General features: G+C 44.0%; 3 protein-coding genes across 5 annotated transcripts; 1 reads left to right on the top strand and 2 right to left on the bottom strand.

Annotated features, from left to right (window-relative positions):
- Window positions 1-25,337: 25,337 nt before the first annotated feature.
- Window positions 25,338-43,446, bottom strand: khk (ketohexokinase). 3 transcript variants are annotated; one of them, XM_030061212.1, is made up of 8 exons: window positions 43,340-43,446; window positions 42,471-42,587; window positions 41,426-41,560; window positions 37,927-37,999; window positions 36,097-36,243; window positions 32,213-32,301; window positions 31,569-31,726; window positions 25,338-25,645 (listed from the first exon to the last, which is right to left on the bottom strand). In XM_030061212.1, the coding sequence occupies exons 1-8, from the start codon at window positions 43,429-43,431 to the stop codon at window positions 25,554-25,556; spliced, it is 903 nt and encodes a 300-aa protein (XP_029917072.1). In that variant the 5' UTR covers window positions 43,432-43,446; the 3' UTR covers window positions 25,338-25,553. The 3 variants fall into 3 exon arrangements, with proteins under 3 accessions (XP_029917072.1, XP_029917073.1, XP_029917074.1); XM_030061213.1 differs by lacking the exon at window positions 41,426-41,560 and adding an exon at window positions 40,423-40,554; XM_030061214.1 differs by lacking the exon at window positions 41,426-41,560.
- Window positions 43,297-57,728, top strand: LOC115365041 (ankyrin repeat and EF-hand domain-containing protein 1-like). Its single transcript, XM_030059753.1, has 12 exons — window positions 43,297-43,319; window positions 45,604-45,650; window positions 46,033-46,206; window positions 46,423-46,558; window positions 47,325-47,524; window positions 48,287-48,436; window positions 48,929-49,052; window positions 50,200-50,504; window positions 51,847-52,167; window positions 56,384-56,553; window positions 56,883-57,109; window positions 57,616-57,728. The coding sequence occupies exons 2-12, from the start codon at window positions 45,618-45,620 to the stop codon at window positions 57,726-57,728; spliced, it is 1,953 nt and encodes a 650-aa protein (XP_029915613.1). The 5' UTR covers window positions 43,297-43,319; window positions 45,604-45,617.
- A 2,498-nt stretch (window positions 57,729-60,226) lies between these two features.
- LOC115365956 (noelin) lies at window positions 60,227-68,990 on the bottom strand. Its single transcript, XM_030061196.1, has 6 exons — window positions 68,893-68,990; window positions 66,985-67,134; window positions 65,477-65,632; window positions 62,698-62,917; window positions 62,090-62,196; window positions 60,227-61,844 (listed from the first exon to the last, which is right to left on the bottom strand). Exons 1-6 carry the CDS (start codon window positions 68,956-68,958, stop codon window positions 61,182-61,184), a joined length of 1,362 nt encoding a protein of 453 aa, XP_029917056.1. The 5' UTR covers window positions 68,959-68,990; the 3' UTR covers window positions 60,227-61,181.
- Window positions 68,991-72,089: the final 3,099 nt, after the last annotated feature.

The raw sequence follows: 72,089 nt of genomic DNA, 5'->3' as shown, positions 1-72,089 counted from the left end.
TGACCGCTTTTCGAAATAACGTCACGTAACGTTGGACACACTCGCCCGCAACTCCGCAGCCGTGCGTCGCATCGACTTGGAAACCGCGTCTACCCCCACATAATCCACCCTTCCGATTCCAACGGTACCACCCTTGGCTGGCTGCGCCGCACGGTTACGGAGCTATGACCGCTTTTCGAAATAACGTCACGTAACGTTGGACACACTCGCCCGCAACTCCGCAGCCGTGCGTCGCATCGACTTGGAAACCGCGTCTACCCCCACATAATCCACCCTTCCGATTCCAACGGTAACACCCTTGGCCCGCTGCGCCGCACGGTTATGGAACTATGACATAATTTTACATTAATATTTAACAGTATGATGGTTAAAATCTCCAGTATCTCCATAACCACACGTCATATCGACTTGGAAAAACTTTCTGCATCCACAAAATCAACCCTTCTGAATCCAACACTAACACATACAACACACTGGGACTTACAGTTCAGTAGATATGAGCGCTTTCACAAATTTTTATTAAGTCCCGCCCACTTCCCGACGACGCAGACGGTCGAGCTTGATACCGTTGGAAAGCTCTTGTTCGATTTAGTGGGGGTGGACCTTGGTTGCAAGGTGATACAACCTTCCCATCAGGAGTTTTACCCCTTCAAATTCTCAATTAATCGCTTTATTCCCTATTATCCTAATATGCATATATTACACAAGTGTAAAATGCGTATTCTGATGACTAATTTCACTTCGATAACCAATAACAACATGATTACATGTCAATAAAATGTGTCTTACTTACCTACAATACTTAACTGTCACCTGTTATAAATATATACCTATAATAATTACCGATCACCTACTGTAATTATATACCTATAACACTTACCTGTCACCTATTATAAAGTTCAAAGTTCAAGACCTTTATTTGTCCCCGAGGGGCAATTGATTCTGCCACAGTAGTAAAAAAAAAAAAAAAAAAAAAAAATATTAATAATTATATGCCTATAATACTTACCTGTCACCTACTATATTTATAGACCTAAAATACTTACCTGTCACCTATTATAAATATGTTACAAAGGCACAACACTCCTAACTTCATCATTAATTTCACTTCAGAAATTCAACTTCACTTCTTAGTGGAACGGAACTTTCAAGGTTTAAAAAAAAAAAAAAAACAAACAAACAAGCAGCAGACTATAAATAGCGACAACACAGAGAGAGAGCTCATTTGCTCCCAGACTGCCGAGCACGCGACACCTGGCCACTCTCACTGCTGCTCTCACTACTTCCACTGCTCCGCACCCCTCTGTGTGTCTCTGCCTGTCCGCTTCCCTGCACCCCTCTCTCTGTGTGTGCGTGTCTGTGTGAATTGTAACCCTAACCGAATTCGTTAACGTTTGTTCACTCCCCTAACCCTAACCCTATTCACACACATACACATACATACACATACATACATACACGCATACATAAATATATATATATATATATATATATATATATACACACATATACATATATTAAAATATAAATAGAAATTTAATTATTATTATTATTATTATTATTGTCATTATTATACATATATATATATATATATATATATAAATAAATAAATAAAATAAAAAAATATATAGATATATAGATATATATATAGTCTTTATATCCATACATACATATATATATATATATATATATATATATATATATATATATTAAAAAAAAAAAAAAAAATCATGACTGAGTTTGAGGAGCTGGGGCAGGCCAACACCTGCATGTTTGTCGAGGCATGCGAGGGGAAGGCCGACATCCAGGCCTTCCTCGAGGACCAGGACCTCAGGGTGCCAGTGTTCCCCACCACTTACGACTGGGAGGAGGGGTTCCTGGAGGCCACGTTTGACGTGGACGGTGTGGTGGTGGAGCTTCAGAGGCTGGAGGGGGTGAGGGCCCAAATCCCCTACCTCAACCTCCCTCCAGTCAACAAGAACATGCTGAAGCCCCACTACCACATGCTGAAAAAGCATGTGGACCTGGAGGAGGTCTTCCTGAATGTTTCCCTGGTGCCCAGGGATGTGAAGAGAGGGCGCTATCCCCTCTTCACATTCAACAGAGAGTGGAGATGGAGATGATGAACGAGGTGAGAACCAGGTTCTCCAACGCTCTCCGGTCCCTGGACAGCGAGAACCTGGCCAGGGACAGTGTCCAGAAGAACAGCCTGTCCAACCCATCCAAATTTAACCTCCTGCCCCAGGACCAGCAGTTTGTCCTGGGGGTTTTGGATAGGGCCATCCAGGCTGTGGACACTGATCCCATGGTCAGGTTCCTGCTGTCCCTGACCAAGTTTGGTCAGAAGAGCCGGGAGATGGTGAACTTGGCGGCGGTGGTGGACCTGGACCACATCGTCTCCTGCTCGGTGCACGCTGCGTGCACCCTAGTGTCCACCACCAGCGACCTGGAGATGATGTGGTCCAGGACGGGCCTGGAAAACATCGTGGGGGACAGGGGGCAACTCTTCACGGCTCTGACGGTCGGCCAGGCAGCCAACTTCCACAGCAACCTGGACGGCAGGCCACCGGATGTTTGTAGGGCACTGTGGGATGTGCTGTATTGTGGGGAGGAGGACCATGGGAAGCTGAACTTTGTCCAGCTGTACACCGACTCCCTTTCCAGACCCTCAACCTCCAGCCAGTAGCTGCTCTTCTCTTCTGTGACCTTGACAGTCTCCTGTACCACCACCAAATTTGATTTGGTATCCAAAAGTGAATAAGTGCCAAATGTTGCGATGTGGCCAGGGCTGTCATATCGACAGTCCCCAGAGACAAGTAGTGGCTGATCTTATACTGCAGCCAGCACAGCTTCATTGTGTTTTGTCCACAGTTCATTTATCTCGGGGATAACGTAGGCCTTCTGAAGGTTAAACCACTTCCTGTGTGACATGGTTTGCAGACCGATGGCTTCACAGATCTCCAGAAATGGAGAGCTCTCATTGCCGGTGGCAAAAGTAGCAGCCGGGATGCGGAGGTTACACTCCATCATTCCTCTTAACAGAGGTTGAGAGTGGAAGATGTAGTCATGACCATCAATACATTCAGTTTTGATCAGTATCCCAAATCCACACTTTTTTAAGGTTGGTGGCCTGACAGCACACTTGCCACAACCCTCCCAGTGGCACACATTGAAAAGTTTTAACACTTCTTTGTGTGACATGATGCTCATTTCCACCTCTGACACACCATCCTCCATATCACTCATACTCTCATCACTCACGCTCTCATCAGTCATGCTGTTGACATCACTCAATCTGATATCATCCTCATCAGATTCATTCAGTTCCTCTTCAATGCTGCACCCTCTTCATCCCTCAACTCTGGTGGTGATGGTAGTGGTCTGCAGTTAAATGATTTGCTGTAAACATGATCATGTGTAATAAATTGGCTGAATAGGATGTCATCTGTCACTGTGCCTGTATTGCTGTACTGCATTTCATCTGTGTGGGTGCTCACGCTGACTGTCCTATTCTGAGCTTCCTGCTGCTGCTCATCCTCCACCTCAGCACCGATCATCGGTCTCTCCCTGTCTGTCATGCTGCTGCTGCTGTTGGCTAGGAGAGTGACTTTTTGTCTGACCTGTGACAAAAGAAAAATATCTTCAAGTTGATTAAGTTGCTTTGCTGATGTTAACATGTTACAGTGGTGAAATAAGAATATGATGGGTACTGCCTGAACTTTAACCCTTTCATGCATGAACTATGAAAGAGTCCAGTTTTTTTTCTTATGTGTTTTTACACTTCTTAGGGCATGAATATTTCTGTGAGTCTCCATACTTCTTTCAGGATGCAGGACTGGTATTACCATGTCATTCTACTAGTATTAATATTTTTAGCAACATGAACTGACAGTCTCTGCATAAACCTCAATGTAGGGGAGCAGCAGAGAGCACTCAATTCTGCCATAGAAACCACTGCATTTAGGAGAAAATGACTTTTAAACTGTCTTAAACTGTCCACTGTAGTGACCGCTATGCGTGAAAGGGTTAATTGGCTTGAAATCACTGACAGAACATGAACTTTGACTCACTTATCAGTTTTAATTAAGTTCCTGTATTAGTAGTTGATGTGAATATTTAAAAGATTTCTTATATACAGTCATTCACAGCCATGGAGGAAATAACTCATTATACACACACTGCACTACTGGTAGATAACACGTAAAGACTGGAGGGGAAGGGGTGATTCCATGAGGCTGGATCAAGTCTGACAGTTCCTGAATTCCCAGTACCGGGCGTCAGGTTCTGTCGACGGTCTTGGTCTCATGGTTTCACACTAACTCTGAACCTCGGTCGGAGCGTGTGTTCTTCAGGTTAGGTTATTTTCCACTGCTGTTTAAATTGTTAATACTTCTGTTTAAATTGTTCATATTCCTATCTTTTTATAATCCTTGTTTATAGTGTTTATATTGCTTACTGCTAGTTATCATGTGTATACTGCATATTTCTTCTAAATTTGCACATTGACCTACCTCTATGCACATTTTATACACCCATACACACGTTTTTTTCTGGTTTTTTTGTTGCACATTGCTTTTTGCACACTGGGTTGTACTTAGGTTATTCTGTTGTACTCAGATCTTATTCTGTTGTACTTAGATCTTATTCTTTATTTTTATCTTTTATTTACTTAATCTGTAATCTGTGGATACTGCTGAAAAAATGTGAATTTCCTGCGGGATGAATAAAGTATCTATCTATCTATCTATCTATCTATCATAAAATTTAAGAGACTGATGCGATAACATTTTATTTCATCGGGAGCAGATCTAACAGGACGTATACTTTGAAAGCGGCTGAAAACCGTCCGACTTCACATCCGTCTGTACTAGGGATCGACCGATTATCGGCTGGGCCGATTATCGGCGCTGATATTTGGCAATTTGACCCATATCGGCATCGGCCTTTTTTTTTAATCCAACGGCCGATAAGAGATCAGTTTAAAACTGGGTTATTTTGGCTCTGAAGCAGCTGCGCCTCTCTGTCTGCAGCACAGTCCCACCCACAGCACCATCTGATTGGTTACACGCAGAGCCACGGCACGGGTAACAGCCAATCAGCAGTGAAAGCTGTGCATGCACAGAGCTCACACACACGGCGGAGAGGAGAAAAAGTTTTGCCGAGTGGAATTTGCATCTGCAATTTATGAGAGCAAGAGAAGCCTTCTCACTGGAGCCGTGCTAATTTCGTTGACGAAGACTATGACGAAAAATATTCGTCAACGAACCGTTTTCACGGATGAAAACTAAATAAAAATGAAATAAAAAGTCAGACATGATGATGAAGACTAAATATGACGAAATATAACTGACTCTTTAGTCAACGAATAAAAACGAGAGGAAAATGTTAGGGAGGGACGAACAGAGAAGAGATCCAGTCAGAACTCTCCTTTCTGTGGGACGAGTTGGGAAGAAATCCAATCAGAGCGAATCTTTTGAGGGCAGGTTGATCTATACAGAGCAACAGCCGCGGCAAGTGCAGGCGCAACAGTTGAACACAGCAGCAGATCCACAGTCACAGGAGGAGGAGAGAGAGCAGTTTGCAGAACTCACACCGCGGTAGCGAACACAGCTGATATACAAGTAGGGTGGCCATCCGTCCAGATTTAGGCCGGATAGTCCGGAATTTAAATGCCTTGTCCGGCGTCCGGCGCAGTCTCAAGCCGGACGCTTATTTGTCCTCCTTTTTGGAGTTGCACTTGAACGTAACGCTGCATATCGTCCAATGGTGTAAGACAGGCCCGGACTGTACATCGGGAGAACCGGGAGATTTTTCTTTTTCGTCACAGACTTTTAAATTACAATCCAAAAAGTGCATTCATTGGATGCGCGTTAGCTCTTCTCCTCCTGCGCTGCTGTGTGCTCATGCCGGGGTCTGTGTGTGTGTGTGTGTGTGTGAGTGTGTGAGTGAGTGACTGAGGAGCACACACCCACCGGCGCTGTCTGAAGCGTAGCACGGCGAGAACAAAGTTAAAACAGCAGCGCACTGACATAGATTGTGTAACAAAGTGAAGAGGTGCCACTCCGCTCTATTTTCACTGGCTAACAGCAGCACACTGGCTTAGCTTGTCTATTCAGAGAAGAGGTATCACTTCAGCTTATTTTTCAATCTATGTTATCACATGCATACTACTGCTCATTCATTGGTAGCTGAATTGTTAGGTCTGTTTGATAATCAATTTACATTTTTAAAATAATAATAATAATAATTTAACATATTGTTAAATTTAAAAAAAAAAAAAGCCAACATGATGCAGGTCAAAGACTAAAAAAAGACTATTGACTAAAACTAGGCTAAAATACTTTGTAATTTAGTCGACTAAAACTAGACTAAAATACTTTGGATTTTCTTCGACTAAAACTAGACTAAAATGCCAAGACTTTTCGTCGACTAAAATGTGACCAAACAAAAAAGAATACAAGTTGACTAAATATGACTAAAACTAGTCATTTGATGAGATAAAAGATTAAAAAAAAGATTAAAAAAAAAAAGAGATAAGATTAAAAAAATCGAAAAAAAAATCTCTCCAAGCTCGCAGAGTATGGTGTGCAGGTCTCTGTTATTGCCACGGACTGCCACCCGTCTGTGCAGAAGGTCCTGAAAGAGAGACATACAGAAATGCAGCGTGAATATGACCTGTGGCATATTGTGAAGAATGTGCGCAAAAAAAATCCTCCCAACTCATAATGAGGAGCTGGATGAGTGGACCAAAATGATCACAAACCACCTGTGGTACTTTTCAAGCACCTGTGGAGGGAGCACAGCCAGGCTCAAGGAGAAGTGGACATCAGTCCTTCACCACATCACCAATGTCCACAATTGGACATGTGGTGAATTGATGTCCCGATGCGAGCATTGTCCTCACACTCCAGAGGAAGAGAGTCTAAGGCCCTGGCTTCAACAAACTCTGCAGCTTTTGAACACCTGCAGAAGATTGTCCTTGACAAGGGTCTTCTGCAAAAGCTAGAGAAGACAAAGGGCATTCACACAGGTTAGGATGTAACAATTATAAGTTTAAATGTTCTTTTCCTTGTGATCAGACAAAAAAGGACAAATGAGTGGAGCGATGTTACCTGCTTGACAGTTTTAACTGTGACTCCAGTCTTCCTCACAACATCCGACATGCTGCTGATGTGTCTTATCAGCTGGCCGGCTCAACAGGGTTTGTTGTGATCATTTTGCAGCTGATGCCTATGTGGAGGAAACATTTGTTGATGAGGCAGGAGTACTAGTGACTCGTAAAAGCAACAAGCTGAAACCAGATGCATAACATCACTCACCATAAAGCTGAATCAGTGTACACTCCCTGTACACAAAATATGCCACCAAAAGAAAAAAGTTTCTTAGGGAGAGCTTTGAAGCCAGGCTGAAGACAGCTGCACTGGATCACAACCTCAATGTGAACAGAGCCACTGCAAAAACGAGGTCGGGCCAGGAGCAGTTCAAACACCAGTATTCGAAAGGTGCAGGAGAGTATGTGGTGACAGCAAGGAGAGTCAAGAAAGACTATACCTTCAGGAAGGACATTGTGTCCGGTGTGTTGTGCAGTGCCGAGGCTACATCCATCCACGCAGCAGTCCAACAGCACAAAACAGAACTAACACACACCCGGCCCAGCACAAAGGGGTTGAGAAACCTGAAAAGGCTCAAACGGTGGGAAGAAAGCTCAGCCGCTTTGCACCGAAGCTGCCCCATGAAGCTCCCTGAAAAACACAGTTTCATAGTTCTTAATACAGTTGCAAGTTATTTTCAGAGTTAGTTTAAGTTGTTAAATGCTGCAGTGCTGTGATCATTTTACAGAATATAAAATTACTACTATTCATCAGTTAATATTCATTAGTAAACCAAATGTGAATACTGACTTTTCTCTAGTCATAAAAATTATTTGCATGAGGTGAAAAAAAAAAAAGGTTCTCCACCAACACAAATGGATGAACAATTCAACAATCCAGTAATGTTCCACAACCCAGTTCAATTGGCTTTATGCACAGCTCTGCTACTTCCTGAACTGAAGCCTTTATTTCCTGTCTTACATTATTGGACAAACTGATTAATCCAGGTGTGTCTGACCTTGCAGCAATGATCAGACACACCTGAATTAATCATTTTGTCCAATAACGCTGGCTTAAGTTCAGGAAGCAGCGGAGCTGTGCATAAAGCCAATTTCAGTCATGATCATCCCATCAAATCCTAGTAAGACAATAATTTCACGGACCGGACTTCAATGTGTGGCAGATAAACATCACACAATAAAATGATACGAACAGCATGGCATGAAAACAAATGTAAAAATGCATAAACAATAAAAAAAGATTACTCACATAACACTGAATCAGTGAGAGCCCTGAACTTGTTTCTCTGCAACAAGACACTCCCACTAGAAAGTAGTGAGGGACAACCTGTGGCTCTTTTAATTCATTTACTCTAGCTTGTTGGCCAGTGTAAATGAGTACGTTTACATGCACACCATATTCCGGTTCGGCTCAATATTCCGGTTAAGGTAACTGCGCCGCGGCAACTGGAATATTCCGTTTACATGTCACTTGGCATGTTCCCGTGTTTCGGCGTATTCCACTCTCTGACGTAATGCGACACTCAGCCACGGGGGGCAGCAGCACGCGTACAGGCGTCTGGTCTGCCGGAAAAACAGACGAAGAAGTCTTCTTCCTCGTCTTCTTTTTCTTCTTCTTCTGTCGCTGTTTCTATGTTTTCTCCCATGGATATTTAAGTCTTTCATTAGCTGAAGGTGGACTGCAGTCTCCTGGCTCTTGCTGCTGTTCGCCATGCCGTTTTCCCCGCTTGCAGGTAACCATAGCAACAAAGACGCCACAGAATTCTTGTGAGTCGAGCATGCGCAGTCGTGACTGAACATTCCGGTTCGGGGAGTTTTCCGACTAAGGTGTTTACATGCCCCAATATTCCGGTTGGAACAGGAATATTCCAGGGGGCTTATTCGGAATTCTCTCCAACCGGAATATGACCTTAATCGGGTTCGGTGCGTGTTTACATGACACGTGCGCAACCGGAATATTGCGAATATTCCGGTTAATACAGGAATAAGGTGTGCATGTAAACGTGCTCAATGAACATATCTCCTAGCCCAGCACAAAAGGGTCGTGAAAGCTCAGCCGCTTTGCACCGCCGCTGCCCCAGGAAGCTCCCTGAAAAAGACTAGACAGGTAACAGGCTATTTTCAGAGTTTGTTTAAGTTATAATTGTGAAGAATGTGTGTAAAAAATATTCGCCACCCATAATGAGGAGCTGTATGAGTGGACCAAATAAGATAAGATATTCCTTTATTAGTCCCACGGTGGGTTAAGGTGCTGAGAATGTGCATTCTAGTGCAGTGCAGTGCAGATGATCACAAATCACCTGTGGTATTGTTCAAGCACCTGTGGAGAAAGTGCAGCCAGGCTCAAGGAGAAGTGGACATCCATCCTTCACCACATCAATGTCCACAACTGGACATGTGCTGAAATGACGTCCGGATGTGAGCATCGTCCTCACACTCCAGAGAGTCTAAGGCCCAAAGGCAAAGCTAGAGATGACAACAAAGTGCATTAGTAGTAGCTTATCCATTTATCATATGTCAATTCTTTATAGTGCTATAATCACTTTACAGAGCACGAAATTATTACAAATTCTCAATTAATATTAATGATTTAAAAATATATATATGAGTACTGACTCTACTGTTAATAAGAATTACTTGCACAATGTGACAAAATAGTAAAAACAACACCTTGATACTAACCATCATTAAAAACCATCATTGTCGTAATATTCAAAGCCCTGGTATACTGGGGATGGGAAAACACTCCTGATGCCAGCCTGTCACCACAAAGGCAGGGATAGGCACTCTGGACCTCCTCCCTAGGTGTCCTCTTGCCCAAAGGGTGAACTGTCTATATGCAGTTAACCTGAACAGTCTGACAAAAAAGTTTTCTATCAATTGCTGAATTAAACAAGTAATAATACATAACATATGAAAAACACGTGCCTTGTCTATTATGTATAGCTGTATTTCAGCCCATTCAAGAAAATTCAAGACTTATGCAATTATCTTTGGAATGACCGTGATGTATGAAAATGTGGTTCAGTCCACGTGTTGTATCTGCTAATAAGCATGCTAAAGCTGAAGTTCATGAGGTTCACAAGCTAACGCATGCCGTTAGCTTGGTTCAAACCACGTGTTGTATCTGCTGATAAGCGTGCTAACGGCATGCTAACGAAATGAGATTTTGCAAACTAACATTAGTAAGGATGGAAATATATATTAGAAATATTCGATTAACTGCTTTTAGCAGACAGACAGTGGTTGTTGATACTGGCATTGCAACAAATAGCATCAACTTCTAGGTTTGCGTGAACCCACCTGCTGCTTATAGGTCGCTCCAATGTCTCAGCACAGACTTCACGCAGGGAGAGCGTGGCCACTTCCAACACGTCCCTCTCACGGCAGAGCATGTGGAAGGTGTGGGACAGGGTGATGCAGCATAGCTCCCCTAGCTCACTATCCAAATTCACCTCACGACACCACACAGACTCCACCGTTGTCGGCACTGTGAAGCAGTGACCGCAGGTACACCACGAGGTGCTGCCGACCCTCTCCTCGCTGCCGTCTCCGGCCGGAGCAGCTGCAGCTCCCTCACCCTCCACACACGGGTCTCTCCACTGCTCTCCTCCTCACTGGCTCACAGGCAGAGGCCAGTGGATGGGATGGCACGAAAACGTCCCTCTCTGCCTCGTCCTCTGACATTTTTCCTGTTCAGTAACGCTAAATCACTGACTAAACCACTCGAACTCCACTAATCTCAAACCAACCGCCAACACCAACCAATCCCATGACGTAGGCAGTGACGTAAAATAAAGATGGCGCAGAGCACACCCCAAAACGTACCAGAAATGTATTTTTAAAATTTGATTTTCTTTAAAACGGCTGATTTTTCCGCTGTTTTTATTTCGGTATCATGTTTTTAATGTATACCCATATCATATATTGGTGTCTGTTCTGTTGTTTCATGTCCTCTTTAATGTGTAAGTCGTCCAAATATATATATTATTTATATTATTATTATTTAGTCCATAAATATTATAAGACATGGTTTTGTATGTCTTACCTGTGGTCCTATATGTTACTTAATTAAATGATCGGAGGGCTGTGGGTGTAGCAAGAGCACGGGGACAACTTCTCTGGAGTAACTCGATCCACTTTAATGTCCGAAGAAGAAGAAGAAGAAGAAGAAGAAGAGGGAAAACTGGACAACTGGACACTGACAACAAAAGTGACATCTCATCGTCTACATATCATTCCACCGATCTTAATCATAACTCACATTACCTGCATGTAAAGTGCACCATATTATATAGTTCCAGATGAAACCTAAACAGCCGAATATAATATTTATAAATGTAGTTACAATTCATTAAATTATGTGGACTCAAAATAATGTACAATGCAAAATAAGGCAAGCTTCTGAATATGTCCTCACAAAAATAAGTCTCATCTTACAATAGGCTAAGCAGTTGTCAACCTACTAATCTCCAATGCTATAGGCCTGTTACATGCGCTCTATCTATCACTCTATCTATCTGCAGTGCCGTGCAATGTCACGACTGCAGGGCAATACCATTTAAATGTGTTATTCCATAATTATGAGAGACTGAGAGTGACAATGATTATATCACATGAGCCATTGTGAAACAATTATGATTCATGGTCACACACCATTAGAATAATATAATTAAATTGATTATATCTTAATGCTTTTATTTTCATTTTATTTGAGTGTAGCATAATTTGAAATGAGTCCATATACTAACAGGTGTTGAATTAACAAAGTCATTGGTTTACAGTTGGAGTCACTGACTAATAGTAATTTCACAAAGTTGAACAACAGGGCACTGGATTAATTTAAGCTGGACTTCTAGCCTGGTCCGGAGCAGGCTAAGGTTTAGGCTAAGTTTCCATGGTAACTAAAGTGGGATTACTTTCAGTACAGGCTAATTATAGCCAGGTTTACTGGCCAGGTTAATCTCACAAGGTAATCCACCTTTCATGAAACCCATTAATCCCTAATCCTGGCTAGACAGGGTATCCGCAGGGTCTTGAAAAGTATTAAAAGGTGATAAATCAGTTTTGGGAAAATTAAGACCCTTAAAAAGTATTAAAAAGTCTTAGCACGACTTTATAAAGTCTTAAATTTTGAAAGTATTTTTTCTGAATTAGCTGTCGAAGAGTTTGAGTCCCAAAAACATCGTAAAAGTGTGTGAATTTATTCATTTTTATTAAAAAAAACAAAGATGAACAGGTGCATAAAAAACTAAGCTATTGTGGGTACGTTCGTAAATCGTCTCTGAGAGCACCAGAGCGAGCGGGCGGGTGGAAATTCAGAAGCACAAAGTACGCTCTGTTGTATCATAGCAGTCTATAGTCTTTATCACAAACTAAAACTGTTAAATTAAAAATATCACTGATGTAAATGGTTACAGCTTGAAGTGGTGGTGAGGTATTAAAAAATATTGAGAAAGTCTTGAAAAAGTCTTAAAAAGGTATTAAAATTAACTTCAAGATTCCTGCATATACCCTGCTAGATTAAGCCAGGATAGCTGCTAAATCCAGTCTTAAAGCCTAATCTAGGTTTCGTGAAATAGGCCCCAGGTCAGTAATTGGCCATATGTTTGACTTTTTATTTAATGCTAGTAAGGTCCCATGTTACATAACCGACAGATCTGTTCATCCCAGAATCAAACACACCCCTCCTTCATCCCCCATCTTCCTCTCCCTCCCACGCCTACTGGCACAGCCCACCCATCATCCTCTTCTCCTCCCACAGCAACAGCTCATCTCCACTCTCCTCCCTTGTTCCCAGACCGGCATACTGCTGCTTCACTCCTCCATTCCCCCCTCCCTTCTTCTAGTCCCCCAGTCCCAGCCAGCCACTCCCCTTTCTCGTCAAACATCTTTTCTCTTACTCCCACATCATCCGAGCTTCCCTTCAACTAAACTTTCCATGTAGGACAGGGGTGTCAAACTCGTGCCATGGAGGGCCAAGAGGCTGCAGGTTTTCATTCCAACCAACAACTCCACCAGGTGATTTCACTGATTAGTCCCGCCTCTCTGTTTCGAGGTAGGGTGATCAGTGAAATCACCTGGTGGAGTTGTTGGTTGGAATGAAAACCTGCAGCCTCTTGGCCCTCCATGGCACGAGTTTGACACCCCTGATGTAGGATGACTGTGAACCATGAATATTAACGAGAATTAAAACAAGGAATCCTGTTTCTTTTTAACAAGCATTTATTGCAGCCCAGCTAAATGTAGCCCGACTTAACTCTGCTTAGATTCTTTTAGTGAGAACACACTTGAACAGATAAACACACACACAGAGTCAAAAGTGCACTGGGGAGAAGTCGCAGTGGAAATGGCTATCGATCTTGCTTGGGCTGTAACACTCAATGTTCACACACGGGAGCACTGGAGAGGTTTCTGGAGAGGTTTCTGGCAAGGCTGGTGGTCACGAGCAGATCGGGTGCGTGGGCACTGGGCAGGCTGAAACATGGCCGGCTGGCTGTACATGTTACTGGTGGACTGGTAAGCTGTGATCCCACCGGGAGGAAACACACCAGGGATGTGACAAGGATTGATACCTAAGAGGCCACTCACACTGGCAAGTTTGATCCGCGCCCAAGCACGATTGCCCTTAAAATCCGGATTCTTTGACCAGTGTGATCACTCCGTATCGTGCTTGAATACAGTACACTTCCCCCGCTCTGGCACGGTTGGAAGGGGTGTGCTTCAGCGCGGTACGGGCGCGTACATGAGCACATGCACGGTCACGCACGCAGTGCGCGGACGTAAATCATGCAACTTTCCTCCTGCCTCTGCAAAACTGTTTAATGTGCACAGCGCGATTACCGGCGAATGGCCGCGTTGCGCAATCAATAATCAACCATGTTGTCTGTGTCATTGTCCGTTGTGCTGCTGCATCCGCGTATAAACAAAAGTCGGTTTATAATGAAAGTAGAGTCTGTGTGCGGAGATCCGGCAGACCTGGTGCTGGCCGCGGCACCGCGTCGGCACCGGCCGGCACTGGCCGCGGCACCGCGCGGTGTGCGGCCACCCGGTCACCTGGTCTGCCGGATCTGACAGGTGCCGCTCCGGCTGTCAGTTGGACCTTTCTGAAGAAGGAGGAAGTTACCTCCGAAACTGTCAAGGTAAATAAACATCCCATGTCTGATTAAAAGGACCAAAAACGTTTTTTAGTTAAAAGGAAGACATGATGTATTTGAACTACTTTGATTTATAATGATGTCGGGCCATGCCTGTTGTTGTCGTATTTCAACGTGATGACGCGCACACCGGGGGCAATCGTGCTTGGGCGCGTTTGGGAAAAAGGCAATGTGAGTGCAGGCCAGCCGTGAACTGGGGAGGGGGGGATTTTGGCTTTAGCATGATATGGACTCAAACTTGCCAATGTGAGTGGGCCCTAAGTCAATACCAAACACTTGGTACAACAATCAAAATGTTAGTCTTCTCCATATTGGTGGCACTGACTCCACTTGATACCTCACTCTGTACCTCTTATGATACTCTAGCTTTAGCCTGAGTAAAGCAATCTTGCCCTAATTTCCTGTGTTCTCATTCTAATGTAGCCTATATGCTTAAATGCTTGTAAGACAACATTTCTGTTTTATAAGTACCTACACTGGTTTACAAATGATTGTGTGCTAAATGGAATTTCTGATTTTGCCGGGGTAACAAATCATATATCAAAGATCTGAGAATTTCAATGGTCTTAAGTATTACCACACAGATTCTAGCAGACGTGACAACTGAGATTTTTTGACTGAAACAATGCAACAGTAAACACATAAGTCACAAATGCAATGATCAGAGTTTGCAGAGCTTTGTCAAAATTGGATTAGTCTTGTCTGGCATATTCTTCACGACACATGGGGGAGTGAACAATGATGTAGCTCTCCATCCTGGGGTAATCTCTGTAATTTTTGAAAAAGTGAGAACATAATGGTGAGAGGCACCATTGCCCCAGGTCTCAGCCAAATCTGATCAGTGGAATCCAAGATATTGTGGGTGGCAGATGGACCGCAGCCAATCCACAGTCCCACCTTCAATTTCATGGTGGACTGGGACTCTTTTGTTTTTGTTTTTCATATTTCATTGCTATCCATTGTTACTGATGCTGGTCATGTATGGTTATTATTTTGAGTGCTGGTGTATGTGATGTATGTTATTTGCTATATGTATCTGTGAGTATAAAAATAGAAAAATTCAATAAAAATATTTGAATAATAATAATGGTGGGTTAGGTAAAGTGCAAAATGATGTTTATTACCCCTTCTTGGACTTGTTTGCACGGGCATCAGGAAAGAACAATTTTCCACATATCATTTTCCTTTTTTAGATTTTGTTGTATAATTTATTATGTTATTGTAAAGGAGAGCGCACACCTCTCCCACACTCCTGCTAGGATAGGAGACCCAGTAATCTGGTTAGGGTTAGGCTTATTTATGTTGAATTTTCTGAATTTAGAATAAAATAAAATGAATTCCAACAAAAGAAAACGTGAGCAAGACTTGGTTTGTTGTAGAGAGACTGAAAATAAAGAGTAACGAAATCGAAAGCCTTTGTTTTCAGGAGACAAGTGTGTGTCTAATTATGCAAAAGTAAAATATCAACAACTTCTTAGTATTCAGAAAAAACAAAATGTGTGCCTAGGGCACTAGAATCAAAAGGTCACGAAATCGGAATCCTTTGTTTTCAAGGAGAGACAACTATGTGTCTTCTTGTATATATATATATATAAATATATATATATATATATATATATATATATATATATATATATAAAGTCACAAATTCAATTTGTTTTAAATGCAAAAAGAAAATGTGTGCCACCAGCTACGTTTCAGTCCACTTGGATGTTCCTCAGGCCTTGGCACACGTTGAAAAAAGCACAAAGAAAAGAAAGGCAAGCTTGGCTGCAGTGTAAATGATGTTGTCTGTTCGCTGGTCAGAGCATGAATGAGAGGCTCCCCTGGTTCACTCCTATGTATAAGCTGTCGTTTTCGTGATGTTCTGTTTTTGTTGTGATAAACTGAGTAGATCTCCATTATTTGAGTTGGGGTTGGTCCTGGGGTTGGTCTGGGGTGGGGGTTAAGATGGGAATGGGGTGGGGGGGGAATTGGGGGGGTTAGGGTTAGGCGTGTTTATTTAGGTTTATATATACTTATAATTGTAGTTAATTTACTTTCTCTGATTTATTTATCCTTAATTGACTCTTATTTAGCTTCGTTCACTCTTTCTAGCTTTGGTTTATCCCTTATTCTTCTCTTTGTTGCTCTTTTCGGCTTTGTTATTCTTCTGTTAGGCTTTATTTTTCATCTTTGGTTTTCCTTAGGCTTTGTTTTTCTTCATTCCTTTGCTGTATCTTTGTTTCTGTTGGTCTTTCTTAGGCTTTGTTTCTCTTCTTCTTTTCTTTGCTGTATCTTTGCATACTGTCTCTTTATTATTTTTATTTTATTATGCTTTAATCTTCTTTCTTCTTTGCTTTACTTTGCTTTTATGACTCTGTTAACTTTTATTTTTCTTCTTCTGCTATAACTGTGCTTTTATTCTTCTTTTTTTGCTGTACTTTGCTTTCTTTTCTTATTGTTTTTCTTTCTTTCCTTTGTTGGTTTACTTTTGTTCTCCATTATTGAGGTTTTTAAGGATCCTGTGGGTTGTGTCTGTCGTGACGTTTCGACTTCTATTGGGTCTTCTTCAGGCTAGGCACACCCATTTTTCAAAAAATTAGCCAAACTGTGGCCTTGCTGCTTCCCCTCCGCTGGTCAGAGCTGAACTGAACTTCGTAAGTTCCGTTTTCGTTATTTAGTTTCACTGCAAAAACAGATGTGTCAAAAAACAACACACATGGTTGTGTTGATAGAGTTTTGACACGTGTAGATTTTAGCACACAATGTGTTATTATTTTTTTCATGCCTTTGGATAGATTGATGCAGTACATGTGTTAGCTCATGGCGAGAGAACGGTTTGTGTTTATGAAAAAAATACTTTACTACATATTACATATTACACTTCACATTTTATATGGTAGTACATGAAAATGCTCTAGAACGAATACAAAATAATAAAACGAATATATATGCATATCAAGTTTAAAAATTTAACGGCTGTTTTTTGTGTCGTCCAGTCACGTCACGTCACGCCACTCCTTTTTGAATTCCTGGTAGCTAACATTAGCAGGCCGGCCGGGTCAAGCTAACTTGTGAACGTAATGGGTAGCGTCGATGGACGAATGAGCCAGACAAAAGAAAACTGCGCCATCGTTGACAGTGTTGGGCAAGTTACTTTCAAAACGTGTCGGACAATATTACTGTCTGTGTAGGATTATAGTTCAGTTTTCACAGTACTTTTGCGTTACTTTGCTGTTAAATAACCGCATAAGTAACGTTATGACAAGGCATAATCAAGGAGGAAACACCGGTGATACTGGTAATCTTCAATTTTTTAGGTGGGTGGGGGGTGTTGGGTTTCGTGGTATTTAAAAATCATGTTTGAGTATACAGAAATTCCATTTAACGTAACATTAAGCTGTTAGTGCACCGGTGTGTGTGTGCGTGTGTGTGTGTGGCTGTGTGTCAAACCGGACGCTTTAGCACAGGTGTCAAACTGGTGCCATGGAGGGCCAAGAGGCTGCAGGTTTTCATTCCAACCAAAAACTCCACCAGGTGATTTCACTGATCACCCTACCTCCAAACAGAGAGGCGGGACTAATCAGTGAAATCACCTGGTGGAGTTGTTGGTTGGAATGAAAACCTGCAGCCTCTTGGCCCTCCATGGCACCAGTTTGACACCTGTGCTTTAGCAGCTCTGCGGCTGCTGGGGACGTTTCAAATGTGCTGGGGACACATGACGTGTGTGTGTGGGTACATTTCAATGTCAGGGATGCAAACAGTGCGGCAAAAAGCGCAACTCGCTTTTTTGGTGGCCATTTGGGTGACTTGTGTGCATCGCGCAGATCCAACAGGGCCGGACTGGGAGACTTTTTCAGGCCACAAATCAGTCAGGTAATCAACTTATCGATCACGGAATTGCGGAATTAGCCAAATAAAACGGAATCTATTTTTAACGTGGAATTTGACATAATAACAGCTGCACCGGCACCGCATGAGCCAAAAGGCAGAGAAACTCTCCAGCTACAGCAGCGCACTGACATAGATTGTGTAACAAAGTGAAGAGTTGCCACTCCGCTCTATTTTCACTGGCTAACAGCAGCACACTGGGTTAGCTTGTCTATTTAGAGAAGAGGTATCACTTTGGCTGATTTCTCATATTCAATCTGTGTTATGCATACTACTGCTCATTCATTGGCAGCTGAATTGTTAGGTCTGTTTGATAAGTAATTTACATTTTTAAAACAAATAATAATTTAACATGTTGTTAAATTATTGGAGTCAACCTTACTGGTAAACATCTACTCCTTCAAGATAATTTGTTCTACAACTCATAAACATACACTAACACTATAGTGTTTGAGCAACATATCTCCTCTGTGCTACAAAAGACCTGTGGTAAAAAGTCATATTAGCTTTGGATTGAGATTAATTTGCAAACTCATCACACTATGCAATGAGTGTAAATAGCATGTCCCCCTCTTCTCTTTTCCCCAGGACCCAGACCTTGAACCTGCATCTGTCAAAGTTCTTGCTACTGTCTTTAAAAATGCAAAAGAGTGCTCAAGAAAGATTTATACTGTTCACAGTACTGAACAGCTTATAAATCAAACCACATCAGAGCAACTAGGTTTTGCATTCGACAGAGTTCTGAAATATCATACTGATTTCCAAGAATTTGTTTATGTTGACAGAAACACAGCAGTCAAGAACTTTGACAGATTTCAGATCTTCATGTCAAGCACAGAAGCACTACCCCAAACAAATGCTGGAGAGGCCCATCAAATTCAGGTATTTTGTTTTTTGTAATGCATGTGCATTGTTCACGTGAGTATATTAATAATATAATTTTAATGTGGTGTGAAAAGTGCTTGAATTTTAGTTTAAGTGCTTGATATTATATATATTATCTTTTTTAACAGACTCAAGGTCCAGATATAAGAGACACACATAATATACAAACAAGCATAAAAGATTACACATAGATATGCATGTGCCTTCAATGGTTAAAATACATACAGATGATGGTTCCAGTATTTCCAAAGGCTGGAGGAATATATTGTCTCACTTTTGGAAGGATCAGTTCAAGACATAATAATCCCAGTCCTGGACTCTATCAGCCATAACCTAAATTTGTACATAAAATTCCTGAGTAGTGCTTGGAAAGTGGGAACATGACAATTCACAAACATTTTGCTGGCACTTTCCTAACTTTTCCTAACTAACCCTGCATATACACTACTCACAAAAAGTTAGGGACAGCTTTCGGGTGAAATTTCAGGATGAACCTAAAATGCATTATAACCTTTCCAGGTGAACTTAATGTGACCTTCTGTAAACTTTTGAATGCACATGTCCAACTGTTCAATGTTTCAGTACTTTTTGCACAAGTTGCTGTTCTCTAACAAGGAGTTTAACGGCAAAATTCACATCAGGTGTTTGATGCTCCAGCTCATCGAGGTCGTGTCATTAGGGAACGGCTGCTGGAGACTGGGGTACCTCAAATGGAGTGGCCTGCACTTTCTCAGACCTGAATCCCATAGAAAACCTATGGGATCAGCTGAGTGGCCGTGTAGAGGCTCGGAGCTCTGTACCCCAGAACCTCAATGTCCTGAGGGCCGCCCTTCAAGAAGAGTGGGATGCCATGCCTCAGCAGACAATAAGTCGACTTGTGAACAGCATGAGACGTCGCTGTCAAGCTGTAATTGATGCTCAAGGGCACATGACAAGTTATTGACACTGACATTTTTTGTTGTGGTATATCCACCACTGTTGTTGGCTTTTGTTTCAAGAAATTGTTTGAGATGAGGAAATCACCAGTGTATGCTTCTACTTAAATGCCCTACTTTCATGATATAATATCACTGTAGCGTGAACTTTTTACATTTTCATAAATTTCACCCAAAAGCCAAATATCCCTAACTTTTTTGTGAGTAGTGTATAATAGTATGTCAAAGGTTAAATTCACCTCCATCATGTCTCCCTATACCTCCAACATTGTAGCATGTTCCAGTGCCAAATGAATGGGGAAGCCTGCAGTCTCTACTTCAAAGCAAAGCACCAGAGATTCTTGAAGAACACAAGAAAAGAGGAACACTTAAAATAGAGTCAAGGAGGCTCCTTGTCAAAGTATGCATCAGTCACTTGGTGGAGAAGCATGGATTGTAAGTATATAACCACGAAAAATTATTGAATAACCTTGAATTGTACTTAAATTAGAAGTACGAGACAAATTTTTGTCAATATAAGTGATTTTGCTCTTCTCTGTCCCCCCAGTTACCCACCAAATGCTGAAAAACTTGCTCTAGCAAAGAGTATCATCGACAGTTTCCCATCCTTGAAGGTTCAGATCGAAGGAAAAGGAGATGGATTTGTAAGTAATATCTAATGGTTTCTATTACCTTAAAAACAGCCAAAGTTGTTTTTTGTTTTTTGTTTTTTTTAACTCTTAAATAACATATTTTGTGTTCGTCATTCATTGACTGTTGTCAGGTGGCCTTTAATGCCTCATGATTAGCTCAGTTACTGACTGTTATATCATCTGACTGTAGATATTAGAACTTAGTTCATTATTAGTTTAGAACTTTTAGCAGCAAAAGTCTAACTTTTATCTCAGTGTGTATTTTCAACACTCACACTATTCAGTATTCTAAAAAATGTTTTGTTGTTATATATTTATAACCTCAAGAGCATTTTTATGATCCATCATCCCATTCTGGATTCTTGGAAATGAGACTGCGTAACATCCGTCGAAAGCTAGAAGCAGCTCAGCGTCGTTACACAAAGCGCAAGGTGAGCTGCGACAACAGACCAGGGTCAGAACAGGAACAGGATGAGAGCAGTGTGACCAGTGAGTGGATCACCCTCATGAAACGGCTAAGGCACTCTTCAGAGAACATTTCTTCAATCAAGTCAGCAATGGAGAAGACATACACTAGGCATAGATCATGGATATCAAAGGAGACTCCCACAATGGCTGAAATCTTCAACGAATACCCACGCTTCTTGGATATGCCTAGTCTGGTAGGTCTCTCATTGCAGCTCAGTCATCATTTATAATTTCCTTTCATTACTTAAGATATTTTAATACACAATACAAAAGCTTGGATATTGTTAGTAACACTGTTGATTTAGAATATATTCTGAAATGTCTCTTCATTTTAGCTGGATATCAAGTTTGGCAAAATGACGGATGGAAAGACTGACCTGTTCATCAGACGATGGGAAGCCAGCATCATTCCAAAGCTGAAAGATGTTGAAAGAAGTGATGTTGCATCTCTTACAGAGGGGATGGAAGACCAAACAGATGGTATGTGTATATACACTACTCACAAAAAGTTAGGGATATTTGGCTTTTGGGTGAAATTTACGGAAAATGTAAAAAGTTCACGCTACAGTGATATTATATCATGAAAGTAGGGCATTTAAGTAGAAGAATACACTGGTGATTTCCTCATCTCAAACAATTTCTTGAAACAAAAGCCAACAACAGTGGTGGATATACCACAACAAAAAATGTCAATGTCTCAATAACTTGTCATGTGCCCTTGAGCATTAATTACAGCTTGACAATGACGTCTCATGCTGTTCACAAGTCGACTTATTGTCTGCTGAGGCATGGAATCCCACTCTTCTTGAAGGGCGGCCCTCAGGACATTGAGGTTCTGGGGTACAGAGCTCCGAGCCTCTACACGGCCACTCAGCTGATCCCATAGGTTTTCTATGGGATTCAGGTCTGGAGAAAGTGCAGGCCACTCCATTTGAGGTACCCCAGTCTTCAGCAGCTGTTCCCTAATCATGCGACCTCGATGAGCTGGACCATTGTCGTTCATGAAGATGAAATTAGGCCTGTGTTGTTCATGCAGGGGCACAATGACTGGATTAATGATGTTATTCAGGTAGTATGGGCTTGTCACTGTACCATTCACAAAGTGTAGGGCAGTTCTGTACTGACTAGACACACCTGCCCACACAGTAACACCACCACCACCAAAGGCTCGTCTGGTGACAACAGTGGCTGATGCATAGGGCTCTCCTTGATGTCTCCAACATCGTTGGCGGCCATCATTTCTGCTCAACATGAATCGGCTTTCATCAGAGAACAGCACTGAGGCCCACTGGTCCCTCGTCCAGTGTAAATGCTCCCTGGCCCATGCAAGACGATGACACCTGTGCCTGGTGGTGTGGTCAGGTACCCTTGCAGGTCGTCTAGCACGCAGACCATGCTGATGTAAACGGTTTCGAATGGTCTGACGTGACACTTGGGTGCCTCTCACCTCCCTTAAACGTGCCTGGAGTTGAGTGGCATTCATCATCCGGTTCCGCAGGGCACTGTTCACAATGAAGCGGTCATCAGTGTGGGATGTGGCCAAAGGACATCCACTTCTATGCCTTTCTGTGACTCTTCCAGTCTCTCTGTATCTCTGTTGCAACCTGCTGATGACACTCTGTGACACTCTAAGCTCAGTGGCCACTTCCGTCTGAGAACATCCTGTTTGAAGCCTCGCCATGGCGAGGTGCTGCTGATCAATTGTTAGGTGTCGTCTTGGTCTCATGATGTCAAAATGTGAACAGCATAATGAGGAGGACTGTTTAAATACCAATTCTAATTGAACCAGGAAATTTATTGGTCGATTCATGGATCAAACACCTGTTGTGAATTTTGCCATTAAGCTCCTTGTTAGAGAACAGCAACTTGTGCAAAAGGTACTGAAACACTGAACAGTTGGACATGTGCATTCAAAAGTTAACAGAAGGTTACATTAAGTTCACCTGTAAAGGTTAGAATGCATTATAGGTTCATCCTGAAATTTCACCCGAAAGCCGAATATCCCTAACTTTTTGTGAGTAGTGTATATATATATATATATATAGACTTAGAGAGACTTAGACTTCTTTTATTGTCATTGCACAAAAAAACACAGCAGTGAGATTTTGGCAACGAAATGTCGTTGCTTGGCTTCCGGATTACAGCACAGATGGAATTGTGGGACCGTTTAGGTATATATAAATATTATACATAAATATAGTCTATATAACTGGTATGATATGGTCTATATAACTAGTGCTAAAAAACAGGAGCTAAATAGTAATATATATATATTTATATATTTATATATATATATATATATATATATATATATATATATATATATATATATATATTTCCCTGATTTGAAAACAAGGAAAACATGTTGTGTTTCATTAATTGCATACTTGCCATTGTTTCTTTTGGGTTGTTAAGTTTAACACTTGAACATCCTTTGCGTTGGATTTTGAGTGAAGGCTTTTTCATTTGTTCTCTGACTTTGACTACAAACAAATACAAAAACTGAGATGACTGATTTAAAAAATCTTAAATGTCTGGAGAGAGACCAGAGGCCTGTATTACGCAGCAAGCCTAGTTTTCCCTGGATTGCTCAGACCTGTCCGGCTACACTAATCGAGATCATGGTGATCAGGGATAACTGGTATCACGACACTGGTTATCAATTCGCTCACTCGATCCAGGGGTGTATTCAGCGTAGACGTACTGGTATGTAACGTCAAGCTAACAGAAATGATAAAGTTCTGAACAACCTGTAGCATTACGCAAGCGTTGCAAGTATGGAAGCCCAGAGGGCCATTCTCCTCTCGATTGTAGCCGAAGAACTGCTTGAGCAGGACATTACTTTACATCGATCATTAATTATAGGGGTACTGCAATACATTCAAGGTCCACTATGAAAAAAACAGTTATTGTTAAACATTGTTTCCAAGATTTGTACCATAGGCCGACACAAATGAGTTTTAAATTTTAAGTTGAATAAAAGTTGCCATATTATTGAGAAAAACAATAAACTATGTCTGATTTGTCATCATACTTACCACATACAGTACAGGCCAAAAGTTTGGACACACCTTCACATTCAATGCGTTTTCTTTATTTTCATGACTATTTACATTGCAGATTCTAACTGAAGGAATCAAAACTATGAATGAACACGTGGAGTTATGTACTTAACAAAAAAAGGTGAAATAACTGAAAACATGTTTTATATTCTAGTTTCTTCAAAATAGCCACCCTTTGCTCTGATTACTGCTTTGCACACTCTTGGCATTCTCTCCATGAGCTTCAAGAGGTAGTCACCTGAAATGGTTTTCACTTCACAGGTGTGCCTTATCAGGGTTAATTAGTGGAATTTCTTGCTTTATCAATGGGGTTGGGACCATCAGTTGTGTTGTGCAGAAGTCAGGTTACTACACAGCCGACAGCCCTATTGGACAACTGTTAAAATCATATTATGGCAAGAACCAATCAGCTAACTAAAGAAAAACGAGTGGCCATCATTACTTTAAGAAATGAAGGTCAGTCAGTCCAGAAAATTGCAAAAACTTTAAATGTGTCCCCAAGTGGAGTCGCAAAAACCATCAAGCGCTACAACGAAACTGTCTCTGGCAGCTCGGCGAGAGGCGATTTGCTGCATCTCTACAGTTTGAAACAGCACTGGCATTTTGACAACAACATTCAAATGTGGCTCTATGGACGGCGGAGGAAGTGAGCGTGAGGGGCGGAGCTCAGGGAGGACAGATGTAGTGTGTCCCAATAGTATGCATATGCATGCATACTGCATACTACACTGCATACTTTGCAAGGGCAGCTGCAGTACATACTAAAAGTAATAAGTAGAAGTATGAGATTTGGAACACAGGGTATGACTGACAAATCCCACCCCCCTGGTCCCACTAGCAGGGGAAAACAAATGCTCACAATGATTTCACTGATCATTAAAGTTAAACATACAAACTCACTGGACAATGATTGTGATCGGTAAATACTGTCAGTGTTTTATTGTTCAGTTGAAGGTGCAGTTGTTATGTGACATCATGTGTGACATCTTGTGTGACATCACACTGCAAGTTCCTTCATCACATCACATTCACACCCAGTGTTTCCTGCTCGTTTAATGATTTCACACTAAACCATCTTCAATTGTTTTATTTTTCAGCAGCAAACTTAGAAAGTGAAGTAAACACACACACACACACACACACACACACACACACACACACAGCCTGCCAAAGAAACCACTTCATAAGAAATTAAATGTAAATGAAATGGAATATTGCAAAAAAAAAAAAAAAAAAAAAAAATATTTAAACTTTTCTTTCAGGACTTTTTTCCTTGGTTGATTAAATTCAGGTCAGTTCTTTTTTTAAGGTTATTTTAAGGTCAGACAGTTTGCCCAAAGTTTGTATTTCAGAGGAATCAATATTGAATAATCAATATTTTCTCTCCAGCCTCATTCATCCTCTTTCCTCTTCATTGTTGATTTGTATTTTTACTTTTCCACAATGCCATCGTATCCATGGACGCCGCACTTCCTGCCGGCCACCTGGCAGCCAAACGTCAGCGCGTCCTGCAGAGAGCCACCTGAAGAAAAAACAAACTTTAGTGACGTCATGTCTTTAGACCTTTATTCTGAAAGGTAAATTTCAATCTCTTAACCTCTTAAATTCACTGTGTTAAGACAAATGGTATGTATTAATTTATTTAAGTTGCATTTCATTTCTGTCATGCGTTTCATTGCATTTCATTTCCGTATAGCTGATTACTATGGTTACTGTTAACATGGCATGTTTGTAAGCATGTGCAGTTGCGCATGGCCGGCTTTAAAAATGGCGTTCAGTCATGCTTCGCATTCATACACAAACCTTCGTCAGGAGCGCACATCACCGTCGGTAGGTAAACTCACTAAACTCGCTTCCCAATAGCAGCTGAGCGCTCGCAGTCAGCAGCTGATTTCTTCAGTTGAGCCTGTTGATCATGAGCGTTACCGTCCTGCGTGGTATTGTGTCAGCATTTGTTTGTTCACGGATGCTTGGTTCATTCATGGCAAACGGTGTTTGATTTTGCCACGGTGTCTCTACAGGACCGTGTGTGCATGCTCCTTGAGCGCATGATTATGGGTAATGTAGTTCTTTTGAACCTGCTGCATTATGTGTGTAAATGTGAGAGATATACACTGCAGTACAGGCTTGTTGTTGTGGATTGAGTTGTTATTATTGTTACTCCACATTTAACTTGCTTCTTTATAATAATAATAATAATAATAATAATAATAATATTAATAATTACAACAACAACAGCAACAATTTCAATTAAAGCTGCAAGCAGCGTTGGACGGGCCCTCGCCCCCGTGCGCACGTCGGGGACGGCGCGCGTGTCGAAGTGTAGACAATTCGTCAGTTTGTGCCAGTTTTGAGGGTATTTTTCGGTGTTTTTATTTTGAAAGAGTTTTGGGCTTTTATTTCGAAAGGCCACGGAAGTCCTAGTGTGTGACCGACACGAGTACTGGCAGCTGCTGCATGATCACACCAAAATGCAGGCAGACAGAGAAATCCTCATTCAATCCCATGGAGAAATCCAGAAAACCCACCCCTGTTTGAGGTGTCACAGCTCGGTCACCGTTTGAGTTACAGACTTGATTCAAAGCTTAAAGGAGTCACGAGACTCGGATCTATAAATCTCCCATTTACATGATTTTGCTATCTTTTACCGTTTTTGAGTTATGGCAGTTTTAGTTTGAGAGTGTTTTCTGCTCCCTCTGAGCTCTTACAATGGGTGTGTATTGCGCATTCCTGAGGCAGCTAGAGTGAGTCACATGTCCAGGCAGAGTGCAGAGCAGAGCACACCAGAGTCAAAAATGTTTGAAAACTCTTCATAGCTCCCACAAACTTGGTCCAATCCACATCCAAACTACATATTTTTGTAGGAATTTTTGTCCTCTTTCCATCTGCATAGTTTTCAAAGCTGTCAGACTTTCACTTTAGACTCCAGGGGCTTAATTAGTGCCAAGTGTCAGCCTCTGCACACCAAACTCCATGGGAAAAAATGAAGTTTTGGCTCTGGCCACTCTGACTTTGAGGGCTTATAAAATCCAAACGAATCGAGTAATGACGGAGTCTTTAGCAACTTTTGTTCAGCACTGTGTCCTCTGTCATCTGTTAAATTTTCAAGCCGCTGACATTTACGGCCTGGGAGGAGATAGATTTTGTTCAAAGCGGAATTTTGGGCGAGAATGTGAACATTCCAACGCAAATTGCGGACTTCCTGTTGGTTTTAGAGGGGGGGTGTCAGCGCGTGATTTGTAGGCCTTGATGAGACCTACATTTCGGCGTTGGTTTGGTGTTTCTATCACATTCCTGTGGGCCGCAGCGGCTGCCTTTGTGTGCCTAGGTGGCGCTACCGAGCCCATTTTTGTACTTAGGGGGACCGTTTGTCCATTTTATCAAATTTTTCGCCAGACCTGGCCTGCGTGCCAAATTTGGTGAGTTTTTGAGCATGTTTAGGGGGTCAAATTAAGGTTTATTTTGACGTAATAATAATTAAAGCTGCAAGCAGCGTTGGACGGGCCCTCGCCCCCCCGTGCACGTCGGGGACGGCGCGTGTGTCGAAGTGCAGACAATTCGTCCATGTGTTCCAGTTTTAAGGGTATTTTTCGGTGCTTTTATTGTGAAAGAGTTTTGGGCTGTTATTTTGAAAGGCCGCGGAAGTCCTAGTGTGTGACCGACAGGACTACTGGCAGCTGCTGCATGATCACACCAAAATGCAGGCACACACACTCACTCACTCACTCACTCACTCACACAAACACACACACACACACACACATACGCACGTGTGCACACACACACACACACACACACACACACACACACACACACACACACACACACGACGCCAACAAAAACCCACTGGTAGTACATTCGCTGCTGGTGCCCCTCTGGCCACTAGCAGCGCCCCTCCAGCAGATGGCGCCCTTAGCATGTCCTAGTGTGTGACTGACTTGAGTACTGGCAGCTGCTGCATGATCACACCAAAATGCAGGCAGACAGAGAAATCCTCATTCAATCCAGTGGAGAAATCCAGAAAACCCACCCCTGTTTGAGGTGTCACAGCTCGGTCACCGTTTAAGTGACAGACTTGATTCAAAGCTTAAACGAGTCACGAGACTCGGATCTATAAATCTCCCATTTACATGATTTTGCTATCTTTTACTGTTTTTGAGTTATGGCAGTTTTAGTTTGAGAGTGTTTTCTGCTCCCTCTGAGCTCTTACAATGGGTGTGTATTGCGCATTCCTGAGGCAGCTAGAGTGAGTCACATGTCCAGGCAGAGTGCAGAGCAGAGCACACCAGAGTCAAAAATGTTTGAAAACTCTTCATAACTCCCACAAACTTGGTCCAATCCACATCAAAACTACATATTTTTGTAGGAATTTTCGTCCTCTTTCCATCTGCATAGTTTTCAAAGCCATCAGACTTTTACTTTAGAGTCCAGGGGCCTAATTAGTGCCAAGTGTCAGCCTCTTCACACCAAACTCCATGGGGAAAAATGAGCTTTTATTTTTGGCCACTCTGACTTTGAGGGCTTATAAAATCCAAACGATTCGAATTAATAACAAGTCTTTAGCAACTTTTGTTCAGCACTGTGTCCTCTGTCATCTGTTAAATTTTCAAGCCGCTGACATTTACGGCCTGGGAGGAGATAGGTTTTGTTCAAAGCGGAATTTTGGGCGAGAGCGTGAACATTCCAACGCAAATTGCGGACTTCCTGTTGGATTTAGGTGGGGGGTGTCAGCGCGTGATTTGTAAGCCTTGATGAGACCTACATTTCGGCATTGGTTTGGTGTTTCTATCATATTCCTGTGGGCCGCAGCGGCTGCCTTTGTGTGCCTAGGTGGCGCTACCGAGCCCATTTTTGCACTTAGGGGGTCCGTTTGTCCATTTTAGCAAATTTTTAACCAGACCTGGCCTGTGTGCCGAATTTGGTGAGTTTTGGAGCATGTTTAGGGGGTCAAATTAAGGGTTACTTAGACGTAATAATAATAAGAAAGGAGAAGGAGAAGAAAAAACACTACAATAACAATAGGGCTTCGCACTGTTCCAGTGCTCGGGCCCTAAATAGTACATTGCAATATTTTATTAATAATATATTGCAATGTTTGCTCAAGTTTATTTTCTTACTTTACTTAATCCATATATTGAGATGTTTGGTGCTTAGATTATTTTCCGTAAAGATTTAAACTCTTGAATTACAACGCAGTGCCACTAAAGCATGTGACTGATTGATTGCTTAGTGTGGCATAATAACTTGCTTCTTTGCATTTATGTTCTTTCAAATAAGTGGATGATACTGCCTAGTACTTCACTCCAAGAGAATGTATTGTGATTTTTCTTTTTCCTTATTTTTCCTAGGTTTATAACCTGTGTATTTGTTGTGCAATAAAACAACAAAAAGAAACACGAGTTAAAGCTTTTGTGTACTGCCTGACTGCCCATTCGGAGGGCTAAATTTAAAAAGTCCGAACAGTTATAAACCGCTGCCAGTTCTGAGGCATGAATCAAGCCTGGAGACCAAAATAATCATCAAGGCTGTTTAACTCAAGTGACTGTAAGCCAACAGCCCGTCCATACTGTTCATCTACTAACTTGCAAGACTAAGGATCAAGCTAAAGCCAAGAAGAGGAGACAGTCTGATAACAGGACTATTCCCAGTTGGGATTAAAAGCATTGAAAGTCAACGCAAAAAGGAAGCAAGATGGCAGATGATGAGCTGGAGAAGCTAAAGCTGAAGCATTCAGCATCCCAAACCGCTTTCACTAAAAGAGCAAATCATCTCTCACCTCCAGGGCTAACGCTCTAAGTGAAACTGAACTAAGAAGTGAATGGAGGAACCTCAAAGTGGATCAGACAAGAGTCACTGATGCGGGGTTTGATTATGCCATGGCTCTGAGAGAAAAGGATGATGAAGAGGCTATAAGGAAGGCGGAGCAAGTCGACAAAGAAACAGCTCAGTGCAACCGTAAGTTTGACGAGACTGAAAAAATACTCAAAACAAGCTTCTGGACCAGGTTCGCTGAAGAGGCTGAATTAGCCATGGACTAGGCCGAGGAAGCCGAGCACCAGCAGATGACTAGGAGGGAGCGTGAGCTGGTGAATAGAGACCTGGAACGGGAGGTCTTTGAACTCACTAAAGTAGTGAATGAGTGGGTGGACCTGATTCCTAGACCTAAGTTAACAGAGACAAGGGACCGAACCAGGAAACTAAAGAGATGACATGAGAGACTGTGGGATAAGTGGGCGTGGCGAGGCTGGAAACAGGGGTGTGGCTCTTGTGCACCTTACTGAGCCCAAACGGTTCAGCAGTTTGTCAATACTATGTGGAACTGTCGCCTGGGTCCGACGAGCTGCAGAATCCTGGCTGAAAACAATACACCGAGCCCCGGAACCGGCAAAGTGGGAGGCGAGGGGCACTGAGCTGCTGTCAGCAGAAGAAAGATTACTGGCCTTCCAAGATTTGGTCTTTGCAGCTCAAGATGGCGTGGACTTTCAGGACACTACCCTGAACCGCCTAGTTGTGACTAGAGATATCAACACAGGTCTCCTGCATTATGGCGGAAGAGTCCAATCTTGGAACAAAGACGGAACAACTGTACCGTTAATTCCATTCCAGTTGTGGCTGGGGACCTTGCTGGCTAGAGAAGCTCACGAGGCAAATCATGAAGGCATTGCAGCCACACTGCTGCGCACAAGAAGAAAGGCCTGGGTGATACACGGTCGGAGGACAGTCAAGAAGGTGGTTAACGAGTGCATCACTTGCAAAAAGCAAAGAGCCAGGCTGTGCCGGCAAGTGATGAGTGACCTCCCTAAAGAGCGTACCAGAAGAGCAAACCCTTTTGAATATACCACACTGGACCTTTTCGGCCCCTTCGAGGTGAGGGACGCCGTTAAGAAAAGAACCAAGAAAAAAGTCTGGGGAGTCGTGTATAGCTGTATGGCTTCCAGGACCTAGTCGACGACCTGTCTTCCGAGAGCTTCCTTCAGGCTTACTCTCGATTCACTGCTCTGAGGGGGTACCGCAGACAGTTATGGTCAGACAGAGGCTTAAACTTTGTGGGTGCCAAGCCGGCACTAAGAGAGCTACATAGGAACCTCGCCTGTTTACAGAAGGCATCGGTCTAGAACATTGCAGCCAAAAATGGCACTGAGTGGCAGTGGGACTTCCATCCTGCAGACTCGCCCCACAGGAATGGAGCAGCAGAGGTGGCTGTCAAACTTATCAAAAGAGCTCTTAACAACCTCGGCGGAACCACTTACTTTTAATGTGGAGGGGAAATTCTTGATAATTTCCTTGTGTGTGCGTGGCTTTTTTTTTTTTTAGTTATAATAATTATGATTTTAAAAAAGGGGACAGGGTCAGTTAACTAAAGGGGGGGTCACCATGGGACAGGGTCAGTTCTCTGGGGGGGGGTCACCGTGGGACAGGGTCTGTTAAAGAGGAGGGGGAGTCACCGTGGGACAGGGTGTAGATGACGGCAGCGTTGAAAGTGTCTCCGGCTCCCAGCGTGTCCACCAGTGCTGCAGGGGGGAAGGCATCTGAGTGGACGACCACACCATCAGGACCCATGGCATCAGCGCCTTTTTCAGCCCAGGCACAAATCAGGACGGCCCTGCAGACACACACACACACACACACACACACACACACACACAGCTACTTAGAGCTCCAGCACATGGCACAGAAACACTCAGGAACTCAGAACGTCACTGGTTGCAGGTTGTTGATCAAACTGTGTCGAATTCAGTGGGTTAGCGGTTATCCAACACTTTGACTTTCTCCAACTGTTTGGAGAAAGTGATCTCAGACTAAACGAAGCCTTGTCGTTGCAGCTGTTATCAGGAAAGCTGATTGTCACAGCAGCAGAAGATCATGACATCACCTACATGACAGAGCTTATCATTGCTGCCCCCTGCTGGTCTGAACCTGCTGCTTCAGATATTCTGCCAACAAATTCAAAACTTGAAAAAGCAAAAATGTCAAATTCTTGCTTTGGATTCTGAAAGTTTGCATGGTGACATCATGAGCAGCTGGAATTTCACCTCCTGGTTAATCTCCAGTCTTTTTACAAATAAATGATGGACTCCATGAGACTCACCCCTCCTTCACTCGGTGGTACAGCCCTCTGACCGCTGCGTCAGCCGAGTGGAAACCAAACGTCACCGCCACGTCTTTACTGACAAAAACCTGCAGAGGAACAGAGCTGCATCAGAGTCTCCTGGAGGCCCCCGGGGGCCCCAGGCTGCGGCGGAACCCCCAGGGGCCCCCACAGCACCCAGAGCCCCAAACACAGAAGTTAAACTTCTCATCAACAGAGTTTTAATTAATCTTTTTTTGCAAATTTATTCAAAATTAAATTAAAATAACAAACAATAGAATTAATATCTGTAATAAAATTAAATATTTTTGCAACATTTAATTAAAGTGTTAATAAATTTTAATAATTATTAACATATTTATAAATTCTGGTGGTTTTTGAGGAGCTGTAAATGTTCTGAGACACTGGAGGATTCTGGGTAAAATCAGATCCGCTTTGTGTTTTATCAGCAGACTAAACAAACACAATGGGCTCTAGTTTCCCGGTGCAGTGCAGGGCGGGGCAGGGAGGCGAACCCCCTGCAGAGCTGGTTTGGACCAGAGCAACCTGAGGGGCGCTGAGGTGGGAGTGGCGTTGCAGCGGGGGGGGGGCTGACAGATTCAGCTTGGCGCAGTGACAATTTCGTGCCAAAAGGCTTCACCGAGGTGCGCCCAAAGCTCGCCATCTGAAACCAGGTCTACTTTCAGGGCAGGCGGAGCGCAGCCGGTGTAGTGGAAGTTTGGCTGAGCGGCGTGCAGTGCGCACACGTCACCAAAACCTCACAGATTATCAGGTACATTAACAATGATCTGACACATCTGATGTCAGATCAAAGGAGATTGGCACCGTTTGGCAGCGTAAAGAAAACCCAACCTGATCACCTGTCAGTCAAACAATCTGTCCAGTACGGTGATGTCTTTTTTCCAGTCATGGTGTCTGGCGCTGCTCATGTTAACTACCCAGCTCTTCTTCCATATATATAAATATTCCACTCAAATCGAAAATGTAAAAGGCATCAGTTCCTTATCAGACGCTGGGCGTTTAGAGAAGCGAATGTAAAAGCTTTCATGAGCTGGATTTTGTTTTAATCTTTGGTGTGTTGTTGCATCTGCATGTTGCAGAGAGACGCGAGGCAGGTAGGTAATGGAAAGACAGGGGACTGAGGAAGACAAACGTAAAGACAGATGCACAGATGGATGGATGGGTGCAGGGGTGAAAATCCCATTTCATTTTTGGGGGGGACAATAAACAACAAAATTTCTGAGAGTAATTGTTGGGGGGGGACATTTAAAAATGTCTGCCTGGCACGACTGTACCTCCCTCTTTCTCTCTTACGCTCCTTTGAAACTTGCCATACAGTGTTGAGAGCTCAGCATGTTCATATGTTTTAAATAATGCTATTAAAAGCAATAAAAAGCATTAATCTTTCTTTGCTCACTGTTCTATTTCCACTACAGTCCGTCAAAGTAGCTTTACAAGAACTAGAAACTCAAAATAAGCTCTAAAACTAGAGGAAATACCTTGAATAATCCAACTACATCAAACTATTCTTCAAAAGATTTATTGTAATGTCAACAAAAAACAACGCAAGATACGGCATCAAATAGTGACATACAGTATATGTTTGAGCTGTACACTGTCCCTTTTAGATTAAATAAGAAAATGAAATGAAATGATGCCACAAAATAATGCAACTTAAAATGAAAAAAAAAAAAAGATATCTATCTAGAGACAAATTCAAAATATCAGTAAAATATGAACTATTTCTGACATTAATATCCTGACAGACTTTTTGAAAGAATAAAAAGCTCAGTATTTGCTCCTCCTGTGGTCTGTCCTCTCTCTCCCTCACTGTCTCATTAGCTGTTAACTTAAACAGTGAGCTGAAAGAGGCAGGTTTTGGACCAAGCAGGGGAAAATATCGCTTTTCATATTCCAGCCTTGTGCTTGGTGAACAAGTGGTGTGATAAATGACTCACTGGCTTTCACTTGAGGAGGTTTTCTTGCTAGTTCTCATCAGGCTGCTGCCTCTCAGGCTGACGGACTGAAAGTTACCGAGCTGCCGGCAGCAGGATGAGGACCAAACCACTGTGAGGCATGGGGGGGGGGTCATAACTTTTTAACACTAAAAAACACACTGTTTTACATTTATAATTAGCACCGCTTGCATTTTTCTTTCATTGAATATTACTATATTATTGAAAATTATTTATTAGTGTTAACAATGTTTTTTTTTTTGGGGGGGGGGCAACCTAATGGATGGAGGGGTCTTGCCCCCCTGACCTCCCCGGGATTTCCACCTATGGATGGATGGACAGATGGATGGATGGCAGGTAGCTCCAGCAACATTCCAGCAGCCAAGCCTGGCCTCTTTGTCCTGAGTGTGTGTTGCTGCTGCTCTTCCTCCATGTCAGTTGTGTAAACTTTCATTACGCCTTCCTGCAGCGCATTTTAAAGGCGAGGACAGGGGCTCATCTGATTGGTTTAAAGTGAATCGGCTGTGTCAAACCCACTCCACGCCTTCTCTCCTCCCCTCAGCCGGTAGGAGGGACGGTGGAGTCCTTGCGCCACCGAGCACGGCGTGCCAAACATGCAAAATCTGCCTGGCCACACCCAGTTAGTCCAGTAATTTTAGGCCAAAATTGGGGTCAACCTAGGACAAACTGCAAGAGAAGCAAACTCAACTGATTTTGTATCCTCAGTTTGTCCTGAGTGAGGGGAAAAAGTCCCAGGAAATCCCACTGGTGGAAAGTTTTGAAAATCACCTATTTATGACCACATATTACCAAAAAACACTGTTTTTGACACACAGGGGAAAGGGGTTCAACATTTGACTTTCAGATATCACTATAAAAATTCACAAGTTGATTACACACACAAAGACAAGAAAAAAAGTCAATTACAAGTTCTTTGAATTATTCTGTTTACACATGCATATCACACATTATCTGATTTGATATGCGCTAATAAGGAATATAAGGAATAAATGCCAGAACAGACAATTAAACAGTGAATTAAAAGGTTACTATATAACAGTGAATTAAAAGGAGTTTTATCCCGGCTATAAAAGTGGCGCTATCTCACCCAGGTGAAATCACAAAGTAATTTTTGTCCGATGATTAGTGACACATATGCGCAATGCAGGTATACTGTTAAGCCTGAATTATGCTTCAGTGTTAGAAGAGCGTGTGGGGGTTGTGTGAAGCTCGCATTTCCTCCGCAGCGTGTGTGTCCAACATACCTCTGCGAAACACACTGAGCAATCCTCCGCCCACCAGCGTAGACCCTGTGACGTGTGGTCGCTGCTCTTCTGTACGTCTTTGTAATGGCGAGAGGACGAGTCGTATAGGTGCGGGTACTTGCGCACCTCCTCGGCCAGATGTTCTTCCGTGAGATCCAGCACTCTCCAAAGTTTTCAAACACAACCGACGAGTCGAGACACAACAGTTTTTAAAAACGGCGCTGCCGGCCGGCACAACAACAGGATGTGATGCCGGTTGCAATGAAATGCCGGAAATGATGTACTTCGGCGCGTAGTTACAATTTTTGGGAGGCGCGCGGCAAGGCTCTGCGGCGGTCGCACAACCTCCGTAAGCTTCGCACAACCTCCATACGCTCTTCCTACGCAGAAGCATAATTCAGCCTTTAGAGGTGCACAGACTGCACCACTAAACTCATAAGCATCAGTTACCATGGTGATCTAGCATCAGTTACCATGGTGATCTAGCCGGGTTAAAAGAGAGCCACCTTGGTGATACAGGAAAGCCTGGCTTTAGACTCAACATACCTGCTAACCCACTAAACCTGCTGAGTAGTCCAGCCCTCAGGTCTGCGAAACTAGAGCCCAACGTGTCTGTGTGTGTGTGTGTGTGTGTGTGTGTGTGTGTGTGTGTGTGTTTTCATACCACATCACCGAGAGGAAACAGCTGGTATAGCAACTCTCTAGTCTTCTCTATCTCCACAGAAATGGTGATTCTCTGTTGCCGTGGTAACGTGCTGTTATAAAGCATCACCCGCTGGATCATCTTCGCCTGCTCATCGGCGTTTCGGCCCTGGAAAACAAACTCCAACCAATCAGATTTCACTTCATAAAAATTTTTTACAAGAATAAAAGAAAAGAAAAAAATTGTACAAATCTGCAAATTAGCAAAGAAAATTCCATTAACTTAGTAAAACATTCCTGGAAATTTTGCACAAAAATGTCAAGAAACCTGTAATTAGTATAAATATATATTTAAAACTAAAGTCTCCTTCCACTCAAAACTGTTTCTTGTGTTTCTGTCTGAACTGTGTGATCCTGACTGCTGCCTGCATCTGCTCTCAGAGTGTGTGTTCACACTCCTCTGCTGAAGGTTTGTGTGTGTGTGTGTGTGTGTGTGTGTGTGTGTGTGTGTGTGTGTGTGTGTGTGTGTGTGTGTGTGTGTGAGAGAGAGAGAGAGAGAGAGAGAACCACAGCCAATCTGGCATCAGCTGACCTGGCATTAGTGATGGGAAGGTGAGCTGTGTCTCACCTGTGTCCAGATCTCACTTTCCCTCTCTATATGCAAAACAAAGCTATTGTTTCCAGGAAGCAGGTGTGTACCAGCAGCAGGTGTGTACCAGCAGCAGGTGTGTACCAGCAGCAGGTGTGTACCAGCAGCAGGTGTGTTCCAGCTCCACTCGTCACCTTCAGCTCAGATTACTGGATTATTCCAGCATCTGAGGGGGTCGGGTTCTCCGCTCAGGTGGACAAAACCACCTGGAATGTTTCTGTAACATTCCTGCAGTGACTCTGTGGTGTCTGGGATTGTGTGTGTTTAATCAGAATGTACTTTGTGTTTAAATGTGTTTAATCTAGTTTTTAATCTGTGTGTTTAAATGTGTTTAATCTAGACAGAATGTGTTTAATCTAGACAGAATGTGTTTAAGAACAGCTGCTGCCTCTGAATTTTACATGAAGGAATAAAACACCTGCATGTTCATATTTAAACGTCCTGCATGACGTGTTTAGAGGAGCTCCTGTCTTATTGAGGGCAGCTGAGCTCCTCCTGCTCCCCTGCAGCGCCCCCTGCAGCGCCCCCTGCTCCCCTGCAGCGCCCCCTGCAGCGCCCCCTGCAGCGCCCCCTGCAGCGCCCCCTGCTCCCCTGCAGCGCCCCCTGCAGGTGGACAGTTTGTGTGTTTCTTCATGAAGCAGCTGCTCTTCAGTCCAGCTGCTCAGAGTCACACAGGAGAGTTTCTCTGTGTCGGGGCGTCGGGCCGGATCACAGCTGAGGACGGAGGACGGCAGGTGAGTGGGCGGGGCTTCAGTCCGTCCTGGGTCACCTGTCTGTTTACACCTCTGATGCCATGTGGACAAAAGCGTCCCAGGACTCTGAATGCATCATGAGAGACACGCTGAGGACACACTGCTGCTGTTCACACCTGAACTGAGCTGCCAGCTGGACGGAGATTAAGGCCAGGTGGGAACAGGGTCTCAGCAACTCATTGAAAAAAATTATTAATTTTCTTGGTTAGATTATGAAACATGGCTGCATATTTGGGCCTGTTGCAGGACAGGACTTCCTGGTTGTGTGAACACAGCTCTGGTTACAAGCCAGCAGGCCGGGGGTGGGCGGGGCCTCTTTGCATATTCCTACATCTGCACATTTTTAATGAGGGTGAAATTTAGAATTACACTGAAGGCACTAAGGTGCCTTAAAGTGCTAAAGGTGCTAAAGGTTTCCTGACTGTAAAATAACACGAGGCAGGAGCTTTACCTCCCAGTGGATCCACATGAAGCGGCTGAGGTCGAGCTTGGAGAAGTCGTCGTCCGTCACGTCAGGCAGGTTCCTGAGGAGGAAATCATCAAACTCTGAGCCCCACAGGTGAGGCCACGTCAAAACCCGCTCCTATTGGCTCCCTGCAGAGCCACATTTAATGATTTGATCTCCTTGGAATAATTTCAGACCATTTCAATGTAACATCTTCTCTGATGTCTGTGGACTCTTATTCTGAAAGGGATGTCCTGACTGTCTTCCTTCATCCAGTTTAAAGTCTAAACTCACAAAGTAACATCAAGAGACGACTTCAGGTTCAGATGTGGGCGGATCTCCTCCTCAGCACAGTCGGTCGATCAACTGATCGATTGATCTATCGGGTTAGCCCATCAGTGCTGGACACGGTGTGTAAACATCTCAACAAATCAGATCAGATCACTTTTCATTTGCTGATCCAAATTTGATGCCTCAGTTGTTTTCAAAGCTCCTTCTGAAACAGGAAGTGATGTACGATTATCTGGCCAATGATGCAACAGCTTCATCGGAGCCTCATTGGTTGTTCCAGCTGTCCATCATTACCCGTTCCTCCTGTTTTTCTAGGGTGTGTTTGACTGGAGGGGGCGTGGCCTCGTCACTAGAGACTCTCACCTGGACCCATTTCCTGTTTCTGGGTCTGAGAGGAACTGTGAAACCAGGAGGTTCAAAACAACCCCACATCTAAAACATGTGGGCTTGTTTTAATTCTCCTGCCCTTGAGCAAGGCAGTGACTCAGAACTAAGGTCAAATGCAGAGATTCAATTTAATAAAGGATATTTCAACTTAATAAAACTATTATTACTATTATTTAAATAGTATATAATAGAACTAAACCCTAACCACACCCCCCACACACCTGCACCTGTCTGACCACGCTTATTACACGTCATGTTGTTGTGTTCAGGATCAGGATCAAGATATTTAACCATCGCCACCTCAGCAGACTTTTATTTTGAATTAGAGAGCAGGAACGTCCTGTGTGATGGAATTTTATCAGATCCTGTTGGAAATCAAAAATCAAACCACAGTGAAACATCAGAGGCTCTTTTCTGTTTTTTTTTTCCTGGTGGAAACACAAACAGGAAAAAGAAATCAGAAAAACAACTTTAGCTTTTTCTTTACTTTTTCCTTAAAATGAAAAATGTTTGATCTGTATTTGACAGGTATTTACAGTGACAGAAAATCACACAAATAACAAAACAGCAAAACAACGTCTTCATGTTTTGTGGTGGAATCTTCCTTTAAAAATGATTCCTGCTCAGAGCCCCGCCCCTTTTTGATGAACACTGATTGGTGAGGAGACAGACGGCTGAGGTTCTGAAGGAGCTTTGAAAAGGACTGATGAAGGTGATGGTTTGGCTTCATCAGGATGAATTCAGGTCTAAATTTGTTGTTTTTTTTTATTTTCTCTCATTTTTTTTATTTTCCTTCAAATCAAAACATGATCCACTTTCATGCTGAAATATTGAACATGCAGATTAATAATTAACAAGCAGTAAATTAATCCCAAACCACTGCAGAGAGGCTGCTGGCCAGTGAGTTCAATTCGTTTGTCTTTACAGACAAAGCTCCGTCCCGGTTCCTCTGCAGGTTCCTCAGAGGTTCCTCTCCTTCACGTTCCTCTGCTCTCCTCCCAGAGCGAGCAGTGGGCTTTCAGAGCTGCCACATCACTCCTCCTCCCTTTCCTCCATTCATTCCACTACGATATGAACATGAACTTCCAGAGCCTTCACACTTTCTTCACTCCAGTTTTCCATCAGCCCAATAAAGTCCTCCACATGAGTTTTCCTAAAAGCAGCAGCACTGTTGGCTTTTCAGGACTTTTTCACACTGAAACGCTCCCTCCTCCTCCTCCTCCTCCTCCCCCTCCTCCTCCTCCTCCTCCTGCTCTCCCTCCTCCTCCTCCTCCTCCTCTTCCTCTTCCTCCTCCTCCTCCTCCTCCTCCTCCTCCTCCAGGGAAAATAGTCCCTAAGCGGGGAAACGTTTTGCTTTCCACAGCCGATCATCAGCTGTGTGGTTTCTGGATGTTGATGAAGCAGAACATTATAAGGCGACTACCTTAATCTGCAGTCAGATTATCACACAGATGATATTGACACTGAACCTTAATCTGTAGTCAGATTATCACACAGCTGATCTCTGCAGCGGAGCCTCCATCTCATTAGACCAATCAGGGTCCAGTCTCAGTGTGACCCCGCCCACCCCAGGGTCACATAACAGCCACAAACTCATTCAGAGCGTTTGCTTTATCCTGCTGGGTGCACCAGGTGGGTGGTGCTTCCCACATCAGGACCAATCCAACCCTAACCCAGGTGAGTTCAGACTGACGCACTGCATGCTGGGAGTCTGTATGTCAACGGGATATGTGATATGATGTCTGATCTGTAGCCCCGCCCGCCTGAACGTGTTTGCAGACGTTATGTGACCCCGCCTTCCTTCGCTCGCCCCGTCTGTCTTACGTGTCCGAGAGAACGACCGTACGAGAACCGCTGGCCGGACAAACCACGCAACACGCACACGGCGTTTCCCCGTCCCGCCACACCACACCTGAAATATCCACCTGACGGCGAGAGAAATCCCCCACGATGAAACTGACAGAGAGAGAGGGAGAGAGAGGAAGGGAGGGAGAGAGAGGGAGAGAGAGGGAGAGACAGACAGAGGGAGAGGGAGAGTTTGTGATACAGTGACAGGTGGGCGGGGCTTCCATGCGTCAGTGTGACGGGTCGACATGATGATGAAGATGATGGTGATGATCAGCACTTCACCTGAGAGACTGAGACCAAACCTGTCAGACACACAGTGCAGGTCAGTGTTGTGTCCAGCGGGGGCAGCACTGAGCTAAACAGCCTGCAGGTCAGTGTTGTGTCCAGCGGGGGCAGCACTGAGCTAAACAGCCTGCAGGTCAGTGTTGTGTCCAGCGGGGGCAGCACTGAGCTAAACAGCCTGCAGGTCAGTGTTGTGTCCAGCGGGGGCAGCACTGAGCTAAACAGCCTGCAGGTCAGTGTTGTGTCCAGCGGGGGCAGCACTGAGCTAAACAGCCTGCAGGTCAGTGTTGTGTCCAGCGGGGGCAGCACTGAGCTAAACAGCAGAATCTGTGTGGGTCAGTGGGGCTCAATGCTCTAAACTGATCAGTCCATTTGATCCAGATATTGATCAGTAACTGGACTGTTCCTGAACCAATCACCAAACACACAGGAGGAGCAGGATTATCATCTACAGAGCTGACACTCTGCTCAGCCTCTGCAGCGCCCCCTGCAGGAGGAGCAGGATTATCATCTACAGAGCTGACACTCTGCTCAGCCTCTGCAGCGCCCCCTGCAGGAGGACACGTCTCCCTGTGTGCTCTGATCTCTGGTGAGCGTTGCTCCACCTGGAGATGAAAACAGGAACTGCAATCCAAAACACTGACAGCAGTCACAGTTACACACACACACACACACACACACACACACACACACAAACCTGTTCATGTGCAGGATGGTGCGGCTGCCGGTGGAGACGTTGCTGATGACGACTGAGGCCGGCAGGCAGCACTGAGCATGCTCACACACCTGAGAGATGTCGATATGGTACTTCCTGAAGTCAGCACGAACAAAACTACAGAGAACCAGAACCATTAGAGACCCAGAGAGAACCCAGAGAGAACCCAGAGAGAGAGAACAGGACAGGAACACGCCTGCAGGTGGAGCTCAAGGTGAGAAAAGTCAAGAACAAACAGACGAAAGTTCAGACAGAAACACAAAGAAGAAGAAGAGAGAACCGCAGAACAGCAGAACCACAGCTGACCTGAGATCAGATCAGCCTCCAGCCGCCAGCGTTCTACATTTTCTTTTAAATTCAGACTTATCATCATCATCATCATCATCATCACCACCATCATCATCATCATCATCATCATCATCATCATCATCATCATCATCTTTACTTTGAGCTGCTTCGCCCTCTGCTGGATAAAATGTGCAAAAATAAACACACCTGGACCCCGTCCCGTCTGAGGACACACACACTCTGACCCCATCACACACTCTGACCCCGTCACACACTCAGACCCCGTCCCATTTGAGGACACACACACTCTGACCCCGTCACACACTCTGACCCCGTCACACACTCTGACCCCGTCCCGTCTGAGGACACACACACTCTGACCCCGTCACACACTCGGACCCCGTCCCATTTGAGGACACACACACTCTGACCCCGTCACACACTCTGACCCCGTCACACACTCGGACCCCGTCACACACTCGGACCCCGTCCCGTCTGAGGACACACACACTCTGACCCCGTCACACACTCGGACCCCGTCACACACTCTGACCCCGTCCCATTTGAGGACACACACACTCTGACCCCGTCACACACTCTGACCCCGTCACACACTCTGACCCCGTCACACACTCGGACCCCGTCACACACTCTGACCCCGTCACACACTCGGACCCCGTCACACACTCGGACCCCGTCACACACTCGGACCCCGTCCCGTCTGAGGACAGGTACTCACTCTGCCACGGGGCCGGGGGCCAGCGAGCCCATGAAGGCGCAGGGGGCGCCGAGCAGCGACAGCACCGTGCACGAGTTGGAGGCGTTCCCGCCTCGCTGCCAACGCTGGGACACACACCTGGCACACACACACACACACACACACACACACACACACACACACAATACATGATTACATTATTAAATACATAATGTTATGGTAATTATCTTCCAGTTTTGTTTTATTTTTTATTAATAAATACATTTATTCATTTTGGTAATTTTTCTTGTTTTTATTTATGTGATCACTTTCTTTTTTCTTCTCCCTGCAGTTTTTCACCAGAATCAGATTTCAAAGGGTTAAAACTGTTTGATGGGATGAATGACAGCAGCCTGGTTTTCTGTTAATGGACACACATAAAGCACACACACACACACACACACACACACACACACGTTCACACGCTCACACACACACACACTCACGCTCACACACACTCACACGCTCACACACACACACTCACACACACACACACACACACGCTCACACACACTCACACACACTCACACACACACACACACTCACACGCTCACACACACTCACACACACTCACACACACACACACACACACACACACACACACACACACACACACACACGCTCACACACACACACACGCTCACGGTGTGTGTTTCTGTTGTCATAGGGTAAACCGGGTTTATTTTTCGTCGGGCTGCGATCTAGTATTTACGAGCCTGTGTCGGACCCTGAAGGCATCATGAGGATGAAGCTGCGTCAGCGCATTTCCCCGCGGTGCGTTCACGGCCCCGCCTTCCTCCGGTGAGCTGTGGGGTCGAGCGTGAGGCTCAGGTGAGTGAAAGTAGTCCCACCTGGTGTCGGAGTCCTCCGCGGGGAAGCGCTCCACCTCGCTGATGATGTCCAGACACACGAGACCCACACACAGCACCTGCCTGTCCGCCATGTTGGATCACACGGCACGAGCACGGACTTTGATCTGTGTTATCTCCGCGAGGAGGGTCTGCGCATCACTTCCGGTGCCGAGCTTCAAAATAAAACTCGTATTGACAATAACACCCATGTTTTGTTTGTCGGTTCGTGAGTTTGCGTGTTTGTTTGTTTGTGTGCGTGCGTGCGTGTATGCGTGCGTGCGTGCGTGTTTGATACGGACACTGAGCGTCTGTGGCGGAGAGATTCAAAACAGAAAAACAGGCAACTAACAGGAGGACGAGAGACAGCAGGACGTGAAGTACACACACTTCCTGTTTAACTCCGACCTGATTCATCCGGTTTCTTTCAAAACGCGCAGTGACCAACAGAAAAAAACAAAACAAAACAGATTAATAAAGCAATCAGTATGAATAAATCAACAAAAGGACAAAACAAACAAGGAGATGACATGAAATTCAGCAAACAAAAGTTCTGAAAAATTAGACTATTTTCAAAAAAGAAAAGAAAAAACAAAGAAAGGAAGTTTCTCATAATTTTGTTCCTCTTTTCCAATTTTCAGTTGTTTTTGTTTTTATTTTGACAATTTTTATTCATTTATTTTTCAAACTAATTTCCAGTTCATTTTCTTGGAACTTTTTTTTTTTTTTTTTTATGAATGTCTCGCCAGTTTTCATGTCAGTTCTCTCCAAGTTTCAAAAGTTGTTAAGAAATTTGATGTTGGATGGAGTTTCTGCCTCCGGCCGCCAGGGGGCAGCAGCTCCACTTTGTTTCCACATCTCCAGAAGCTGAGGTCAAAACATGAACATCTCATAATGATGTGATAAACATGTCAACACTAACAGCTTCAATAAAACTTTAGCTGTTAATTATTATTAGTTATTGGAATTATTTAAATATCAATTACATATCTCACTAATGTGATTTTTATTTCTTTTTTCGGAGGGGGGGGGGGCATTTTAAACCAATATGAATTTATATCTACATTTATATAGGTATTGGCACACACACACACACACACACACACACACACACACACACAACCCTCACCTTTTGTCGCTTCACTGAAAATTTATTCCTGTGTTTATATTTTAAATGTCTGGAGTTAAAATTCTTCTGTTATTTTTAATCTTAAATGTGTCTGAAAAAAAAAAAACAGCTTTTTTTTCACTTTATTGTATTTTGTTTTGTTTTATTTTATTTTAGTGTATATAGTAGTGTGTTGAGTTTACTTAGTTCATTTATTTGTTAATTTTAAATGTTTTAGTATTGATCGTTTGTGTAAGTCCTGTCTGTTGGTTTGGTTGTCACGGCAACAGAGCTGCGATGCTTCAAACTGAGGAGTCGACTCGCAGATCAGAGGTCAGTTTGAGCTTTAAAAACTTTTCAACTCATAAAACTTTTAAAACTAAACACTTCAAACATTAAAAACACCGAAAACGTGTAATATTAAACTTTGTAAACTTTTAAAACAAAACATTTCTACGACTTTAAGGCCAGTTCACTCTTTGGGGCTCAGATCATCATCATCATAAGTCACTTCAGTATTGATCAGTATTGATCTGATTTAATGTTTTGGAGCTGCAGAAGAAAATCATCTCTCATGTCAGTCTCACTAAACATTTGGAACTGATTTCCTGGCTCATAATAATTAAAATGAATGCTAATCTATAATAATTAATAATTATAATTCAGTTGTCAGTTAGGGTTAGAGAGGGAGACAGTTTTGAGTAATAATCACCAGCTGATTATGGAATAATCTGAAAGACCTTGTTCACAATCTTCATTTATTAGGCCCGTTAATATTACTAATATTAGTAATGTAATAATTCCTTATTGATGGGGTTTTGGCTGCTGCTCGCTTCCCTCGTCATCACAAACCAAAGCTGCACTTGGTCTGTAGCTCCGCCCCTGCCGTCCTGGGGGCGTGGCTGTCTTTTTGTTTGTTTATTGTTTTTTGTCATCTTGTTGTGTTCTGATGATGTCTGATTATTTTGCGAGTCTGTTAGCACCTCCACCTGCCAGCTTCATGCTTTGTTTTCCACACGTGCTGCTGTCATTTTAATGAAAAAAACCCACCTGGTAACAAACCTGAACAGAATCTGACCTCGTTCTTCTGGTTCATGAGTTTCTCTCCTCTCGTCTTTGATCTGATTTGTTGATGTTTTTCTGTGTTTGGTGTTTTCAGCCGAGCGAGGCGTCATGTCTGCGGAGGATCGCCGGCAGCTCCTGCAGGTCAGTCCTTCAGTCTCTGGAGGTTCATTATCATTTTCATAACAGAACCATAATATCATAATAAAAAAATCATAATATAATATAACACATACTGCAGGTAGGAGATGTGCCTCTCTTGGGCTTCTGCTTCTGCCTTTTTTTTTTTTTTTTTTTTTTCTTGCTGCTGTGAAGGTTCACGCCGACATGTCGGTCACTTAAGGTGTCAGTTACCCCAATGTTACCATGGCAACGGTCCACATGATTGGCCACTGCTCCGCCCCTCCCGGGTCACTGGTTTGAATAAGTTCTGCTCGTTCACAGCTCAGACACGTAAAGCACACAGGAAGAGCAGCAGCCAATGGAAAAGCTCGATGAGGTGCCGCTTCCTGTTTTGTCCCCACAGGTGCGGCGGCTGCTGCAGAGCGTCACCAACAGAGATCAGCCGCAGGTGAGGCAGCTGCTGCGCCTCGGCGTCGCCGGCCTCGTCAACCTGACGGAGCCGAGTGACGGACGATCAGCGCTGCACGCCGCCGCCGCCAACAACCTCACAGACATGGTCCACTTCCTGCTGAGCCAGGTAACCCTAATTAGTCTGCAACCAGCCCGTAAACAGCCTGTAACTAGCCTGGACCCCACTTCCTGTTTCATCAGCCCACTTCCTGTTCCCACAAGGTCTGGACGGCATTGAGATGTCTGGAAGCCGATCGGCTCTTTGCAACAAACTGCTGCTGCTCTGTTTCAGGGTGGTGTGTGTGTGTGTGTGTGTGTGTGTGTGTGTGTGTGTGTGCTTCAGGGTGCTGACCCGGGTGTTCAGGACGGGGCGGGCCGGACGGCGGTGATGCTGGCGGCGCAGCTCGGCCATGACGGCGTCGTGGCTCTGCTGGCCGGCGACCGTGCCACCAGCAGCATCGTGGACCACGAGGGCAAAGGTCAAAGTGGCTCCGCCCCTCCACCGAGCTCAGAGTCAACAAACTGGCAACTTAGGCCGTGTCTACGCAACACGACACACACTTTCACACGCGACACACACTTTCACACGCGACACACACTTTCACACGCGACACACACTTTCACACGCGACACACACTTTCACACTGTTCTTCCTTCCATGATGCAGAACGCAGAAGCACACGCTAGATCACATGACGATCTCACATGACCGTTTTCAGCAAGCTCTGCGTTCCCGTTCCCATGGAAACGCCTGGCTGGCCTGAGAGGAGAGAAAACACTTTCACACTCCAAACATCGTCGTGAACACAACGTGACCCCGAACGCACCGAGACCCCGAACGCACCGAGACACCGAACACACCGAGTCCCTGAACGCACCGAGACTCCGAACGCACCGAGACCCCGAACGCACCGAGACCCCGAACGCACCGAGACCCCGAACGCACCGAGACCCCGAACGCACCGAGACCCCGAACGCACCGAGACACCGAACGCACCGAGACACCGAACGCACCGAGACACCGAACGCACCGAGACCCCGAACGCACCGAGACCCTGAACGCACCGAGACCCCAAACATGTCTCTCTAAGTTTTAAGGTGTAACTTCTGTCGGTGTTTGAAGTTTGTTGCTGTTCAGCTGAGAACTGAGACTTTACACTCTGACCAGCTGACATTAAAATTTTAAAAGCTGCAGGTGTGTGTGACTGCAGTTTCACAGTCCAGGATGTGTGTGTGTCTCCACAGGTGTGTTGTTCTGCTGCGTGGCCTCCAGCGGGCCTCACCTGCGTTGCCTCCAGCTGCTGCTCGGCGCCGACGCCGACGTCAACAACGTGTCGGCGGCGGGGAAACCCGTCCTGCTGGCCGCCTGTGAGGTCGCCCGGCAGGAAGTGGGCGTGGCTCTCAGCCTCCTGGAGGGCGGAGCTGACCCCAACATCGGCCATCAGGTGTTGGAGCTGCTGAATGATTCTATTTTAAGCTGAAAATAATTGTAATCAGAGTTCGTCGAACACAGGAACTGTGGAAGAGTCCAGTCCTGTGCGCCCTGCTAGCTCGCTAACGAGCGGTTAGCCTGTCGACTTCAGATTTCTCTTCCTCTCTTGACAAATATATTTGGTGATCAGTTGGTGATCTCTATATTTATATATCTATACATTTATAATCAACAGATATTAGCAAAGGCTGGCGAGCGGAGGCAGGATGTTCATACAGACACCTGGGGGGACCTGGAACACACCTGGACTGGCTAAGGGAAACACTGGGGAGGGAACAGACCAATCAGGGCTGAGGAGTCTGACTCAGGACAGGTGTGGGAAGGTGGGCGAATGACACTGACAGAGAGAGAGAGAGAGAGAGAGAGAAAGAGAGAGAGACAGGGTGAGAGGGAGACAGGAAACCAACACACAAAAAACACCAGGAAACAGACAAACAGGAAGCAGACAGACACACTGCCATTAGGAAATCAGCTTTTTATGAACCAAAGTGTCTGACACATTGAAAAGCTCTCCTGAAGGGGGCGCCACGCCCCGGCAGCTCACCTGGTAGTAGAGCGCGTCACACCTGTTCAGGTGAGTCCTGACCGCAGCGTCCTGGGTTCAAATCGACCTCAGGCCCTTTGCTGCAGGTCGTCCTGTCTCTCTCTCCCCTGCCTTTCCTGTCTCTCTCTCCTGCCAAAACAGTGGCTGATTGGTCAGGTTGTTGTTGCCCAGGTAACGGGGCACACGGCGCTGATGGAGGCGTGCAGGGCGGGGCTTGTGGAGCTCGTCAGGGCCATCCTGCAGCGAGGAGGAAACCCCAACGCCCGCGACGACAGGAACATGACCGCCGCCCACATGGCCGCCGAACGAGGCTTCTTTGAGGTTCTGCTTTTTTTCAATCTATCTATAATTTAAACCGATCGATCTATGTATTGATCTATGTATTGATCTATGTATTGATCTATGTATTGATCTATGTATTGAAAACCGACGTCTATTAGAGAAGAAAAACGACCAGAACTAACGAGAACGGTATAATTAAAGTTCTTGGGTTTAAGTTCTTGTGAAAAGTGTCCAAATTAACTAATAATTTAATTTTGGTTTGAACCACTGAACTAGGATCATTATTTTTTTTTAAATCTGTTTTTGAGCTGACCTCAGATTAAATTAATCCCTGTTGATGCAGCCCAGCCTAAATGTTTCTAACTGGAACTGACAGGAAAACAGTGGGAATGATGTTATAATAATATTCATCTGTTATCTTGTTTATTAAAAAAGGATTATGGCCAGTGGAAACTGGCTTTTAATTCAAACTACAGCAGCTGATACAAAAACTTGACTTCCTTTGTTTTTGTCCCTCCTCTGTCTCCGTAGGCGCTCGTGTTGTTGTCTGCGTACGGCGCCGACCTCGCTGCTGTGGCGGGAAACCAGACCAACGCCCTGCACCTGGCCGCCGCCGGAGGCTTCGCCACCTGCTGCCGCTTCCTGGCACAGAGAGGTGGGCAGAATAATGGTAAACAACATCACATCAGATACCAAACTGTAAACAGCTGCCCCCTGCTGCCCGGGAGGAAAATGACAGCCTGACGCATTACAGCTGCTGCGATCTGATTGGCTGTTTGGTTTTTAATTGAAGACTTACTGTGGTGGATGGAAACTTGACTCAGAATCAGAGGTGAGAGCTGGGCATCCAGCCGCCAAACAGGAAACACATGAAGAAGAAGACACAGATTCAGACTCAGAACTTCCTGCCAGGCATGACGGTTCCTCATCCAGTGGAAAAGAACCTGAACTTCACAGGTTCTGAGGAGTCCAGGGGCTCTAGTTTCCCGGGGCAGTGCAGGGTGGTGCAGGGAGGCGAACCCCCTGCAGAGCTGGTTTGGACCAGAGCAAACCAGGTCTACTTTCAGCACAAGGCGGAGCGGAGCCGGCGTGGTGGGAGTTTGGCTGAGCGGCGGGCAGCACACACGTCACCACAACCTCACCATCAGCACAAACTGTGCCAATCTCCTCTGATCTGACATCAGCTGTGACGGACAGTCCATATGGAGATAAGTTTATGTGGTGTCGTGTTTCTGTGGGTATTTATTGTTTTGTTACTGTGCCTGACAGTCAGGACACCTGTCTGTGAGGGTTAGGTGACGTGTGCTCGCCGCTCTCCTGGGCTCCGCTCCACCTGCTGCTCCTCCTCCAGGTCAGCTGTGTAAACGTTCATTACTCCTTTGCATTTTAAAGGCGAGGACAGGAGCTCATCTGATTGGTTTAAAGTGAATCGGCTGAGTCAGACCCACTCCACGCCTTCTCTCCTCCCTTCAGACGGTAGGAGGGACGGTGGAGTCCTTGCACCACCGTGCACGGTGTGACAAACTTTCAAAATCCACCTGGACACACCCAGTTAGCGAGGCGCAGGTGCACTGCACCCCCACCTCACCTGGTCTGAGAAACTAGAGCCCCAGGTTATTGGAAGTTGTGGGTTCCCCTTGGTGGCGGAGAACGGTCATTAACTTTTATCTCTTCAGGCGCCTACAGACGGTGAGATTTCATTCATCTGGTAATTTTTTCAGGGTGTGTGTGTTTTGGGTCATAGTGTGTGTGTCTTGGCTCAGTGTGTATTTCAGTGTAACCTTGTGACGTTGTACCTCCAGGCTGCAGCAGCAAGCAGAAGAACAGTGAAGGTCTGCTGCCTCGTCACATGACCCGGGACAAGACCACCATCAAGGAGCTGAAGAAAGCTGAGCGCCTGCAGGCCAAGGCGTCCAAACCTGGCGCCGGAGAGCCCGACCTCTGGAGAACAGCGCTCCACGACTGGGCCTGTGAGCGCCAGGAAGCCTTGCGCATCGCCATGGAAACGCAGGAGATGGAGGGTCCCGTGGACGACGTTTCCGCAGATACATTTGTCACGGTGATGAAGGACCTCCAGGCCCCTGCAGGAGAAGATCAGCTCCACAGAGTAAGACCAAACTCCTCTCTGCTTACATGATGACACCGGTTGTCATGGTAACATCTAGCTAACATCAGCTTCACAGAGCGTCTTCATATCTGAACTGTGGGCTGATAACGATAAAACATGACATTTGACATTTTTAACAAATCTAACTAACTCATAAAAATTATTTTGCATAATTTAATACAATTAACAATTTACTGATGAAACACTAATGTTGCATGCATTTTAGGAAATTATGGTGAGGCAGGAGCTGGTAGTGGATGAATGAAGGAGAAGAAACGGAGAAAGCGGAGGGAAAAAATATGTAGTGATCCAGAGTTTAAGGAGGAATATCTGAGAAAGGAGAGGTTGGAAAGTTGGAAGAGGAGAGCAGAGGAAGGGAAGATAAAGACTGATTTAAGTGAAAGAGAAAGGACGAGTTGTTACAATAGCCTACTAGTTTACATTTGGTTATTCATTATTGTTTTTGGATAGAAATCTAAAATGATGAATTGTTATTTGTTGCACAAAATAGTTAAATGAAGTTGATTAGCAGGGATGGATTAGAGCGATGAAAAATTCAGTTTTTTCCTGTTGTTGTAAGTAAGCCACTGCCACAACTGTTTGGACTCTGTCACCACAGTCAGATTAAACTCTTCTTTTGTTATAAAATAGTATGTTTGCAACCTTTTGTTCCAAAACAGCTGCTTTATTAAAGGAATTGTTTCTATAAATCAAAGAATGTGTTCAATGATATTCAAAAATGTTATTTTTTATATTAAATTCAAATAATTAGGCTCACATGAGGCAAGAGTTTTCAAAGTGCACATGTAAAAGAGCATAAAAAGTGATTAAAAGGGAATATTCAACATTTAACAACATTATTGTGTACTTAAGGTGATAAATAGGAATAATTAGCTTTTTATTGTGTCTGACTGTGTTGACAAAAATTAAGTAATGACCTGAAAAACACATATTTTATGAAAAAATTACAAAGTCAGGAGGTTCCACCGAATCATTACTTGATTGCTGAGAACTTCTTCTATAAACATATAAGTATAGATTTATTATTGTTTGATTTTTTTATTTTCAAAATTTAGACCTGTTTAATCCAAATTCTCAAGAATCAGTGTATTATTATTGTTATTAATACTATAATTTCATTGTTATTATTATTATTTAGTCCTATTATTATTGCTGTTGGTGGTATTATTTTATTATTTTTTATTTTCACCACTATCATTGGTCTACATGTCTATGTGGAATTTGCGTTGTGCTCTGTTTTCTCTCTGGTTCTCCACAAAATCAAACTGAGCTGAAAACGTCGTCAGTGTCGGCGGATCAAAGTGTTTGGTGGATCTTGCAGATCGTTCAGGAACACGACAGGAACCGTGACGGCCTCATCAACCTGTCAGACTTCTTCAGAGGAGTCCACTTCCTGCAGAAGGCCTTCACCCTGCCGTCCTACGCTCCCAAAGAGAGGAAGACCGGGAAGGGGGGGAGGCGGAGGAAGAAGGGGAAGTTTGTCCTCCCCCTGCCTGTCTGCGTGCTCCCCCCGCCGCTCACCCGCCGCCACCCGAATGGAGGCCCGCCCCTCTTCATGATCGAGCGCTTCTGGTCCTCGGACCGCCCGCCACACCACCCCATCATGGACGACTCAGCGTGGTCCATGGAGGAGCCTGACAGGGTGTGTGTGTGTGTGTGTGTGTGTGTGTGTGTGTGTGTGTGTGTGTGTCAGGGTGGGAATTACGCAATTTTAGGGGCAAGGCCATTTGGCCTTTGGTGTTGCCACTTTTTTTTAGGGCATTAAGGCCACATGCCAGGGCACCAAGGCCATTGAATAAAATGCGTGGACTTGTAACCTATGCTATGAATAAACACCATGAATTCATACAATTAAACAAAACAAAACAAAAACAATCACACAAAATACAATGCATTATCAACAAAATAAAATGTATAATCAAAATGTGTTCATACTGTGGGCATTTCGCTCCCAAAATATAAAAGTCTTTTGCTAGTATTCTCTCCGTTTCAGCAGAAATACATGAGATCTGACATTAACTAGTCCTTGTCAGCCAATTTGGGCTTATCATGTTTTCTAGACATTTTGATTTCCCAAAACTGAATAAATACCACACACAGCAACACAAAATCATTCAATCATGCTGTAACTAGAATATCCGCTGGAAAAAAAATATTTTTTTCATGGACTGATAGTTATACTTCTGCCGACTTCTCAGTCATTTTTAATCTAACAGGTGCCGTGACACAGACTCAGCAACACAGCTGATCTTTATCTACAACCAACTTATATTAACAGTTATATTTAAATACAGGCTACTGCTTTCCAGTGTCGGCGCCAGAACAATTTCATAAACTCACCGGCAGATGTTTTATTTCAGCTGGGGGTGTGTCACTCCAATTTAACGTCAGCTCCGATTAATGTGGTGAAGCAGCAAAAGTAAGGACAGTAAGCAGTCACATTAAGGCTGAACAGAGTTATAGAATCACCTTTTCAGGCTGTTAGCAATTTACCTCTGAAATAAAGACCACAGTTTTCACAGATGTGTTGATTTATTAAATGTTCATTTAATGTTCATGTACAGATGCAAACAAATTGAAGAATTAATTAAATCAATGACCTAGGAAACTCATTAAGACTGAACAAATAATGATTAATAGGCTAATTAATAACTAATAACATTAACACATTAATAACAAGAACAAAGTTACAGCCGCACATCTCTGTGGGAAATCTGACAGGTACTGTCCGTGGTGCTGAATCCGCCTCAGCAGGTACTGTCCGTGGTGCTGAATCTGCCTCAGCAGGTACTGTCCATGGTGCTGACGCTGCCTCAGCAGGTACTGTCCGTGGTGCTGAATCCGCCTCAGCAGGTACTGTCCGTGGTGCTGAATCTGCCTCAGCAGGTACTGTCCGTGGTGCTGAATCTGCCTCAGCGGGTACTGTCCGTAGTGCTGAATCCACTGAGGCATCTCATTCTCTTTATTATAGAAATTAAAGCTCCATAAAATTCACGGAGGATCTTGTTCAGCTCTTCTTTCCTTACAGGTGAGAAATCAGCTGTTTGCCAGGTGTTTGTCAGGTAGTCTTGTAGACATTTGACAGCCCAAGACGTTGACCGGCCGTACCGGCTTCATTTCCTGACCTCTCCAGCTGATCCAGCTCTTCACTTGTCACTCTCGCGTATCTCTCCTTTTTCTGTTGTCTTGTCTTCCTCGTTCAGCCGTTTATCCAAACTTAGGTCGCCAAAGAAATCAAAACTGACAACCAAACGGTCCATTATGCAGGCGAACAAAGCTGACAGCGGCTTTTGATGCGGGTTTCAGTGAAACGTTTCTTGTTGCCATGGAAACCACACAGACTCGGGCAATAAGATATAGGCGGAGTAATATTTTCAGTGATGAGGTATTTTTCATTTGAGCACGGCTAGCTGTGCTGTCATGCTCATTTGAGCACATTCTAAACGTCTGATTGATGTTAAGAATGCTCGGTCGGATCTATGTGTTGTATAATGGTTACGCACGCATGCAAAACATTGCTTTGCTTCAAAGCCACCAACATGGGCAGAAATTCAATTCATTTTGGGTCGGGATTCGCTTTTTTTCTGCTCGGGATTTTCTTGCATCCATGATAACCTTGAGAGATTGACTGCTTGGGGCACTCCGGCCAAATTGGCCGTGAGGGCTACAATTATTTTCAGGGCACTACGGCCAGAGTAAGGGGCAACGACGGCCATGGCCGTCATGGCCGCAGTATAATTCCCACCCTGGTGTGTGTGTGTGTGTGTGTGTGTGTGTGTGTGTGTGTGTAAGACCCTGTTCATGCTTGTTTTGAGAGACTTTGTAATTTTGGCTCAGCAGTATTTCTTTTATCATAGAATTGATTGAATTCAGTCAGACCCCCCCGAAGAGATGTTGCCCCAAAGGGAGCCTCATATATTACATATTAGATATATTCATATACAGACAGTGAATATATATATATATATATATATATGTATATATATATATATATATATACACACACACACACACTACCAGTCAAAGGTTTGGCCACACCTTCTCATTCAATGCGTTTTCTTTATTTTCATGACTATTTACATTGTAGATTCTAACTGAAGGAATCAAAACTATGAATGAACACGTGGAGTTATGTACTTAACAAAAAAAGGTGAAATAACTGAAAACATGTTTTATATTCTAGTTTCTTCAAAATAGCCACCCTTTGCTCTGATTACTGCTTTGCACACTCTTGGCATTCTCTCCATGAGCTTCAAGAGGTAGTCACCTGAAATGGTTTTCCAACAGTCTTGAAGGAGTTCCCAGAGGTGTTTAGCACTTGTTGGCCCCTTTGCCTTCACTCTGCGGTCCAGCTCACCCCAAACCATCTGGATTGGGTTCAGGTCCGGTGACTGTGGAGGCCAGGTCATCTGCCGCAGCACTCCATCACTCTCCTTCTTGGTCAAATAGCCCTTACACAGCCTGGAGGTGTGTTTGGGGTCATTGTCCTGTTGAAAAATAAATGATGGTCCAACTAAACGCAAACCGGATGGGATGGCATGTCGCTGCAGGATGCTGTGGTAGCCATGCTGGTTCAGTGTGCCTTCAATTTTGAATAAATCCCCAACAGTGTCACCAGCAAAACCCCCCCACACCATCACACCTCCTCCTCCATGCTTCACAGTGGGAACCAGGCATGTGGAATCCATCCGTTCACCTTTTCTGCGTCTCACAAAGACACGGCGGTTGTCCAAAGAACCAAAGATCTCAAATTTGGACTCATCAGACCAAAGCACAGATTTCCACTGGTCTAATGTCCATTCCTTGTGTTTCTTGGCCCAAACAAATCTCTTCTGCTTGTTGCCTCTCCTTAGCAGTGGTTTCCTAGCAGCTATTTGACCATGAAGGCCTGATTCACGCAGTCTCCTCTTAACAGTTGTTCTAGAGATGGGTCTGCTGCTAGAACTCTGTGTGGCATTTATCTGCTCTCTGATCTGAGCTGCTGTTAACTTGCGATTTCTGAGGCTGGTGACTCGGATGAACTTGTCCTCAGAAGCAGAGGTGACTCTTGGTCTTCCTTTCCTGGGTCGGTCCTCATGTGTGCCAGTTTCGTTGTAGCGCTTGATGGTTTTTGTGACTCCACTTGGGGACACATTTAAAGTTTTTGCAATTTTCTGGACTGACTGACCTTCATTTCTTAAAGTAATGATGGCCACTCGTTTTTCTTTACTTAGCTGTTTGGTTCTTGCCATAATATGAATTTTAACAGTTGTCCAATAGGGCTGTCGGCTGTGTAGTAACCTGACTTCTGCACAACACAACTGATGGTCCCAACCCCATTGATAAAGCAAGAAATTCCACAAATGAACCCTGACAAGGCACACCTGTGAAGTGAAAACCATTTCAGGTGACTACATCATGAAGCTCACTGAGAGAAGGCCCAGGGTTTGCAGCGCTGTCAACAAAGCAAAGGGTGGCAACTATGAGGAATCTAAAATATAAAACATATTTACAGTTATTTTTTTTCTTTGCTACATAATTCCATATATCTTGCTTCATATATTTGATATCTTGCTTCATAGATTTGAAGAAAACGCATTGAATGAGAAGGTGTGTCCAAACTTTGGTAGTGTGTATATATGTATATATATATATATATATATATATATATATATATATATATATACATACATACATACATATATATATATATATATATGTAGAGAGAGAGAGAGAGAGAGAGAGATTCTTTTTTGTGTTCAGTTGATTGAAGGCACTGATGAACACTCATGAATCTGTGTGGGATATTATTACATTTGTTATAGTTGTTACTACAGCTGTTATTCTGGTTGTTATTCTGGTTGTTATTGTGATGTCAGGTGTTTGTCAGCATCAGTCGCTGTGTGAAAGCAGCTGATCTGGAGTCTCTTAGCCTGGCGTTCAGCCACGGTGTCCCGGTTGACGTTCAAGATCGCTTCTACAAAACGCCGCTGATGATGGCGTGCAGCAGTGGCGACCTGCAGGTGGCAGAGTTCCTCATCGGCTGTGGGTGAGAAAGTGACTTGTACCTGCAGGGGGTGCCAGAGAGCCCAGTGGAGCATTACATATGATTCAGTATAATAATACAGTATATTATAATAATATAATAATATCCTGCACATAAATATATTATGAAACTTTTTCATTTTAGTGATTGATTATTGATCTGCACATTCTGATCAGCTCTGACAGCGAGTCACCGCTGCTCCATACATTGCTGTGGTTCTTTGTTCATCTATTGATTACTGGCTGACTTGAGCACTTGCCCATAATGACTGATCAGTGATCAGTTATTGCTCAGGTATTGATCAGTCATTGATCAGCTATTTCTCCTGACAGTGCGGACGTCAACATGTGTGACCAATTTAACTGGACACCTCTTCACCATGCCTGCAGCGCCAGTCGGCTGGATGTCGTCCAGCTGCTGGTGGCCTGCGGGGCGGAGCTGGACGCCGTGTCGATCAGTGGAGCCACGCCCCTCATGAAGGCCATTGAGAGCTGCAGGCCCGCCTGCGTGGACATCCTCATCAGGGCTGGAGCCAACGTCCAGACGCAGAACAAACAAGGTACATAAACAGATCAGAGACATTTGTCTTGTGCCCTGTTGATTCCATGTTGACAAACACAAACAACAAAATTAAACTTTATCAATTAAAACAATTAAGTACAACAACAAAAACAAATACAGCAGAAATAACCTGCAGGGAGTTCAGTCTGGGATCGTCACTGTGTGGAATGGTGATGTCACTGACAGCAAATCTAAATTTAGCAATTTCTTCTGTTCTGGAGAAACGATCAGCTGCTCTAAAAGCTGCTGTTGCTGTAGTGACGCCTGATGATGCAATCAGCTGCCCTGCTGTGATTGGTTTAACGCTGACCAATGTTCTTGGCTGGTAGATATACATGGCCTCCAGAGGGTCCATGATGCGTTCCATCAGAGGTATGATGACATCACTGTGACATCACCACTTCTCGCTGTACAGGGACAGGCGGTAGCTCACCTGGCTCCAGGTTAGCGCAGCTGCAGCTCGGCTTCATGTCAGTAAACAGTGAAACTGTGTTCTGATCCCAGGTCAGAGCTGTTTGGACGTGACCCGTCGCTACGGCAACTCAACCATCACACGGCTGGTCCAGGACCAGCTAGACAGCCTGCCCAAACCCAAAGAACAGAAGAAGAAAACGTAACACGAGGCAAGCTCTAAACAATAAAAATGACGATGATGATGATGATGATGATTGTTTGACTTGACCAAATGGTATAAGAAGGAGTCACGGAGGCAGAATCACCTGGTGTAGTTTAATGTTGCCACCACTAGTGCTGTGAAATGTGCAAAGTAAATTGCAAGAAACAAAAAAAAAAATATAACAAGTAAAATAAATCACAAAGTCTTCAAGTTATCAAAACAACTTGGGTCAAATGCGTAAGACAACAAGACACACGAGGCCCCGGCTTCATATCACAAACCAAACAATACATAAACTCTTTCAAACAAAAACAAACCTGTGCACATTAATACATCACTGCATCTGTCCTGACACTGCAATACCTTAAACACTAACCTGATGATGATGATGACGATGATGATGATGATGATGAAGATGATGACGATGATGATGATGGTGATGATGAAGAAGATGATGATGAAGATGACAATGATGAAGATGACAATGATGAAGATGACGACGATGATGATGAAGATGATGATGATGAAAATGATGACGATGATGATGATGAAGATGACGATGATGATGATGAGGAGGATGAGGATGATGATGAAGATGACGATGTTGATGACGATGATGACGATGATGAAGATGATGATGATGATGATGATGATGATGATGATACTGTCTGCTCCTTGATTAAATCCTGAATGAATTCATGAATCCTGTTCATGTAGCACCTTTCATGCTCACATTGCAGCTCACGGTGTTCAGCAGTTCAACAAAAATGAAACACAAAAGAAACACAACAACAAAAAAAACAACAACATAAGTTTCAAACCATAGAAGAGCACAACAAAGACAAGTCACTGATTTCAAACCAAACAAAAACACGCAAAAATCATATCTCATGGGTCGGCTGTCAAGGAGCACACACACACACACACACACACACACACACACATGCACGTACAAGCACACACATGCACTAACCCTAACCCTAACCCTAACCCACACACATAGCTCCACCTGTATAATCTAATCTAATCTAATCCAGCTGTTGTGCCATAAAGTTTCCTCTCCTGCTGCCTATAATGCTCCTGGCCTCCACAGTCACCGGACCTGAACCCAATCCAGATGGTTTGGGGTGAGCTGGACCGCAGAGTGAAGGCAAAGGGGCCAACAAGTGCTAAACACCTCTGGGAACTCCTTCAAGACTGTTGGAAAACCATTTCAGGTGACTACCTCTTGAAGCTCATTGAGAGAATGCCAAGAGTGTGCAAAGCAGTAATCAGAGCAAAGGGTGGCTATTTTGAAGAAACTAGAATATAAAACATGTTTTCAGTTATTTCACCTTTTTTTACATAACTCCACATGTGTTCATTCATAGTTTTGATTCCTTCAGTGAGAATCTACAATGTAAATAGTCATGAAAATAAAGAAAACGCATTGAATGAGAAGGTGTGTCCAAACTTTTGGCCTGTACTATACATTGCATGCTCATTTCTGAAAACCAGCCTATTGCTAACGGAAAGTGAATATTTTGTTGTTGCAGTGGTTATGAGTGTTGCATCACTGCTACTTGGATTACAATATTTTGTGTGTTATTGTTCTTGAAGAGTTTAATTGCTTAGTGACATAACAAGGACTGTACTGTACATTTTTTTCAAAAGAAAGGGGATGTAATATTCTCATATAGTATGCAAGTCATTGTTGGAATCACATTGATATGTGCCATTGTGCTGCTGCTCTAGCGCCATCTGCTGTTTGCCTGTTGATTGCTGTTATTGGTTCATGCAGCGTACCTGGGAGGTGTGTCTTCAGGTATACGGGCAGTCGGTGGAAGTCAGCCTTCCTGTGTGCACATGTTGTCTGCAGTCCATCAAGTAAATGTCAAGCCCGCCCGCCCCCCAACCCCCGCCTGTGTGAAGGAGGACAATGATTTCATGTCAGATCTCAGTGTGTGTGTGTGTGTGTATGTGTGTGTGTGTGTGTGTGTGTGTGTGTGTGTGTTGTTTTGTTCTGAAAGAGATGCTCACAGAATTGTTGTTGTTGTTTATTAAGAAGATTGTTTATTTGTTTATGACAGAGAAGTGAACACAAAGAGGCTGTGAAAACAAAACGTCACTAAAACTGTCAACAAACTCGTTTTCTTACTAATAATATTCATCCACTCATGATATTTATTCATTTATTAATAACATTTATAACTGTTTGCATTAAAAAAAAAATGGATTTTTTCTTCCTGAATTTTTTCTTCCTGAATTTTTGGGTGAACTGAAGTTGGGGTCCGGGGACCCCCAGGGGTCCCTAAGGGGATTGCAGGGGGTCCTCAGTAAAATAGTTTAATTTTACTGTCATTTAATTCTCTAAAAATTGTTTGGGGAGAAGGCAATGTACAAATTAGAAAAAAAAACTGCAATGAGCAAAAATCTTTCTAAAAATGACAAGATTTTAAATGTGAGACCAGCGATGTTTTTCTTTTTTTTTGATTATTTTTTGGGGATTTTTGTTTTATTTGACAGCGACAGAAGAGAGAGACAGGAAAGGCAGCAGGGCAGAGAGTGAGACAGCGCCTGAGGATTCAAACCTGCAACACTGCAGTCAGGCGTGGACAGGTGGCTCACCTGGCGCCCCCTGGATCAGATTTTTTTTAAATGCTTATGAACAGCAATTTATATAGTTTTACTGTCATTTTAGACAGTATTTATTTTCCTTTTATTTTATTTGTTTGTTTGTTTATTTATTTATTCCAGTTTAAACTCTGACCCATCTGAACTTTAAGCTGTTGAACTTTAACCTTTAATGTTTCAAACACAAGAAATCTGATCCAGCATCAGTATCTGACCTTCAAATACAAAATATATCATTTTAATCACAATTCACTTGACAGTTTGAATTTGTGTACATATAAATAATTTTATTTATTTGAAATAAATCGAGTGGATTTGTTCTGGTTTCAAACAAATAATTCTATTATTTTCTTTTTGCAAATGAAAATAGAATTTGAATCAGTTTACTTTTTTTTTCTTGTTTTCTGAGGACTGCCCAGTGCAAACCTGCCACAGGTAGATGGCAACAGGCCAATTTTATTTTCCTAGGACAGTGACGTTACTTTCATTCCATCACCATTCTAGAAAAACAAAACTGGCTGCCGGCAGTTAGCTTAGCCAGCGAGGATGAGCTAACACATTCTGCCAACGACCTTTCCGTTTTTTATATTTAAGGAATTTGCTTAAAATCTGCTTTTGCTTCACCAAAACTGTGTTTATTAAATGTATCGATTTTAAATTTAATCTCCAACACAACAACGTGAGGGGAAACAGTGAAGACGTGTGAATCCTTTCTGTATTTCGAACAAATTTTGAAGACATAACAAGCCTTGTGCAATACTAACCATCAAAGTGTTAAATCTGATTTTAAAGGTTTCCTCGACTCGTGGTGTTCCTGGGAGGTCCCGGAGGGATCTCGGTGTTACTGAATGATGTGGAACAGCGTGACGTTATAAAGAACCTGGTGGCCGTTGTTCCAGGCGTACAGCGCCCTGTCGCGGGGGTTGTAGTCCAGCATGGACAGGTGGCTGTATTTATTGGTTAGGGGGATATCGATGTACTCGTAGGTGGACGAGTTGGTGGAGAAGGCGTAGTACACCTTGGTTCCGCCAGAGTAACCGTTGGTAACGTACAGCGTCCCGCAGATCATGAAGGCCTCGCCTGCGCTGCGCTTCGGGTGGTTGGTGGTCCAGCTGCGGATGATCTGCAGAGTGTTGGGGTTCAGCTGGCTGATGACGATGTTTCCCGCGTTCTGATTGGTGGCGTAGACGGCCCAGAGCCCGCCCTCGTCCACCATGAGGTCGATGTCGGAGTGCCCCCCCCAGGAGTAGTGGTACATGTTGTTGTAGCCGGCGAAGTCCAGCTGGCGCGAGCGGCTGATGAGCGAGCTGCTGAAGTCGAACTTGATGATGGTGTGGCTCTGGAACTTGTTGAAGTAGATGGAGCCGTTATAGACCACCTGACCCGTCCCAGACCAGGGGTGGGGCAGGCGGTGGGACGTGAAGTTATCTGAGGTCATGAAGTCGTACATTGACTGGTACTCCCTGACGAAGCGGTTGTTATGGTAACCGTCCATGTACCACACCTGAGTGGGAAAAAAACAAAACATAATGAACAAGCTACAATAATGTAAAATATTCTGTAAATATAAATCATCTTTACGCTTCATTCTGCTCTGAGCTGTGGTTCTCAGAATGTGGTGTCCTGGAGGGTCAAACTAAACCCTCTTATGTCCTCATTTTGCAGCCACTGATTACTTCCAGTAATTCTTCTGCTAATTTCTTCTCATGTTTTTCAAGAAATCCAGTTTTAAAATGTCTGTGAGCTTACTCTGTTGTCTCCAGGGGGCGCTAGAGGGTCTGTCATCCATGACCCAAACCTCGAGCCTGACGTCTTGATGGTGACTGGCTCAGATATTCCTGTCAGCTTCCCACAGGCTGAACACACACACACACACACACACACACACACACACACACACACACACACACACAGGACATGTACATTGCGGATGTCAATGAATCTGAATACATTCCTCAGCAGTTTGTCCCATCAGCCGCAGGTCTAATGGATGACAGTGTGGATCCCTGACAGAAACCGACACTGAATCCACATTTTTGCCAAGATTTGGGCTTTAAAGGCAGTGGTCTTAAACTTTTGATCAGCTGATGAACAGCCTATTTCAGTTTAATGGTTGTTTGCAATAAATTGCTTACTCAATTTTTTTTTTGTCTCACTCCCATTTCTTCTTTTTGCATTTTGAAGCTCTGCTTAGAACCTTCTTAAGATCCAACAGTGCAAAATGTAAATTCTTGCAATTTCTCAACTGGTCTTAAGATTTTGATCAGGAGTGTATCTAATAACATTCATGTATAATAACATTTGTGTGTGTGTGTGTGTGTGTGTGTGTGTGTGTGTGTGTGTGTGTGTTTGCCCACCCAGCTTCTGCATGCAGGCCCTCAGTCTCTCCTCCAGGCTGGAGACCCTGCTGTGCAGCTCCTGGTAGTCGAAGCCGCCCAGCTGCTCCTGCAGGGCGCTGAGGAGGGCGCTCACATTCGCCGCCTCCTCCTTAAACTGAGCAACGAGCCGCGCATCCGCCTTGTACGCCTCCAGCACCGGGATGAGAGGACGCAGCTCCTCCATCTTGGCCTTGATGGCCTGAAAAACACACAGGGGCTTCAGTGTTGTGGGCGGAGCTTTTGTTTTTTACATCACCAGGGACAGACTGACAGCCTGGAAAACAGATGGTCAATGAAATGGCTGTCCAGGTCAGGCTCCGCCCCCCAATGGGTCATGCTCCGCCTCCTCTATCCCTAACCCTAGCCCACTACCTGGACCACCACCACACCTCCAGGTGACACATTGCAGTCGCATTTCAAAAGAAAACAAAGAAAGCGTTCAGGATGAATCAGAACTTAAAAGTGCAAAGAAGTGATGCTGTTTGATCGAGTGAACCTGAGTGACCCGACTGATCTGTAATTGGATGTTGCCCAGATTCATCTGATCCTCTTTAAGTTCGAATTTTAAAAAAATATGTTAAATGACTCTGTGCAGTTTGTAGTATTCCTTTATATTCCGTCCTGAATCAGTTTTACTTCAATAAAACACAAGTTCAACTGCAGCCCGTTTCAAAAGAAGCTGAACATTTTTATATTCAAACATAATATTTCACATTTAAGCATGTTCAACATTATCAATTTAATGTATAATCATTAAAAAAAATACTTATACAATACTTTATTGTTGTCGTTACTAGCAGTGAAAATAATCTGAATGAAAAAATGTCTGAAGCTAATCGAGAGCAGCTGTGGCAAAATGAGGTTTGACCCCCGACCCGGTCGCATCAGCTGACCAGTGGTAAACGTGTGTGTGTGTGTGTGTGTGTGTGTGTGTGTGTGTGTGTGTGAATCAGTGCTCTTGGTTCAGATGCATTGTGGGAGCAGAACCCCCTGTCTCCACAAACAGCAGCTCAACACCAACACAACTATTTTAAGAATTTTATTTTTCATCTCAAAAATGCAATAACTCACAAGCAGTTTCATGCTTCATTTGCAGAACAGTCATGAATTTTTGTGCAGTTCAAACATGTTTGTGGTGAGCAGGAACCACATGCAGACAGGCGGGCGGCTCGGGATGATGATGTCATGAAACCTCATGCTCACCACCGATCTCAAAAAAAGGGTTTCAGTGTTTCTGATCTGATGATTTTGAAGCCAGACAGATGCCGTGTTGGAGGAACCAGCACTGAGGAAGCAGCTTCCATCTGTGGGCTTTGGGGAGGTTTTTTTAGCCAGTCACTTGAATTTAATGTGAGTTTGTTCTGTTTGCGTGTAAAGTCACAGAAAGTGGAAACGGAAACAGGGAGGTTGGGCTCTAAATAAACTTACACTTGAAACTTGTGTAACTTGAGTATATTCCTTTCATGTCACTGCTGTTGTCACACAGGTGTAATGATAAATGACACAGCTGTTTACTTGGTTTCCAAAAGGCCGCCAGCTAACGCGCCGTGTGTCTGCAGGGTGAACTGCATCCACCTGGTTCAGGTTCGCTTCACCCTCTTCACCTGGCAGAGAGACGGCTGGACAGCCTCTTCCACAGACAATAAAAACTACACACATCATAAGCAATAAAGAACAAGTACGAGACACTAGACACCAATATGGGGTGGAGCCATCTGAACTTCACATCAACTGTAAAAACAAAGCAAGAAAAGGGAGAAAAGGAAAAGTCCAGCTGTTGTTTTCTTTCTGTGTCAGAGGATTTTGGCTGAAGGGTCGCTGACAGGCCAGTTCCAGTAATGTGGCTTTGACAGTTTAAAACTAGACTTACATTAGCTTATAGTTTAAATTACTTTGTAGAGTAGCTTAACCCAAACACTTGTCTTCCTGCCTGTGTTGCTCTGTGCATCTCTGCGGCGGTCCCTCCAATATGGCCGCCGCTTGGTTTCAAATTCACATCAATAGAATCTTGATCTAATTTCTCTTTTTTTGAGACCAAGTGTTGCTCACTCTGACAAGACAGATGATGAAAATCCATTATGTTTTTGTCTACATCCAACAAATGGACATTAGTGTTTAACCAAACAAGTCCAGCACAGACACAACTCGTTAACTCGTTAACTTGTTAACTAGGAACATGCCTTCATGCCATCAGCTGGTGGCCTTGCGACTCGCTCTGACAGAGAAATGTTCAGGCTGCAGCAGGTTGGAGCTCAGAGGTGGCGGATGCTGAGGAGCTGCAGAGCATTTCTCTTTGACTCGCCTGCCCACTGTTTCCCAAGTTGCTTACAAATGAACGGAAAGGTCAAAGGTCAAAGGTCAAGTGCTGCCGGTCAGGAGAGTTTGGAATGTGAAGCTGAAGGTGATGACTTGAGGGAAAGCCTGTCCTGGCTCTTCCTAATGTTGTCCTAACGTTAGCCCTGCAAGCAAGAGAACAACACTGTTGAGTGTTGGGCATCGGCCATGTTGGAGGATTTATTTGGACAGGTGAGTGACACGAGCACACGCCCAGGTGAGTTCAGCTGGACGCTACAGCTCAATTCACACAGGGGAAACATGTAGGCCTATGTAATAATAATAATAATAATAATAAAGGTAGTAATGTCATCATATCTCTGTATCCCAGCTCTGTGGTTTGACCTTTGAACTTTCTGAATGTCCTACAGCCTGCTTGGTTACTTGGCAGTGATTGGCTGGCTGGATGGCGGCGGTCTCTTACCTTGTACTGCCTGGCGATGTTGCTCTCGTGTCCCTCCTCCACTTGTTTGAATTTGCTCTCCAGTCCTCGGAGCTGAACCTCCATCTTCTCCACGTACTGCAGGTCCCTCTGCGTGCGCTGGTCCAGGACCTCGATGGACTGGCTCATGTTCTGCACCTGGACACCATCAGAGCACAGCCTCATCAATACTATCAATACCATCAATACTATCAGCACCATCAATAACATCAACACCATCAATACCATCAATACTATCAGTACCATCAATACTATCAATACCATCAATAACATCAACACCATCAACACCATCAATACTATCAGTACCATCAATACTATCAATACCACTCAATACTGTCAATACCATCAATACCATCAATACTATCAACCAATACCATCAATACTATCAATACCATCAATAACATCAACACCATCAACACCATCAATACTATCAATACCATCAATACCATCAACACCATCAATACTATCAATACCATCAATACTATCAATACCATCAATACCATCAACACCATCAATACTATCAGTACCATCAATACTATCAATACCATCAATACCATCAACACCATCAATACTATCAGTACCATCAATACTATCAATACCATCAATACTATCAATACCATCAATACCATCAACACCATCAATACTATCAATACCATCAATACTGTCAATACCATCAATACCATCAATACTATCAACCAATACTATCAATACTATCAGTACTGTCTAAGGATGTCCCCTCACACTTTTTTGCCCCTGAGATCGAGTCCGAGTCCTTTCAATTCAATTCAGTTTTATTTATTTGTATAGCCCAGAATCACAAATTTCAGATTTGTGTCAAAGGGCTTTACAGGAAATACAACCTCCTCTGTCCTGGGACCCTCACATCGGATGAGGAACAACTCCCTAAAAAACCCCTTTAATGGAGAAAAACAGGAAGAGTCTCAGGGGAGCAGCAGAGGAGGATCCCTCCCCAGGACGGACAGACGGGCAATAGAGTCCTTTGATTTTGAGTTTCTGCCGATACCAAGTCCCGATCCGATACTTTGGCAGTGCAGTAAAAACAAAGAAAGAACACATCCAGGTCGTCCCTTTAGGTTTTTTTTATTATTATTATTATTGAAACAATGAACAGATCTATGCCGAGTTGCTGCAGTGTACTCAGAAAACTGTGCTGGGTTGTTTCTCAGGTGGCAAATCATGTTCGCTGTGTTGAAGGTGCATTTTTCCTTCCCACCGTGTGAAATCTCCCTCTTGCATGTTGCTTTCACTTTCCACTTTAAAATATTTCCAAACGGCAGACATCTGAGAGACGCCTGTCTTGTCAGCTCACCGCCACTGACGCATGAAGGCACGCCCACTCTCAGAAATGCAGTGCTAGAAGCTTCGTTGCCGTGACAATGAATATGTGGCAGTAGTATTTGCAGTGCAGTGTGCTGTATTGCAGTAGTATTTCTAGTAGTGTAGTAGTACTTGCTGTGGTACTGCAGTACCTTCTCCAGCAGCTGCCTGAGCTGTTTGGTCCGGGCGTCCCGGGAGCAGACGCTCTGCTGGGGAGCGACCACCGTGCACACACACCTGCCCTCCGTGTCCTGAGCCGAGCTGTACACCTGCCAGCCGTCCTCGGGGTGGGCGGGCCACACCTGGAGGGGGGTGGGGGTGGGGGTGGGGGGGGACACAAGTCATAACGAGCTACTTCCTCACTCACAATTCATGGATTTATTTATTTGTTTATTTATTTGTTTATTATTATTGCTGTTATTTGTAGGTCTTTGACATTAGCTACTGTTTTCTTGTGTGTGATCTTACATATATATATGTATGTGTATATATACATATATATGTATGTGTATATATACATATATATGTATGTGTATATATACATATATATGTATGTGTATATATACATATATATGTATGTGTGTATATACATATATATGTATGTGTGTATATATACATATATGTATATGTATATGTGTGTGTGTGTGTGTGTGTGTGTGTGTATATATATATATATATACACACACATACACATATACATATATACTGACTGTATTATCTATCTATCTAGATAGATAGATAGATAGATAGATAGAGAGAGAGAGAGAGAAAGAGAGATATTGTCTACCTGACAACAGAAGGAACAAATCAGGATGAAACAGGAAGTGTGTTTTGTGTTGCTGAAGGTGTTTAAATTATTAAAAGCAGGATCATTGTGCCTCCCCCTGCAGGCGGCAGAGGGAACTGCAGCTGCTGAGGCTCCATTAGAACAAAAAGAACACACACACACACACACACACACACATCTATTTTTAGTCTCAGAGCTGATCTGAGAGCAGCTCCTGTTACTGGAAGAAACCCAGAACTGAAGTGTGAGAACAGGAAGTGTTAGAACTTCTAACACTTCCCGCCCACATCGCAGTCCATCTGTGCGCGCGCACACACTCACGCGCGCGCGCGCGCGCACACACACACACACACACACACACACACACACACACACACACACACACACACAGTGTGAAGCAGAGTGCTGACAGCACGACGCTCAGCAAATATACAGAGAATAAAATATGAAGGACGGAAGTCATGAATCCAAACAGGATCATTATTATTATTATTTTACTATTACTGTCAGTATTATTATTATTATTAGTAGTAGTAGCAGTAGTAGTAGTAGTAGGCTAGTAGTAGTAGTAGTAGTAATGGTAGTTTTTGTAGTATCGTTTTTGTTTTAGCCCTAAACCTGGTGGTGTTCAGTTATCAGGTCTAATCCCGCTTCAGTCTGCTGATATCGTGTTAATCCTTGTCTGTAATCTGTAATCCCTGCTCACTCTGCTAATTCCACTGCTCAGCTTCTAAATCATCAAATCCAATTAGAAAATCCTGCCGATGAACGAGATTATCTGCAGGATTAACGAGTTGCAGGTTTGATTCCCGTCCCGTCGCAGTGCTACTGAGCAGGACATCAACCCCCCAGATTAACTCTACCGCTATAGATGCTTTTCCGCAGGCGACTGATTGATTGATTGATTGATTGATTGATTGACTGAAAGTTTCAGCATCTCGCACAGAGTCTGATAGTAATATGATGTGGAGCTGAGTCTGATCAATATGAGCCGATACGGACAGCAGCCTTATCAATACCATCATCACATCAGATTAGATCTGAGGGATTAAAGAGGAATGACATGAATGTTTTCCTGCAGGAACAGAACGGAGCCCGAACGTCCCGCTCACACACAAACTCACATAACGTCATGCAATATAATATAATATAATATAATATAACATAATGCAACATAACGTAGCGTAGCGTAGCGTAACGTAATGTAATGTAATGTAATGTGATGTAATGTGATGTAAACTGGTGTAAACTGGTGTAAAGTATCGTAACGGACCTGAGTGAAGTCGGTTCCCAGCAGCACCAGCAGCGCGAGCCGCAGCAGCTTTCCCGCCGCCTCCATCTGTCCGGATCTGCGCTTCACTTTCCTCCTCTTCCTCCTCTTCCTCCTCTTCCTCCTCTTCCTCCTCTTCCTCCTCTTCCTCCTCTCCCTCCTCTGTTTCTGTCCTCCTGTCGGTTCTTCCTCTTTTCTATCCTCCTCCTCCTCCTCCTCCTCCTCCTCCTCCTCCTCCTCAGCTGATGAAGAAGAGACGCCGCGTGAAGAATCAGCGGCGTGGAAAACGGAACTGTGTGTGTGTGTGTGTGTGTGTGTGTGTGTGTGTGTGTTTGTGAGTGAGTGTGTGTGTGCGTGTGTGTGAATGTGTGTGCGTGTGTGAGAGTGTGTGTGAGTGAGTGTGTATGTGTGTGTGTGAGAGAGAGAGAGAGAGAGAGAGAGAGAGAGAGAGAGAGAGAGAGAGAGAGAGAGAGAGAGAGAGCTGTCCGCGGTGCTGAACCGGAAGTGAGCGGCTCGCGCGTGGGCGGAAAACAGTCAGATGGCTTTGTGCTGCGGAGACGCCATTTTGGCTCCAGCCTCGAAATGTCGGCAGGATCAGACGTGAGATGACGTCACATGGAGGAAAAAAACCTCCTTAATAAAATCTTTATTTTATAAAATAAAAGAAACTCGGTTTTGATTTGAAAAAGAGGAGCTCGGTCATGTTCGAGACCGGAAGTGACTGACAGTCAGAGGTGAGATTAAAGTGTGTAAAAAAAAAAAAATCACGTTTTTGTGTCTCCTGGTGAATTAAATTTCAGTGAAATGATTTGAATCGTGAACTCACTGCGTTTCTTTCACGTTACAGGAACAAAGTGAAAAAAAACAGAAAAGACAGAAAATGAGCCAAAAACCAAAACAGCATAAAGGACTCAGGAGCGCCTCCACCAGGTGAACAACGTGAACTGATTCGTTTTCCCAGCAGTCTTAGCGCCATAATGAACAACAATAACAACAACAACAACAACAACAATAATCATAATAATAACAATAATAATAAAAATAATTTCCTAAGAAATGTGAAAGAATTTGACTCTCAAAGGGCTTTTTGACAACGAGCTGAGCTGGGCTGTGAGTGTGTGTGTGTGTGTGTGTGTGTGTGTGTGTGTGTGTGTGTGAGTGTGTGTGTGTGTGTGTGTGTGTGTGTGTGTGTGTGTGTGTGTGTGAGTGTGTGTGTGTGTGTGTGTGTGTGTGTGAGTGTGTGTGTGTGTGTGTGTGTGTGTGTGTGTGTGTGAGTGTGTGTGTGTGTGTGTGAGAGTGTGTGTGTGTGTGTGTGAGTGTGTGTGTGTGTGTGTGTGTGTGTGAGTGTGTGTGTGTGTGTGAGAGTGTGTGTGAGTGTGTGTGTGTTTCACATGGAGGCTCACAGGCGAGAAGCCGAGGGATGAAAGAGGCACTTTTTAAATTAATAATCATTCTCCTCATTTGGTTGCCATGGTAACATCTCTGTCTGGAGGCACATCAAAGACTGTAAAGGATACATGCTGGCTGCGTGTGTGTGTGTGTGTGAGCTTTTTCTTCCAAGACCAGAGCATGTTCCTGAACCCCACTGAGGACCATCTGACACACACACACACACACACACACACACACACACACACACACACACCCAGTCTGTTGTTTTGGGACAGATGCCCTGTTTGGCTGCATCGTCGTCATGGAAACAAACCTCTGAGACCTGCTGGACGACAGCCAAACATCATCACTTCCTGTCTTGTCCACACAGGAAGTGATACTCGTCGCCATGGGGGGTGGAGCCATGTGTGTGTCAATCAAAAATAACATGAGAGAAAGTCCAACATGTCTCTCCTCCAGAGAGGCCTCCTCCACTCTATGCGCGCGCACGCACACACACACACACACACACACACACACACACACACACACACACATACACACACACACACACACACACACAGACACACACACACACACACACACACACACAGACACACAGACACACACACACACACACACAGACACACACACAGACAGACACGCAGACACACACACACACACACACACACACACACACACACACACACAGACACACACACAGACACACACACACACACACACAGACACAGACACACACACAGACACACACACACACACACACACACACACACACACACACACACACACACAGACACACACACACACAGACACACACACACACACACACAGACACACACACACACAGACACACACACACACACACACACACACACACACACAGACACACACACACACAGACACACACACACACACAGACACACACACACACACACACACACACACACAGACACACACACACACACACACACACACACACACACACACACACACACAGACACACACACACACACACACACACACACACAGACACACACACACACAGACACACACACACACACACACACACACACACACACACACACACACAGACACACACACACACACACACACACACACACACACACACACACACACACACACACACACACACACACACACACACACACACACAGGAGGTCTGCAGATCAGTATCAAGACGGTTTTCTGCTATACAGAAACGTGTGTGTTGTGCACACACGTGTTGTGTAAATATGTCCATGTGATATACCTGTGAGGAGGTTCAGGTGTGTGTGCTGGACCTGCTGGGACTCCATCTTGTTCCTCTTCCCCCAAAACGCAGCTTGTAAATAATCAGAAACCTTTGAGGTTCTTCCCTGCAGCTTAAAAAGTGGTGCTGAAACCCGGGAATAATCCCAGAGAATATAAACTGGATTGTGAATTCGATTGAAGCTGCAGAGGAACAGCAAGAGAAGAAAACACTGAGAAGGATGAGGAGAGACTGACGGGGATCCAAACCTTTACCTTTACCTGGTCGGGACAGGGAGGAGGACAGAATAAAAACTGCTTTGGAGAATGTGGCTGGCAGAGAGGATGAGACAGAATCAGTTTGACCTGTGAAGATGTTTCCTGAGCTTCAGGTGCACCAGACCACAACTCACAGCACTGGAGGGAAGATCTGCTCCTGGAAGCGGCGGGAGGCTGATTTTAGGATTTTTAAAGGAATGAGCAACACACATGATTTTATTAAAAAGTGGTGCTATAATGATGCAGTATATTCTATGGAAGATGATGATTTAATGTCATCT

This window comes from Myripristis murdjan, chromosome 9 (assembly GCF_902150065.1).
Source record: "Myripristis murdjan chromosome 9, fMyrMur1.1, whole genome shotgun sequence".
NCBI classification, from domain to species: domain Eukaryota; kingdom Metazoa; phylum Chordata; class Actinopteri; order Holocentriformes; family Holocentridae; genus Myripristis; species Myripristis murdjan.
The sequence above is the reverse complement of the archived record's forward strand: the minus strand, read 5'-3'. Positions and strand labels throughout refer to the sequence as shown.

Coding starts and splice junctions, on each gene's coding strand:
- LOC115365041 (XM_030059753.1), top strand. CDS start 45,618: ATGTCTGCGGAGGATCGCCGGCAGCTCCTGCAG. Junction 46,207..46,422: donor TCCACTTCCTGCTGAGCCAG/GTAACCCTAATT, acceptor TGTGTGCTTCAG/GGTGCTGACCCGGGTGTTCA. Junction 52,168..56,383: donor CCATGGAGGAGCCTGACAGG/GTGTGTGTGTGT, acceptor TTGTGATGTCAG/GTGTTTGTCAGCATCAGTCG.
- LOC115365956 (XM_030061196.1), bottom strand. CDS start 68,958: ATGGAGGCGGCGGGAAAGCTGCTGCGGCTCGCGCTGCTGGTGCTGCTG. Junction 67,135..68,892: donor TGGGAACCGACTTCACTCAG/GTCCGTTACGAT, acceptor ACCCCCCTCCAG/GTGTGGCCCGCCCACCCCGA. Junction 62,918..65,476: donor ACATCGCCAGGCAGTACAAG/GTAAGAGACCGC, acceptor TGTGTTTTTCAG/GCCATCAAGGCCAAGATGGA.
- khk (XM_030061212.1), bottom strand. CDS start 43,431: ATGGCGGACAGGCAGGTGCTGTGTGTGGGTCTCGTGTGTCTGGACATC. Junction 38,000..41,425: donor ACCATCCTGCACATGAACAG/GTTTGTGTGTGT, acceptor TTTCCTCCTCAG/GAACCTGCCTGACGTGACGG. Junction 32,302..36,096: donor TGTTTCCTCTCGGTGATGTG/GTATGAAAACAC, acceptor GTTCCTCTGCAG/GTTTTTGTCAGTAAAGACGT.